The sequence below is a fragment of the Berghia stephanieae genome, chromosome 3 (genome assembly GCF_034508935.2).
Source record: "Berghia stephanieae isolate SIO BIC M18660-M18661 chromosome 3, UCSD_Bste_1.3, whole genome shotgun sequence".
NCBI lineage: Eukaryota > Metazoa > Mollusca > Gastropoda > Nudibranchia > Aeolidiidae > Berghia > Berghia stephanieae.
The window spans coordinates 37,246,490-37,313,225 of NC_088362.1; the positions used below are offsets into that span (position 1 = coordinate 37,246,490).

Consider the following 66,736-nt stretch of genomic DNA (forward strand, 5'->3'; position numbering starts at 1 on the left):
TCCCAGCCTCAGGGAGGAAGTGTTCGGCATATCGCTAATGTAAACGTTAAACAACATTGGCACAAGTACCGACCCCTGAGGAACCCCATTCTTCAATTTCCTTACTTTGCTCGTGGCGTCTCCCAGCGCGACGTGGAATTGCCTTTCCCCTAAGATCGAAGAGAACAACTTCAAGGTCTTTTTGCACCTTATGATTTTTGCAAGTTTGAGCATCAACCCTTCGCACCAGACCGTATCGTACGCCGCTGACGGGTCTATAAAAACAGCACCTGTTTGCTGTTTTCTCTCGAACCCGTGCTCAATATGCTCTGTAAGGGCAATGACCTGCTCCGTGGTGCACCTCCCTTCCCTGAAGCCCGCCTGCTCGGGTGACAGGGCAGCGTCTAGGACCGGCCCCCATCGGTTAATAGAACACGCTCCAACAATTTGTAAAGACAGCTCAGCAGCGATATGGGTCTGTAACTGTCGGCCTCCTTCGCCGGTTTCCCTGGCTTCAGGATGGCAACTATCTTCGCATGCTTCCACACTTGTGGAAGCTTTCCTTTTGCAAGGACGTCGGACATTGCCTCTGCCAGCCAGGCCCGTGCCTTGGGGCCCAGATGTGTCACCATATCGGGATATACACCATCTATCCCTGCTGCTTTGCCGTTCTTCACATCGCTAATGGCTGCATCCACTTCTCGGGGACTGAACGGGGCCGTCCAGGCCGACTCCTCCGCAGGTAACGAGTCCAAAATCATACGGTACGCCTTGCGGACACCGCGCTCAAAAGCCTGATTAGGGACCCGTTTGCTACGGTTCTTAATGTTCTTGGCAATTGTGTCTGCCTCACATTCCGGTGCAGCCTTCGCGTAATTCCGGTCCGGGTCCAATTTCTTTATCAGACGCCAAGCGTGGCGGCTGGAGTGTGTAAAGTCGAGACTTTCCACGGTCTCCTGCCACCGTTGCTTCCTTCCCTCTGCCAGAGACTGAAGTAGCTATCGGCTACGTCCTGGGACTGGGTCTGCTGGTACTCTCGGTACAGCTCTTCCGACTCTGCTGTCCAGCAAGGGGTGTAGAATTTCCGTTTGCCCCGTGGAATAGAACGTTGAACGCTCTTAACCAGTAGCCTGCTAAATCTGGTTATATTCTTGGATTTGGGAGGAATGGCAGGGCAAACCTGCTCGATATAGGAACTGAATTCCTCCCAGTCAGCCTTCCTGAAATTCCATCTGCAAAGTGGGAGAGACTGCACCCTCGGTTTTCACCTGCAGCGATTCACCGTTCGCGCCTTTCGTAACGAGGGTGAGGTCTGGAGTATACTCCTTCTTATGGCGGGTACCCCTGAAGGTACCCTTGGCTGTAGGATCGTACACTAGGTGTAGATCATTACAGTCCATCCATGAGCGGAGTTGTCTTCCTGCCTCGTTGCAGTCTCGGTAGCCCCATTCGTGATGGTGGCTATCAAAGTCTCCCAGACAGATGGAAGGATGGCTGACCACCGGTACCGGTGGTGTAGTCCAAGTCGCTCTAGGTGGTTTGTAGATATTATGCAAACACAGTCCACCTACTACTTCCACGGAAATTCGGTTCACCCCATTGCTGTCCGTTACGCTCTCAATGACCCTTACCTTCGATGGCTCTTTAGCGTAAACGCTAACCCGTCCTCGAAGTGTCCTCGCGTTGGACCACCGTATAGCCTAGGATCTGGAATCGGGAAGATTGTGCGCCTGAGTAATGGGTGGGTCTCCTGTAACTGGAGGATGTCTACGCTATGGGCGGCCAGTAGCTTTCATAAAAGCTCATTTTTCGCCATACTCTGGCTCTCGATAATTAGGGACAATATGTGCGTCAGGTCGCTATCCCCGCCATCGCATTTTCCGATCGGCAGGCCGCGAATCGATTGTGTAGAGGGACGCTTGCTTTTTTCTCGAGCGTGCCGACGACCCTGGCGACACGAACGCGGTAATACGGAGTTATAGTTTACAGCTCGAAGCTCACTAACCAATCGACTTTAACGAACACGTGTTCAATTTTTTCTCGCGTCCTCTCGTCTAATCTCGTCACTCCGGAATAGAAAGAGGAGGTGGAGCTTATATGATATAACGCAATGAAAGTTCTGTCCGATGACGGATGGGGGGATATCACCTCTCCAAAACTTACCTTATTATATGAGATCTTGAGATTCTTATCCAATCATCGATTGCTCGTTTGGCAGTTCGCTTGTGAATAGTTAGGAGACCATCTCTTGATTTATGGGCAGGCGGCTTTGCGTAAAGGCGGTGAGTGTTGTATACATCAAAGAGTACCGCTGACCGATGGGTAAATAGTGGTTGTGTAGCCCAAAAGCCCTGCCGACTCGACTGCAAGGTCTTGTATGTAATAGTTGCGTCACCGGAAAATAAAGAAACTATCATTAAATTTTAAAAAATTGAGCAATATTTTTTTCAAAATCAATCTACTAGAAAAATGTTTTATTTCTAAACCTATTTTTGTGAAACAAAGATAAATGTTCTCCTTTTTGCAAGCTGATTCAAACAATGTGGTTTTCAATTTTATCGTATACGTAATCATTTGGAAGCTACAGAGAAAGGTGTTTTTGTGTAATCCCTTTCACACACACACGCGCACACACACACACACAAACATATACAAACAATACACAAACAATACACATCCCTGGTCATCTATTGCCTATATTATTAATGTTAATATATACATCCCATGCTGATTGTCACTACCCCCCCCCCCACCCCCCAACCATTTCCACCATCCAAGTTCCAGAGGCCTTTTCTCTTTGATTTCGTATCATGGTCTACCCGAAGCCCAACACCTCGATCCTTTGTGGGTCAACCCCCCACCCCTCCCCCCACCTTCCCCCGTAATCAATTTATAATTTTCTCTCTGTATAGAGCGCCACATGCACAATTATATACTATTGAATGACACTGACCCCTTGCCCCTCCCATTATGGGAAAGATATATTTTACAATCGGAAGTAAATTTACTATCATGATGCTATAGCGTTAATCCATTGTTATGATTTGTGCTACAATTAAATTATTTATTAACTAGGCATGGACATTTTTATGATAACGTAGGTATGATGAATGGGTGACAATAACAATGAAAGATTGTGATTACAAATCATTGTGATGAACAACGTGATGACAATGTGATTACAAATCATTGTGATGAACAATAGTGATGGCAATGAAGCATGATTTAAGTCGATGCTATGAAGGTAATTTAATGAATGAAATGAATGAAAATGTAAATGAAATATTGAAATTTCTATTATTAATCATTAATGGGGGTGAAAATTCATAACAACTATAGATAAAGAGAAGCTTTCCCAAATCATGAATGGGTATGGTATATATACATCCAAACGATACTCAATGTTACATTAAGCTGGGACATCATGTCTATAAATATAATTATCGAAATTGTGTGTTCTGATTTGGCATAATTTGCGAGGTAACCAACAGTATGTATAAGAGGTAGTTGGGTTAAATTATACCCTTCTCATGTATTTACACTAATCGAGAAAGTAGGTCGTTGTGAATATCCTCACAGCCTGGTATACGAAAGATACTGAAGGTGTAATTTTGCAAAAATAGACTCCACCTAAGCACTCTACTGTTATTCATTTTGTTATTTCTTATGTACGTGAATGGTTTATGGTCCGTTTCGACCACAAAGTCTTTTAGCAGTAGGTATCTGCTGAATGTCATTAAAGCAAAGACGATGGCCAGTCCTTCACGCTCTATCACAGAGTACCGTGATTCTCTGTCCAATAATTTTCTGCTTGCAAAAAGCAAGGCATTAGAGTTACCTCATGCTCCTGTAATAGTACACCTGCGATGCCCTTATCAGACGCGTCAGTTCTTACAACAATGTGTGATGCATTTAATTGATTAAAGCTCTTCTGACACGCTTCTGCCCAAACCATTTTGTTCGGTGACCTTTTCTTTGTCAGATTTGTTAGTGGTGTCGCGATGAGCGCGAAGTTGTAAATGTATTTCCTGTAAAAATTTAGGAGCCCAAGTACTTTGCGTACTTCTTTTTTGTGTGTCTTAGGTGGTTGCAATGTGCGATTTTTGTTTGTTTTTCTGTCTCAGGTGACCAACGGTATGGCCGAGAAAATCAATTTCGTAAAATGCAATGCTTGTTTTTGACGGTTTTGTTGTTAAAGAATTACGTTTTAATGCTTCAAGCACTAATTCTAAGGTTGTCATGCGATCAGTCCATGAGTTTGAGAAAATACATGCGTCGTCGAAGTATGAGAGTGTGGACGGGATATCTTTTAATAATATACGCATCATTCTTTGGAATGTCGATACGGCTGTCGATAATCCAAAAGGCATACAGTTAAATTCTAACAAACCTTATGGTGATTGAAATGCTGTGTATTTCTTACATGATTTTTTCAGTGGAATTTGCCAATATCCCTTAGAAAGATCACATTTGGTCATGTATTTTGCTTGAGATAAGGCAGCAAATAAATTCTCTTGATTTGGTATTGGTTCTGCATCAAACACCGTGGCTTCATTTAATTTGCGAAAGTCGATACATAGCCTTATCGATCCGTCTTTCTTTTTCACTACTACTGTTGGTGATGAATATGGGCTTGAAGAATATCTAACTATTCCTGTATCTAACATATCATTAACTTCATTTTCAACTTGCTCTCGTGCATGAAATGGAATAGGATAATTTTTCACGTTGATAGGGGTGGATGTGGTTAACTTTATGTCGTGTTCGACTAATGTTGTATATGTCCGGGTGCGTCTGTAAAGACTGACTGGTACTTTTCTAATAATGACCTGATTTCTCGTTTCTTACATTCGTTTAGTTGAGGATTGATTGTGACGTCATCAATTGTTCTATTTTTTGAGTTACCGTGCTGTGGGGTGTGGTGTAGTTCAAAATCATCTCATCGTGTGTGTTTCGATGATTAATCCTACATTTGTAGCTTCAACATGGCTAAATATTGGTTGTGATACTGTGTCTCTATCGAAATATTTTTAGCATGTTTGCATGGAATGTCTTTGTTGTGTTGCTAATTTGAATCTCGTAATTAACTGCTAATACTTCGAATGGTCCTTTCCATGTGGTTAAAAGTTTACTCGAGTCATCGGGTAAAAGTATTTATACTTTGTCACCAATCTCAAATTTTCTTGATTTGTTTTTGCGACCAGAGTATTCTTTGTATTTCTCTGCTTTCTTACTGACGGATTCCTGTGCTAATTTACACGTGTCCTCTGTTCTGTCTTTCAGGTTTCTCACATATTCGTAAGCAAACATCATTTTTTTAGTGTCGTCCTCATTCCCTTTACAAATATCAGCTACTACGTCGATCGGGCCGCGAGGTGATCGTCCATACATCAACTCAAATGGGAAGTAGCCTGCGATTCTTGGGGTATTTCTCTATATGCAAATAGGATTGCTGGTAAATATCTGTCCCAATCATCTGGTTTTTCTGCTGACACTTTTCTTAACATGTTTTTCAGAGTGCCATTGAATCGCTCACAAAGACCATTTGTTGGGGGTGGTAGGGAGTTGTGAATGAGTGTTGGATTCCCATGAGTTTCATGATTTCATGCATCATATGTGATGTAAACTGGGGTCCGTTGTCCGACAGCATCTCATTTGGGATGCCTATTCAAGTAAAAATTGTCATTAATGCTTCACCTATGGGATCCGATGTAGTTGATTTCAGTGCTATCGCTTCTGGCCACCTGGTTGCGTAATCGACTAGTGTTATTATGTGCGTATGGTTTCTATCAGATTTTGTTAAAGGGCCTATCATGTCAATTGCAACTTTTTGAAAAACGTTTTCAATAACTGGGGTTGTCTCTAATGGTAATCTCGGTATCGTGTCACACGATTTTACATACTCTCGGACGTCTTTAGTAATTCCAGGCCATTGAAATTCTCGGATATTCTCTTCAATGTGGAAGAGCTCCCAAGATGTCCAGAAGTTATTGAATCATGCGCTATACCAAGGATTTTGTTTCTGTAAATACTCGGTGTGACCAGCTGTTTAGCCATTTTGTTTCTTTTTCTATGTAACCTGAACAGAATATCTTTTTCAATAAAGTATTCAACTTTTGATTTCGTCCCTTTGTTTGCGATATTGAAATATGATGTTAAAGTCGGGTCCTTTTTCTTTTCTTCAATGAATATGTTCCTGTCAAATTGTTGTGGTTCAAGAGAAATAGTCATTGGCTTCTCTGTTGTCTTAGTCATATTTCTTGTTTTTTGCTAGACAAGCTGTTTCTTGAGTAAATGACCATTCTGTCACATCTGTTGGGTTGTCTTTAAGACCTTTTATATTACCAACAATAACATCAGCGACGGGGTTGGGAAGTATACAGCATTCCACTATTCCTGTATAGTATGGGGTTTCTATGTAGACATTAGCTGTTTCAAAGGTTTCGACCGTGCCATTGAATGTGATGCATTGTACAGTTTTTCCAGTTTTGTCTTCGTCGTTGATCAAAGATGCTTTTATTCCGACTGTACTGCATCCTGTGTCTCTCAATATTTTGCAATCCGTTCCATTAGCTTTGCCTTCACACAAAAAAAATAGCGATCCTGACTTGTGAGTTTGTGTTAAAAGCGACATTCCTTTCACGCAATACACATTTATATTTTCTCATGACATTACTCGTGTCTGATTATTTACACTTGTTTGGAGTGATGCATTTGCAGTTTCTTTTGGATATCTCACGACTTTGTAACATTTGTCTGCTGTGTGGCCTTTCATTACACAATATTTACATTTAATTATAGGTTTGTTGGTTTTTTTATACTCGGTATTATTGCCAGTGCTATTTCTTGTTTTGTTTTGATAGGATCGGCTATGGTCTCTATTGAACTGTTTGTTCCATGGTTTGTTACTATGGTCATCTTGTTTCATTTGCTTGTTCCGAGTGATTGATCTGCTCGTTCTATTTGAGTACTTAACTTTAGGTGTACATGGACTCTGATCAGCGGCAGCGTAGTATGGTTCCTTCAATGTTCTGCTAAGGGGTGTCAATGGATGTGCGCTGTTAAAGTTTTCTGCGTAGATTTTTAATTTGTCCAAGTTTTCTGGCTTTCTTTCTTTAAAGAATGCGACGAAATCTGGGTTGCAAGCTTGATAGATTCGATTCTTAGGCGTTAGATAGTAAAGGCCTGCAAAGTCTTGTTTTACGTTTGCCAACTCAAGCCATCGATTTAAAAATTGAGTAATTCGGTTCACGAATGTATTAAAGTCTTCTCCACTTCTCCGCTGTTCGGACTTCCTTGTTCATTTATTTATGACATGTGTCCAATTAAATTTACCATTCCTGGAACGACAGCCGTTCACACAATTCTTTTACGACTCTACGCATATTAATGAGGAGACTCAATGAGTAGGTCGCCTCTTTGAACCTGCTGTTCGGACTTCCTTGTTCATTTCACACGTACCTGTTTATGACACAATGGTGTTATTAGGAGGAATGGATTAAAAGTGAGGAGAACGTGGGAATTCCTTTCAACATTTAGGACCCGTTGATTTCAAACAATACCGAGTTATAGTTGCTCACCGAACGGACATCGAACGAACGACTTACCGATCACGTGATCAGTTTTTTCTCGCGTCCTCTCGTCTAATCTCGTCACTCCGGAATAGAAAGAGGAGGCGGAGCTTATATGATATAACGCAATGAAAGTTCTGTCCGATGACGGGTGGGGGATATCACCTCTCCAAAACTTACCTTATTATATGAGATCTTGAGATTCTTATCCAATCATCGATTGCTCGTTTGACAGTTCGCTTGTGAACAGTTAGGAGACCATCTCTTGATTTATGGGCAGGCGGCTTTGCTTAAAGGCGGTGAGTGTTGTATACATCAAAGAGTACCGCTGACCGATGGGTAAATAGTGATTGTGTAACCCAAAAGCCCTGCCGACTCGACTGCAAGGTCTTGTATGTAATAGTTGCGTCACCATATCAACGCTCAGGAATTAATTAGTGAGGACTCTCAGTATATATATATTAAAAAAACAAACAACGCTTTTTAATCACACGAGATACATCAGTGTGCTCGTCGCATTGAGAATTGAAAAATGAGATATAAATCAAGAAAACCGACCGGAAAATAAAGAAACTATCATTAAATTTAAAAAATTGAGCACTATTTTTTTCAAAATCAATCTACTAGAAAAACATTTTTATTTCTAAACCTATTTTTGTGAAACAAAGATAAATGTTCTCCTTTTTGCAAGCTGATTCAACAATGTGGTTTTCAAATTTATCGTATACGTAATCATTTGGAAGCTCCCGAGAAAGGTATTTTTGTGTAATCTCTTTCACACACACGCGTGCGCACACACACACACACACAAACACACACACACAAACATATACAAACAATACACATCCCTGGTCATCTATTGCCTATATTATTAATGTTAATATATACATCCCATGCTGATTGTCACTACCCCCCCCCCCCCCCCACCCCCCAACCATTTCCACCATCCAAGTACCAGCGGCCTTTTCTCTTTGATTTCGTATCATGGTCTACCCGAAGCCCAACACCTCGATCGTTTGTGGGTCAACCCCCCCCCCTCCCCCTCCCCCCACCTTCGCCCGTAATCAATTTATAATTTTCTCTCTATATAGAGCGCCACGTGCACAATTATATACTATTGAATGACACTGACCTTGCCCCTCCCCTAACACAAGCCAACAGCAACCCAAGCTATCCTCTATCACGTGACCTTAGATCCGATGCTGCATACCGCTTGAGAGTCTTCACTATCCAGATCTCGTTCATGGTCACGTGAGAAGGCTATTTCCGTTCGGGTACGGCGTTCGGCGTCTCGTTCGACCCGATTTCGTTAAAAGCCTAATGACAGTAGCATGCCAACACGTAGTTAGGTCATTCTATATGTACAACGAGTATATATATATATATATATATATATATATATATATATATATATATATATATATATATATATATATATATATATATATATATATCTCTCTCCCAATCAGAGCAGTATTAAGTGTCGTCAACGACAGAGTGAGTGACAATGATTGGGAACTCACAAAGATAGTGTCTTTTTATAACGCATTTGAACAAATTAACCCCAACCGTCGTCAATGTGAAGAAATAACTGGCGATAGGCATTGATGGATACTGTAAAACTACTACTACTACTTCTACAACTACCATTAATTGAGCTTTATATAGCGCAATATCCACTAAATGTGCTCAAAGCGCTTTACAAGGGGTCCCTGGTCAACAGCAATATTTAACATGTAGGACGGGATATGCCGCCTGTTAGGCGATATTACAATGTTTCGGACAAAGACACCGCTGTTAACGACCAGGTACTCATTTTACACTTGAGTACGATGAGAGCCTTTTCCAAGGACTCAACTATGCGCCGAGCTTGAGGCTCCAACCCAGGACCATCCGATCCGAAAGCGAGTGTGATAGCACTAGACCACATAGCCGCACCATTATTATTATTACTCTACAACCAATATTTCTACTTCTTTAACATAAAACTCAAACATGCATATAGTGTAATATCTACTAAACGTACTCAAAGCGCTGTACAAACTGGCCCATACCCAAGAGCAACACTTAACATGTAGGAGGAGACATGATGCCTTTTAGGCGTTATTACATGTTTTCCACCAAGGTACCTATTTATTTAACGCCTGAGAATTGTGTCTTATTTCGAGAACAAAATCTGAGTAACGAAACGTAATGAGTATAGGATCACCGGCAAAATGTCTGGACTTATCAGGTTCTGAACAATGCAAATAATGTATGATTCGGGCACAGGTTCTCCGTTAATAAAGGAAACAATAAACAATGAAAAGTACAAATAAATCTGAATGGCTAGTACCTTTTCTATCCGCCCCTCCCCTCCCCCAACTCATCTTCTTTTCAAGCATTTTAATCCCACCCCTCCCCCACCCCACCCTTGACAAATACCCTCTCTCTACACACTCTTCAATTAACCAATTAAAATTGACCATAATTTATACGCCCCTCCCAATTAGCTGATAAAATGACAAGTCGTATTGTCCAGCAATCGGGAATCGGCGTAATAACGGTAGGTAAAATAAGCTCCTCCTACTTTGATTCTTGATGAATTTTGTGGAGACGATCAACATTTCATTTTGATGTTACATAGCTATCAACCGACATTCCACATATTAATGAGAAGACACAAACAATGAAACTCACCTCTTTGAGCTTGCTGATCAGTCCCTCTAACAGATGTTGACACATACCTAGTATTAGTAGATACTAGGTGTGAAATGTGAAGGACATGCGAAATTGCGGCATCCGTCCCTTTGATCTAACAATGTCATATATGGTGCAAGAGAAGAACACCCACCCACCTCTCTCTCTCTCTCTCTCTCTCTCTCTCTCTCTCTCTCTCTCTCTCTCTCTCTCTCTGATCAGTCTCTCTAACTGATGATGACAAATACCTGGTATTAGTAGATCCTAGGTGTGAAATGTGAAGAACATGCGAAATTGCGGCATCCGTCCCTTTGATCCTAACAACGTACACAAGTCTATGTCATGTATGGTGCAAGAGAAGAACACCCTCCCCCCCCCCCTTCTCTTTCTCTCTCTCTCTCTCTCTCTCTCTGATCAGTCTCTCTCTCTCTCTCTCTCTCTCTCTCTCTCTCTCTCTCTCTCTCTCTTTCACCGTTGTAGTCGTCGTCATAGTAATGGTAGTAATAGAAGTAGTGACAGTAGAAGTTGTAGTAATAGTAGTAGTAGTAGTAGTAGTAGTAGTAGTAGTAGTAGTAGTAGTAGTAGTAGTAGTAGTAGTAGTAGTAGTAGTAGTAGTAGTAGTAGTAGTAGTAGTAGTAGTAGTAGTAGTAGTAGTAGTAGTAGTAGTAGTAGTAAAAGAAGTATAATAGATTGATAGTTGAATGGATTGATGACCAAGTTGATCGACCATGAAGTTCATACTTTCATCACACCCTCGCAGCATTTTGTTTATTTATTTTTATCTAATTTTTGCTAACAATAACAACGCGTCTGTTCTGTCCCGAAATGCCAATGTTTACTGTTTTCTCATATAATTTTACGCTGCCAGTTTTCTGGAAACCCCGTATATCGTCAGTCTCTCTCTATTCTCGATTCATCCGATAACTGCTGACCATATTCAATTCAATGGCGGCGATTAGCCACTAAAAAGTGGCTGTTGCCCGGTCGCGAGTTTTTTTTTTTTTTTGCACCCGTTTGGGCCATTTTTTGACGTCATCTGAGAATGATCCTCTTCGCCAACTAGCCTGCACTATTTTTAGCATCGCCACAATGGGAAAGCCGTGACAGAGGTCGGACAAGGCCATAGGTCAGCGCGCGCGTTGTTCAAGGTTCAAAGGGGTGTGCAGTTGGCTAGCCTACACTACACACTACACAATGTACGCCTACCGTATTTTTGATTGCTAAGAAGAAGAAGAACGAGAAGAAGATAACATACTTTTTAAAATGTTTGATAATACTATAATACTGTAGTTGAAGTTTGAAATATAAGTTAGCAATAGAAATTAGACCACATTATTGTTGTCTTGAGATGTGTCTGCAATGGTAGCTAGTGTGGATAGATGCAGAGAAAGTACGTTACACAAATCAAGTGCATTGTAGGGTCCATCTCTGTAGGTCTATTACTATATTTAGGTGATAAATGATTGCACAACTGTGATTGGTAAATTTATAACTGCTGCAAAAATACAACAACAACAATTTTTTTTTTTAACGTAGTGTTTTTATGCACCTCCGTTGACGGTGTATCTTTTATGCACCTCCGTCACGATGCGCATTCCACCTAATTTCATCAGCGATATTGTGTTTCTGTATTCGGACATGGCAAAAGTTATATTGTGACATATGTAGGATGTTTTTGTTAATAAATTTATACAAAAATAATAATAAACTAAAAAATCGAAATATAGAACCAGAAAATAGAAGTTGCATTGAAGGTCTTAGAAAGACCTTATTATGTGATGGACAGTTAGGTGGCTCCGTAGCGCAGTGGACAAGCTGTCAGACTTTTTAACATTGAAAGTACTGGGTTCGATTCCCATTGTAAACATATATTTTTTAAAAAGTTTACTTTATTGAGAAAGACATCTTTTTATTTTTTTCAAAATCTTTTTATCGTTTTTAAAAACAATTAATTTTCTAAAATTCTTTATTTATTTAAGATCAGTATTTGTGTGCCATGTCTCTTTTTACCTTTGATTTTTTAAATTATTGTGAATATTCTTTAATTTATTATCATTGTATAAACGTACATCGGTAATCACTAAGCAGCGTGCTAAACTACAATCAAAAATTATTTAAACCTCATGGTCGTATGCAGTAACATTTTCATTAATTAACCATCACCGCCAACGGAGGTGCATAAAAACGGTGCGTTGTAGTAGTAGTAGTAGTAGTAGTAGTAGTAGTAGTAGTAGTAGTAGTAGTAGTAGTAGTAGTAGCAGTAGTAGTAGTAGTAGTAGTAGTAGTAGTAGTAGTAGTAGCAGCAGCAGCAGCAGTAGCTGTAGTGGCAGTTGTTGCAAGTGGAGGTTAGTGGTGGTCAATCCTGGTGTTGAGTCCGCGTGGAGTCAGTGTTCCCAACGACTTGATCAGGTGAGTTTCCCTACGGTTCATATAAACCGCTTGCGTGTCAAAACAACACGTAAAAATAGTACTGTCACGTGATTATTTTTCTCCACGAATCAGCGTGAGACGGTAGACATTTTAAAACCTGCCTGTTCCCAACCTGGTGCAAAAAAAAAAAAAAAACAAAAAAAAAAAAAAAAAAAAAAAACTCGCTGCCCGGTCTGCCTCCAAGTCTGTGGTTTAGCCCGTATAATCACTGGTGGACGGAAAACACAGCTGCGTATTCAGTCCACTGGTGGACGGAAAACACTGTTCCTTTTTTTTTTTTTTGTTTCTCAATTTCCTCTCTTTTTTTCAGGGACAGCAAAGAGTAATACTAATACTCGACATGTACTGAGTAAAGTACACAAATGTAATACTGAAATGATATTAAGTTTAAATAATATCCGTGTATGTAATAAATAATAAATAAATAAATAAATGAAAATACCATTTTTAACGACCAATATGGCATCTTTAGCATAATCTTGACAGATGAACTTTTTGCTCTTTTGGAGGCTGGCTCAAACATATTTTTATCATTGCGTTGACTAGTGGCTATTTCATCTCAGCAGTGGCGTAGGGCCTTAAAGGCTATTAAGGCTAAGCCACATGTCGTCATTGTCTTGAGAATTTGTAAGAATTTAACAAAAAAAAGTCACATTTTTCATTTTCTTTTTCATAAACAATGAAATTCATTTTTGGCCTGGTGTTAAAAACCCCTTACAGAGCCTCAAAACTTGAACCAATCACACCGCTTTGAATTTACAACAGCTCGAGTCGTACTCGTGCCACTGACCAATCAATAAAGTGAGTGGAGCAGGCACTTATGTTGGTAACAACAAGAGATAGAAAAGAGTAGAAAAGTGCCAGAAGACAATAGAGAATAAACATTTTTTTCGCGGCGGTTTGAACCTGCGATCTTATTGGTACGACAACTCCGCCTGGCCGGTGAGAGCGTGACTCTACCGTATGAGCTATCCACGAACCCCAAAAAATTCGTTTCAAACTCAGGTCATTCATTAATAGAGCCTTCTCTCACCGACTACTGGAGATCGCGGGTCCAACACACACACACAACCACGCGGAGTATTTAGCCAGCAGTTAAGCTTAATAGCCAATATTCTCAACACAAACATAATATAACATAGAAACAATTGACATTGCGTATGCTCCAGTATATGGGGTGAATTTTTAATTCAGAAAAGTGAGTGGAGCAGGCACTTATGTTGGTAACAACAAGAGATGAAGTGAGTAGAAAAGTGCAAGAAGACAATAGAGAATAAAAATAGCGGCGGTGATGGAGTTTGAACCTGCGACCTTATTGGTACAACTCCGCCTGGTCGGTGAGAGCGTGACTCTACCGTACGAGCTATCCACGAACCCCAAAAAATTCGTTTCAAACTCAGGTCATTCATTACTAGAGCCTTCTCTCACCGACTACTGGGCCCGTTCTAATGAACGCGGACTAGCGCTTAGTCCCGGACTATCTCTGACTTTAGTAAATGACTAGAAAAAATCGGATTTAATGTGAGCTGACTAAGCTAGTCCCAGACTAAAATCACGTCACCTTCGGACTAAGTTTGGCCAAGATTTAGTCACTTGCTCGAGTCGGACTTGATCGTTTAGTCTCTGACTAGTAACTAAGAAACGGCGTCAACAAAGTCAACAAAGATGGCGGCCAATGTTAGACGACTCGGTTCGCGAGAAAAAAATACATAGAAAAAGAATTATAACGACAAAAGTAATCTGTTGATATTTGTCAATACTAAAGGAAACGGTTTAAAGGTCACAGATCGTCGAAAGCACACATTTTTGTCCGGGAAACTAATAAATCTGATGAAGTTGAGTGACTCAGTGAGTCTGAGCCTGAGATTTCAGCTTCGCTTGGTTCGAAGTTTAGATTTAGATATTTAGAGAATAACAAACACACAACTAGACCTAGCTTATTTTTTAATATGAAAATTATGTTGTTTAGCTAAAACACCCCTACCCCCTTTTATTTTCTTTATTTTTGTGCCAAGCAAAGCAATGGGAAGTTACTCTCGATCACATGACGTGATTCGTATGACTATGACTATGACACTGTCATTGACAGTACTGCCAAAACAACTGTCAACACATGAAAATGGCGGCAGCTGTGCTGTTTCAAATTCGTCAGAGAACACTGATTCAACGGGAGAGGGTGTTTCGGGTCAGACTTAATCCCATCGATTCGTTTAACGACGATGAAATATACGAACATTTCCGTTTTCATCGTGAACACATTTTTATAATTTGTGATCTTGTAAAAGACGACCTTGATCGTCTTCTCTGGAGGAAAGGTTAGTATCTGTATTCATTTTAATTTTAATTCTAATCTCATACTAGACTAATCTTTAAAGAGAAGTTTTCTTATATTCTCATGCATCCAACCCTAAATCGGTGCGGGCAAGACTTCTTCTTCTTCTTCTCCTTCATCTTCACACCTCCTCGTCCTTCATCAACATCATCATGTTCATCTTCTTCTGCCACTTCTTCCTCCTCCTCTTCTTCTTCTCAACTGAACTAGTCAAACTAAGTGTTAGTGTTGGTAGATTTCTCTAATCATCACACACAAACCACTATGACTGTTACTGGTATGACATGGAATGGAAATTTTTTCACCGCTCTCTGGCACTATTGAATTTTGCATTCCCTTAACCAATTTTCGAGCTCTTGTCGGAGATTATTTTCACTGTAATTGTAATATTTTTGAAAGGGAACATTTTTCATTAGCAAAACCAGTTTAGAATTGAAGAAAAAAAAATTGTACAGTTGGACTGACAAATTGCTGAGGAGAATCAATCTTTAAAATAGGATTTTTCACTCGAGGCGATGGGGCAGCGTGGCTCAGCAGTATGGTCTTTGCTTTGTATCCAAAAGGTAATTAGTTTGATCACCCGTTGTACTGTGCGGCCTTGAGCAATCCATCTCGTCCTAGTTCCATTTGCGGCACTGCACTGCGGCTGATGTCTGGGTTATTCCAGTGTTCCCTTGGAATAGACGCTAAAGACAGACAAATTTCCCCATTGGATGAAAAAAGGGAATGTTATCTTTATATGCATATATGCTGGTCTGACATCCGAATGCAATATGGGCCTCGTTTAACATTGTTGCACTGGACATTATTTTGTGTAATTTTTTGAGATTTTCATTATAACAATGAGCTCATGATGTATTGGGTTATCAGACCTGCAAATTAGTGCACGTTGCCTTAAGGCTTAAGGAAAATTAGTTTATTTCATCCCAGCTTAAATGATGAGATTTACCGTTATAATATTATAATAAATGCGAGAGTAAAATACAAACTATGACACTATTTCAATACGAAGCAGAAATCAGAGCCATTCGAAACATTACAAGAAATACAAACAAAAAAAGAAAAGAAAAATATCGGATCGGAAGGTCCTGGGTTCGAGCCTCGTGCTCGGCGCATAGTTGAGTCCTTGGAAAAGACTCTTTACTCACATTCTCTCACCGTACTCAGGTGTAAAATGAGTACCTGGCCGTTAACAGTGTTGTCTTTGTCCGAAAAATTGTAATATCGCCTGACAGGCGTCATGTCCTGTCCTACATGTTAAATGTTGCTGTTGACCAGGGAACTGTTGTAAAGCGCTTTGAGCACATTTAATGGATATTGCGCTATATAAAGCTCAATTTAATTTAGTATGAATCAAGTAAAAATCCTCTCTTGCGGTTATACCAAAGCTGTTAAAAAATCGTAATATGTTGTTTCAAAACTTGTGTCGTGTTTTTAAAATTTCACTTCAAATACACATTACAAAGATGTTGTCGACGGTCAATTTAAATAAAGTATTTCACTGGATAGACTTTAAAAAGTGAAAGTAATACATTCGAGTACAGTTTCCTTGAACTTGAACTCATTCGAATATCCCAAATTTTTTCATTATTATTTTTAGTTGTCATTCCATTCCTTACTTGAACTAATTTCACCTAGCCAATGTAAAAAAGGATTTGATTAATTCAAGGTTTTATTTTAATGCGCCCTGTTATTTCGACCACCGAAAATTTACTGTTACATTGACAGTTACGTTTGTGTACAATATGATACACATGCATACACACAGGCACTCACACACTCCATTGTCATTTCGCATAATTGACACCTCTCTTACTTATTCTTATCACTTCGCCATTCATTCTAATTTCAATGCCACATGCCATGATTTGCTACTAGTTGGCTACGTCATTAAATGAATGATGTGATACAGGAACCTCCCAATAAAGTAAATAATAATTATAAATTTCCCTTTAATAGTCCTCATGCGGAAATTTGTCTTAGGGTTTATTCAATGGGAATACTGGAATAACTCCGGTGTCACCAACAGCACAGCGCTGCAAATTGAGCTAGGGAGAGATGGCTTGTTGATGGCCACATGCCATGGTGTATATTCGAACTAGGTATCTTTTGGGTACGAAGCAAAGACCATACTGGTGAGGCACAAGCGTCAAGTACAATGACATTTTTTTAAAAATTATTAAAATTTAGCTTTACATAGCGCAATATCCACTAAATGTGCTCAAAGCGCTTTACAAGGGGACACTGGTCAACAGCAACATTTAACATGTAGGACGAGACAAGCGCCTGTTAGGCGATATTACAATTTTTCGGACAAAGGCACCTCTGCTAACAGCCAGGTACTCATTTTACACATGAGTACAGTGAGAGAATGTGAGTAAAGAGCCTTTTCCAAGGACTCAACTATGTGCCGAGCGCGAGGCTCGAACCCAGGACCTTCCGATCCGAAAGCGAGTGTCATACCACTAGACCACATCTGCACAAAGACATCATGCTGAAAGTAATCGCATCAAATAGTTCTTCCTTCACTCCTTCAGAGCTGCAAGGCTGGTGTAGCGGGAGTTTATCTATGTTTCTTTAGTGTGAAACAGACAATAGTAATTGCTTGCTACCCCTTGGATAGGACACAGGTTTATTGTAAAGAACTTTCCACCAGATCTAACAAATACAGATTACCCACCCCATCATTCCTGGGTGGTCAGTGGGGTCAAATAAAAATCTCTACTTTGCCCTTAGCATGTAAAGCGAATACCCTAATAATTGAGCTAGAGGGACCAACTTCGCATCAAAGACCTGTTTAGATATCCTTAAATATTTGAAATGAAAAAAAAAATAATTTAATGAATAGCAGTCCTTCAGAGGCATGAAGCCCAAGGAGCCAGGGTTTATCCCGGTTTCTATGGCATGAAACAGACAATAACAATTGCTTGCTACCCTTTGAATAGGAAGGTAGTCTATCACAAAGTACTTTCATGAGATCTGACAGACTTAGCTACAGAAGCACAACCCCTCCGACTATCACTATCTCCCCCCCCCCCCCCCCCTTTCTACCACTTACATTACATCAGAAAAAGGGGCAAGTTGGAACAATGCAATGGTTTATTCCTCTGTTCCCCTCTCCTCTGCCTCCATCCATTCTAACCCCACTACTGGCAGTCACTACCACTACTAAATGCTCTTCAAAACTTGTAATAGTAAAGCACCATCCCAGTGATAAGAAAAGACATCATCAGGCTTCACATAAAAGCTCATTACCCAATCAGTTTTCATCAGGCACAGTTACTCAATCAGTCAGTTGTCACACATCATTCGCTTTATTAGGCATAGGACTATCAACATATTGATCAGTCAGTCACTTGCCTCCCACCCACTAGCCTTTTGTTGAGTCGTCATGGTATGTTACACAAAGTACATGGTTGTTAAAAGGTCACCCAATGACTATTACTCCCCCACCCTCATCCATCTCCATTCCCTGACGCCTGGGTTATTCCATTCTTCCCTTGGAACAGACCCTGAGACACATTTCTCCTATGGGATGAATAAAAGGAATTTTATTATTTTATAAGAGGCCATTGTGCGCGAGCTGTACTGTACGTAAGTTGACTACACTTCCTGATTTAGATTTTATTGCAGGTTTTAATATATGCAAAAATTTTCCTTCTCCCATTTTTAGGTCGTCTCTGATGCAATTTTATAAGTTACAAACTTGGTTCCTAAGTGGCCTGGTTCAGTGCATGATGCAAATTTTTTAGGAAATCTGGGCTATTCTTTGCATTTGAGGATCCACATCGCAGGGCTTTGGATGGTGTGATCCTTGGAGACAGTCGTTATATGTTAAGAAATTGGCTAATGACCCCAATACCAAAACCCCCAAAATAGAGGAGAAGAGGCATTTAACACCGCCCATCGTATCACAAAATGCACGATTGAAAGGTAAGTTTTACCAATCATATAATCCCACCCTCCAGGAAACAATAACATTTTGATAATTTTTGAAATTTAATATTTCAGGTTTATTTTTATATCCACTTTAACAATACAATTTGCAAATGATCAATGAAAATAAAAGAAAATTAACCAAAAAAAATAGTTGTAATCATACTGTCATTGTCATGCTAGTATAAACATTACATTTTTTTTTTTTTTGAAGAACTCAGATTAACCATTATATGTAATTCTTTCCCTTCTAATTGTAATTAAATGACTGAGAAAAAAAAAAAAAAAAAAATAAAAAGAGAGAGAGAGAGAGAGAGAGAGAGAGAGAGAGAGAGAGAGAGAGAGAGAGAGAGAGAGAGAGAGAAGAGAAAGAGAGAGAGAGAGAGAGAGAGAGAGAGAGAGAGAGAGAGAGGTCCATTTAATTTTAATTGGTTTTAAGTGTACATGTACAAGTACAAGCAATTATTGTCATTTCAACAGAGTCATTGGAGTGGTTAAAAGAAGATGGAATTGTCTCCATGACGAGCTCAGAATGACGCCTGACAGAGCCTGCAAGGTTATTTATGTGTTTTTGGCTCCACAACTTTGCTGTTGATGCTGGCCTACCCATGGAAGAAAACAACCGTAATGATGATGATGATGACAGCAATCATAACTTTTCTCCTATTGGGACTCGGGAAGGAGCATCTGAACAGAACGTCTTGCTGCTGGCAAGGCAGCCAGGCTGACTTTGATTAATAGTGCTTTTAGAAATATCGTTGAACCTCTCTAATCAGGAAATAAATATAATCATTAATGTAGTACATCACTCTGCAAGTATACTGTGTGCAGTATTCTTGTTGTGATGAGCTACATAAATGTCATACTGTTTTAATTATTGTTCCAGCTGGTCATATGGAAACACATTTCTATATCATATAACTACAAGTCGCCTATCAGGCATCTAGTACTCTTTGACTATCCCATTTTACTCCTTTTTACTGGCGCTGATGTGTTGCAAGTGCTGTAAAACCCTTAAAAACAAAAACAAACCTGTTTGGCAGGAAGTATTAAAGTGCATTCACTGTAATTTTTTCTGGAATGGGTCTGATGTAAATTGGAAAACTGAACAAGAATTCTCATGCCTGAGTCGGTTATCAAACAGAAAACAAAGGGGCATTAAAATTTTCTTTTTTTAAGGTCATCAAAATCCTGGGTTGAGCAATCAAATTTTAACTGCCCTATTGTCATAAGACAATTACATATTGTAAGACCTTTTGTATAAATCATTATACCAGCCGCTTAGCCAAAGCCCAGGATAGTCCCAAGTCACATTTGTGATAAGGGTCTTAAATCGCCATGCCACTGTACAAGTTTGTGACAATAGGCCAAAATAACAATCTGTATTTATTCCAGAGGATTTGTTCTACCAATAACATAAGGAACAATGGAGTGATTGTAGTAAAAAAAAGGCCTTAAACACTGCATGCATGCGATTTTAAGTAAATTTTAACAAAAACATATCAGCTCTATCAAAAGTACAGATTGAGATAAATACAGGACTAAAACCCCTCTAAATAACAATTAGAAAATCTCAAGAACCATTTTTTAAAAATGGTTTAAGGCAATTCATAAGACAGGTTTTAACTGCGATTTTCTAAGATACTATAGGCCAATTTTTTCTACACTATGGACAAATGTATTGCAACATGTCTCCATGGATTGCTTTAAACCATTTTTAAAATTGACTCAAAATACATGTGATTGAATTAATATTCAAATTCAAGACATTAGAAACCAATTGGGTCATGGATAGAAACTAAATTATGATGTCATTTGTGAACGCTCCCTGCTGTGATTTTCATACATGAATTAATTTCCTATAACTGTCATCTGCATTTTTTGCAGCCGCAAATCAGGGCGATCCGCAAATTTCCCAAATTTGGCAAATCGTGGCAAATTTTGGGAAAATTGGCAAATCGCGTGGCAAATTTTGGGGGAAAAAAAGAAGCGAAAACAAAATAACGAAAAAAAAGTGCGAAACTTGAGAAATGTTGCAGCTTTGCCTGGGCCCAAACCAAGGGAAGCTACTCTCTACGGATAATGATCTCATGCTCGCAGTGTATCTGCATACACTGCAATTCCCAATTTTTGTGATATTCCTCAGCATGAGTCTGATACTGGAATTATACATGTGACCCTATTTTGGAAGTCTGAGGCAGATTATGTTCTAGCTCTCGCTGCATTGGCGTCCCGGTATGCCTTCTCAACATGCTCGTCAGCTGATGTGGAGCGAAGTTTTTCTCTTTACAATCTTGTCTTGTCTTCCAGAAGGCGTAGACTCACAGAAAACAACATCAAAGGACTAGTTTTCCTTTACTACAATAAGTTTATCGATGCCTCTTTTTTTGAGTAGTAAAAGAAAACTAGGCCTTTGATGAGTCTGACTGAAAGTGTACGTTTGTTTGTGTGTATGTGTGTGTGATTGTCTAAAAGTTTGGGCGCATAAATCGCTTTACATTGTGTAAATTAATAAATGTAGCCTCCTTAAATGTAATAAATTGTCTTTTATAAATTTTTTTTTCTGTATCGCGTGTTAATTTTTACTGAAACGCTTAGTTCTCCTCGGCAAATTTTTTGGCAAATTTTGGTCTTTTTGGCAAATTTCTTGGCAAATTTTGGGGGTTTTTTGGGCAAATTTTAGGTCCCAATTTGGCAAAAAATGCAGATGACAGCTATAATATCAAGACATATAAAAAGAATAATTTAATTATAAGTAGTGTAATAATTAATATGCCTCATCTTAAATTTCATGTATTCAATTCTTATGGTATTTTGTTCAACAATGGAGTTGGGTTTTTTTTATAATGGAGTATTTCCGACTGCAGCCATTGATCCACTAATGGATTGTCAGTGATCTGTCATCTCCTCTTGGGGCCAGCTTGTCGTAATCTTTGGCTGATGCCATCTGAGGCATTCCACTCCTCTGGTGTATGGGGAAGAGTTTCTATTGTCAAATCATCTACTACAACTACTGACTCCACCACAGAGCAATCAACAAAACTGATTTCATTAATCTCACTCATATCCATCTGTCTGGCTAGTGTTGAAGCTGTGGAGGAAAAAAATCTTTAGAACATCTTTTTCACTGCATTGAAACAAAACATGATTATATCTGTGAATTATGAAACTGGCCACATTATGAAATCAAGTGGTGCTGAAATCAAAAACGTCATTTCATTTTGAAACTTCTCTGATCCCACATAGTCTTCAGGTCAAAGTCAGAATTTGGAATGATAAAAACTTTTGAACAATGTTATCTCCTTAAGCAACATGAAATGCTGGCCATTTAATTGAGATGATTTTAGAACCACATCCCACTTTTTAAACAAATCCTTATAAACTGTTTGTCAGTGCTTAAAAGTGTTAATATAAATATATTTGAGAAAACAATGGACTCAGCAACAGTATGCATTTTTGTTTTATTTCCTTGTAAATCATCTTTTTGTTTGAGTATTTTTCTCTAAGGGGGAACCAGTATTTTTTTTTACATATGTAATATGTGATAAGTAAGCATTTGAGTGTGTTCCTCTTAATGGGGACCTGTGCTTGTGCCTGGACGACACTTTTAGGTGACTTCAAACTAAGTCCACCGATGGCATGCTCTTGGAATCTACATCCATTCCATATAAGAACCATTCCCTTTTTGTTTTACTTATTAGTGCTTTGAATTGTTAATCTAGAATTGCTTGACTATCCATTTGCATCCTTTTTACTGGTGCTGAAATGACCTAAACATGTCGCAAGCAATTAAAAACAGAAGAGGATTTATAATTCTAGAACATTTTGTTCCTTTTTACTGGCACTGATATGACCTTAATGTGTTGCAAGCGCCGTAAAACCATTAAAAACAAACAAATAAAGAATGTTGATTAAACAAAATCAAACAACCACACTTATGTTATACTTCGTGGTCCCACTGTCACTTCAATGTCCCCCATTTTGACCAACTTGTTAGCCGTGATAGTCCTTTCAGTACTGTTGTCAATGTTAAATACACTGTTAGTGGCTATGTGGTCTTGTGGTATGACACTCGTTTTCGGATCGGAAGGTCCTGGCCTGAGCCTCGCTCGGCGCATAGTTGAGTCCTTGGAAAAGACTCTTTACTCACATTCTCTCACCGTACTCAGGTGTAAAATGAGTACCTGGCCGTTAACAGTGTTGTCTCTGTCCGAAAAATTGTAATATCGCCTAACAGACGTCATGTCCCGTTTCTAAATGTTGCTGTTGGTCAGGGACCCCTTGTAAAGCGCTTTGAGCACGTTTGTGTTTATTGCTATATACAAAAGCTCATTTAAACAAATTTTTCTTTATTCTTTCGGGTGAAATTCTATTAATAATTTAATGACTTTGTAGCAAAAGAATTATGCTTACTGATTATGGTGTAATCTCCAAGATTACAGTCAGATATGTCAATAATAATTCTGGCTGGACTGGGATTCGGAACCAAACTCTCAGTGCCCATTACTGTAAAGAAAATTGTTGATAAATTTGAATTAAATGAAGTATAGAATTCACAAGTTGCACTTCAAGTCCAGATTACCCATTACAAACTTAATGAGGAGGAACACAGTGGTGTTTTTTTTTAAAGGTGAATTGTTATGAAATTATAATGATTTTAATTCTATTTATATCAATTTTAATATGATACGATATCAATTGATTTTTAATGTAAAATTTGCATCATATAATTACCGGTCTCTGGCTCTTTTTTTTTTTTTAACCATGAAATGCATCCAAGTGTAATCTTATCTTCTGATCTTGAGACCCATGAATCCCAGAAATAACAAATCTGCTGGGAATTGAACCCATGACACTTTGATTCATATGCAAGCATGATAACTCGCTGTGCCATTGGCTTGCCCTAAATAAAACACTAAATGAAACAAAATAAATCTTTACAGGACCCAACTCCAAAGTGGAATTTCAATACAATGTTGCATGATGCCACTTTGACGATTTGTGATAAAAAATACATGGCAATCCCTTATGACACAAAAGCTCTTGCTCCATCACTTATTTCAAATTTGAAATATTCATATAATTTTGTCAGCTACTTCAGGATTGATGGTGTAAAGTAAATTTCAAGATTTTAACTACCATTGAATTATTAAATGTGAATAATCTTGTTTTGATACTCGACTTCAGCCTTCATTTATTCTTTTAATGTTTTTAAAATTGAGAAAAAATCAAGAGGGAACGTGTCCCAGAGGCAGTTGTTAGATATGCAATAGAGGTGATATACTTTTGAGACTTAACTACCAAAAGAGGATAGTTATGTTAGAGAAAAATGAATCAGTGCATAGGCAATTGTAAGGATGTCAATATTAGACGATCACAAAAGATGCATGCATACATAGTACAAATTACTTGTTTAAAATATTGTAAGGTACTATTTGTATTCATGTCAGGCAGCCCCAGAGACCAGCGATCACATCGTCCTCCACTGTCCAGTCACTAAACTTGAAGGTGGCTATGAAACCGTCCTTAGGGTGGAGGAAGACTTTAGAAGCTGGGTTGACGAAATAAATTTGGAGGTGTAGCCATATGCTACTACTACTACTTTATTCATGGAATGCCTAGATGACAGCCTTTTACATTTGTATACAGAACAATGTATGGAACTATTATAATTGCAGAAATTTACCTTGAATACCATCAACAATGTTACTACACTCGCCAATAATGACGAGTACCGGTACTTGTTCAGTAAAGATTGAAGAGGGTCCTGGTTTCCCCCTCCAGTCTGCTTTACATAATCAACATGACTTTGGACTATTCTTTTCGTGTCCTTGAATTTTTTTTATAGCTCCATCACTGAACGGTTTTTGAGAATTCCGCATTGACTCTCATTCTGATCTTTTCCCAAACCTGAAAATGAAAAAGGAGAAAAAAATATGTAAATCAACGATTATGTAATGAGATTGTTGAGGACATTCATTTTGCACTGGAATCAGTTCTATTGATTGCTTTTTGTTGCCATAAAATCTTTATTTATTATTATGGTTGTAGCAAACTTTACTTGTATAATTAGTCTGTATCCTTTAAATTATTTGCATAAAAAATGTCATGCTTTTGAGTGTAGATTATTATCAGTCATACCTCTTAAATTGGCATTTTATCATTAAATATTTGTAGGGTCTGACTGGAGAGGGTGAAGATTTATTTCTTGCTTATCAAATGTACTCGGGTAGGTCGCCCTAAATCTGTATGCTTTTCTATACCTCAAATTCCAACAGCTCTAACTGCAATTATTTGACATCTTTTGTTAGTTTGATGTAAATACATATGAGGTATTATCAGTTAACCTTGCTTAAAAACCGAAAATAGATACCAAACCCCCTCACCCCAAATATGTATGCTCATGCCCCAAACCCGTATACGGCTTGCCCTAAACCAGTACAGCATTAAATTAGTCTCCTAATTTTTCAAAATTTCATAATTTTTTTAATATGATAATGTTGTGGTAGAATTTCATTTATAATTAGTTTTTAAAAATATTTTCTAAAAGACAAAAAAAAATAAAAAAATTGAGCATATATAAAGAGCATTATCCTAGCATTTACGTTTGTTGCGGTTATAACTTTTGACGCATTAGCGATTTTCTGTTATTTTTTGCACTGAAAAAAAAAAAAAAAAAGAATAAATAAAGACACAGCTTGGGAATTTTTTTTAAAAAGAAAAAAAACAACCTTTTACTTTTAGAAAGAAGTTTATTTTCACTTCCACTTCATTTCGAATTTTTCTGGTTGACTTGTTCTAAATATTCAAGTGAGTTGAAAGCTTAAAACTTTTGTCATTTTTTGTGGCAACTGACACAGATGCTAGATTTGTATACGGCTAAACATGCTCAAAGCTCTGTAAGGGGCTCCAAGCCAATAGCAACACCGCAATATCACAACTTTTCCCCGACAGAGTCATTACTTTTAATGGCCAATTACTCAATAAGGAGCCTTTTCCAATGACTCGACTTTGAACCACTCAGGGAGGGACTTGAATCTTGGGCCTACGGGTCCAAATGCAAGTGTCATACTACAAGACAACAAAGCCCCACTTAGTAGGGGCAAAGAGGAAGGGTGAAATTTATTGCCTAACCTCCGCACTACACTACATCTATTTATATTGTTTATTGATAAATTATGGGTGCCATGTCGGCTATTATGATGCTTTAAAATTTTCATTGAACATGCCAACCTGTTTTTTTTCATTTTTTTTCCATTAATTTTCTTTTTTTTTTTTTTAGAAACCCGAGACCGGGTTGCCACCTTGCCTGTTCTTGCCAAGTAGGTAGTAAAAGGGTGGATCAGAGAGCAGAGCAGGGAGATAGGAAGTAGATAAACACGAGGTATACAAATACAAAGCAACATTGTGAGTGACAGGGACCTACAGTAGGCACTTGCAAGAATTTTTCAAAATAGTGGCTATGGGTATTAATTTAGCGTAGAAAAATAAAGGGGAGTGAAACATTAACTAGAGTGAAAAAAGTATCGCTCTATCTCCACTGGTTAAAAAGTTATGACCGTTTATGTGGAGGAAAATCTCTATATAGCTTAATAGGAAAAAAATGTGACGAAAGCACAGCATCCCAATGCATAATCAAGTTTAATTCAGAAACAGCTTCAGATACAACTTTGAAATTTTTACATGTGGTAAATCATCTCTGTAATACATTGCAAACAGAAAATGAATTATTTATTGAGAAAGAAAAGTATAGTTTAGAGCTGAGACAGCTGAAATCAAGGAAAAATAGATCACGACATACAAATGAATGACCTATTGGAATTTTGGAAAAGTCAATAATAGAATATTTATTCACATGAAGATAAACCAAATACACCACTGAATCGGCGTCATTTAGTTGTTCACTTTGAACTTTTCAAAATGAAAATAGACCTCATAAAAGCAAAGATATGGACTGACAAATGTTTGAGGTGGTGTATTAGCCTACTCTACAGTCCTACAGATGCCCAGTGTCAGTGACCGTGCTGTAGCCTATTTTTATTTCATTTCATGATAGACCAAATACACCACTGAATCGGCGTCATTTAGTTGTTCACTTTGAACCTTTCATAATGAAAATAGACCTCATAAAAGCAAAGATATGGACTGACAAATGTTTGAGGTGGTGTATTAGCCTACAGTCTACAGTCCTACAGATGCCCAATGTCAGTGACCGTGCTATAGCCTATTTTTATTTCATTTCATTAGTGACAAAGAAAAAATATATGTACTTCTCTTTTTTTTCGCACTGTCACGGAGTGCTGCAATCTCGACATAATTGTATTTTCCAGGAGGGCTGCAGTTTCAGGGTTTGAAAAGTTATAGTTTTTCTCTTGTTGAGCTCCATTTTCGTCAATGAATTTCAAAAGGAAATAGAATCTAAACAAAACGAAAGCGGATGTAGCGCTGATTAAATCTTTTGCGTCAGAAGAACCCAAACAGCAGCACAAAATAACCGATAGAGTCAAGGGATAGGTCAGGACTAGGTCAGGACTAGCCACGCCCATTTCTAGGCTAAAGCCCAGCTAGTCCGAGACTAAATAATGCTCATTGAATCCGATTTTTTTTAGACACTTACTAAGTTTGGGCTAAAGACTAGCTAGTCATTTACTAGACTAGTAAATTACTAAAGTTAGTCCGCGTTCATTAGAACGGGCCCTGGAGACCGCAGGTCCAACACACACACAACCAACGCGAAGTATTTAGCCAGCAGTTAAGCTTAATAGCCAATATTCTCTACACAAACATATAACATAGAAACAATTGAGACATTGAGTATGCTCCCTCCGGTATATGGGGTGAATTTTTAATTCAGAAAAGTGAGTGGAGCAGGCACTTATGTTGGTAACAACAAGAGATGAAGTGAGTAGAAAAGGGCCAGAAGACAATAAAGAATAACATTTTTTTATGGGTAACAGGTACAACACAATTGCAATTAATTAGGTGGCTGCGAGTAAGAAAGCCATAATGACTCAGTTCGAAGTCAAGATGCCTCCTCATGCCACAGTCATAGCACACGGCAAGCGTGAAATGTAATCGCCTAGTTGTACCGTGGGAATACGGCTGGAAGCTTTCTCAACCTTTAAAGCCACACATTGTACTGATTGGTCACAACAAGAGATGAAGTGAGTAGAAAAGTGCCAGAAGACAATAGAGAATAAATTTTTTTTTCGCACCCTTGTCCCTTTTAACTTGAGTGTGAGACTCTATGTGTGTTTATTGATACTTCGAGTGTTTATCTGATTGTGCAGTGTCTGTTTTTATTTATTTTTTTTTTTTTAAAATATTTTAATTAATTGCTATTAAGTGTGACGAATCACGTTGATTACCTGTTGACTATCAGTACCCGTTCTTTGAATAGGGAAAATAAACTTTTGATTAAAAGTCTAGATCCCCATCAGCCAGAAGATTTTGTGCTCACTATTAAAGACGGGAAGCAGAATCGGTCATTTAATAAAGATTGGTATAGTCGTTTTCCTTGGCTTACGGTGAGCATAAGAAGAGTTTATTTTGTTATAATTGTATTTTGTTTGGCGATAACAGCAATACAGAATTGTCTTGGACAAGAAGTGGATTTGCCTATTCGAAAAATTTAACACAGAGAGCATTGAACCGCCAGAAGTCTAATTTACATTTAAATAGCACCACTAGATTGAAAACCCTCGGTACTGTTCACATAGGTGCACAGCAGATTGACAGTGGCTATCGCTTATCCTTAGCCAGGAATAATGAACAAGAACAGACAAATTTTAGGTAAAATAATTGAGTGCATCAAATTTTGTGGAATTCATGAGCTACCGTTAAGAGGCCATGATGAAAGACAATCTTCGTCAAATAGAGGTGTGTTTCTAGACCTTGTTGACTTATTAGCGACTTTTGATGAACAATTATCAACCTCATTTGCAGACAACGACCGTCTGTAGATACACATCAGCGCAAATACAGAATGAAATCTTAGATTGTATTTATGAGGTGTATATTGACGAAATTAAGAAAAGTATTGGCAATACAAATTTTGTTTCTGTTGAAGCTGATGAGACGACCGATGTCTCGTGCCGCTCACAGTTTGTTATCATCCTTCGTTTTATTCAAGATGGAGAACCTGTTGAACGATTTTTTTAATTTGTTGACGTCCAGGACAGGACAGCAATTGGTTTGTCAACTACTCTAAAAGAGGAGCTTCTGCAATTTGACATTAAAAACAAGCTGATTGCACAAACCTATGATGGGGCCTTTGTCATGAGCGGTGCTTCAGGCGGTGTGCAGACATTGATGAGAATTGACTACCCACGGGCCCATTTTGTGAATTGTTATGCGCATCAGACTAATCTTATTCTAAAGAAAGTGAGTAGTGTAGTATCAGAAGCGAGAGTGTTCTTTTCCAATCTCTCGTGATTTTCTACTTTCTTTAATTCATCGACAAAGCGAGCCGATGTACTTAGAAATGTCACAGACCGTTCGCTTCCTCGCACCTGTTAAACAAGGTGGAATTTTCAGTCCCGGGTGCTGAAATATGTTTCTGACAATAGAAGTGCAATTCTAGAGTGTTTGCAGTTTGCAGACAATCATTAACTCTGATATTTGGGATGACACCACAGTTTGTGAAGCAGTCGGCCTCTCATCTCTGCTTCAAGATGATTTTTTTCTTATACTTTTTAGAGTTTTTCAATAAGGTGATTTATCACACTGATATTTTGTTTAAGCAATTCCAGTCAAGAATTACTACTGTCATCGAAGTGAATGACACGCTAACTGCTTTCTGTAATTCAATAAAACGCATTAGAAGCGAGCTTGTAGAAGAACGTTTGTGCTCTGGAAGAAAGCGACGAATAGTTGACGTGAGTGTTCCCTCAAAATAAGTTTGCGATGTACTCCTTGGCCAAATTAAAGATCGTTTTAGTCAGTCAAACTTTTTAGCTTCATTTGCTGTTTTAAACCCTGCTTCCTTTGAAACTCACAAAGAACAGTTTCCCACACAACATATTGATACTTTGGTAGAGAACTATCCCTTTTTGGCCAAGGATGCAGTCAAATGAGCTCAGTGTGATTTATTCAAATGAAACGTTTAGCCCAGAAAGAGTTTCAAGTATAACACAGTTGTACAAAACACCTCGCGAGCACATTCGAGCAAGTCCTAACCACACCAGTTTCGTCATCGGAACCCGAGCGATGTTTCAGTACATTGAAAAGGATAAAAACATTTATTCGAAACTCAATGGGTCAAGAGAGACGAAACGCCTTAGCTGTGCTTTCGATTCATAGCGACATTGTCAGCAAGGATGGAAACTTCAGCAATGACAAAGTGCTTGAAAAGTTTGCTACCTCCAAAGACAGGCGAAGCAATTTCATATACAAAGTCTAAATTCCCCGTTTGCTTGGTGAGTGCTTTTCAAATTGCAATATATTAATACTAGTTACAAAGTCTGAACTGAATGAGTGTATGAATCGTACGAACAGGAGGTATAAATTGCTTCAGTTCCTCTCTCTCTCTCTCTCTCTCTCTCTCTCTCTCTCTCTCTCTCTCTCTCTCTCTCTCTCTCTCTCTCTCTCTCTCATCCATAACTAAAACATCCTATGCGACAAATCTCAAATCCTGCCCCATGCTCCTAAATGACCAGGCTACGCCGCTGATCTCAGGATCATATTATAGATATATCCAAAATCCATCAACGAGACGGTTATGATAATTTGGTACTCTTTCCAAATGGTTTAACAACAAAGTTGAGCAATGTTTCCTCTATGCCTTCATTTCATTGGTCAACAGACGACAATTCTACCTTACAAAAATATTTGGATATGGCTTAAACCAAATGTTTGGCAAAGGATTGCCACGACTCATCCACGAGACAACTTAGTCTCAAAACTGACTGTGAATCGTACATCATCAATAGGAACAAGATCTCTGACAATCGAAACAACCCTCTAAGACTATAAGTGAGTGTTGTACGTGCCTGCTTCATCCTTGATGTTTTGTCTTGTGACTCCGTGCATCGAAGATCATCGCACCTGTAAGTGTGGTGAGAACAAATGGATGTTTTAAAGAGGTCACACTTGGACTTTCCTACCAACCGACGTATGGGGTTAGTGCAACATTGTTGTTATGGACAGTATTTTGCGTCATTTTTTTTAGATTTCCGTTAAAACATTTGAGCCCATAAGGAATTGGGTTATCAGGCCCGCAAATAAGTGCACGTCGCTACCAACAATTTGACAACGATTCCTTTCCAATAAATACTATTTTTCCTATAAAATTTCAGATGGTTTCTATCCTTCCAGATAAAAAAAAATTAATTACCGAACGCATAGTGAATCGATTATTTGTGCCACCCCCCCCCCCCCCCCCCCCCCATCCCCATAGACGCCAAATTGCTGTGCTGAACTAATATTCTTCCTACGGAGTGACTATTCGTCAGTACTGACCCCCAGACGCTAGCATCTGGGGGTCAGTACTGACGAACAGGCACCAGCGTCTGGGGGTCAGCACTGACTAATAGGTACTGGTCAGGGTTGCCAGATTATTTTTCAACAAAATGCCAGGGGAAGACTCAAAAAATGCCAAAACACTCAAAAAAATGCCAAAGTCTGTTGACTCCCACCCCCACTAAGAAAACTACTCACTTTTGATAGACAATTTACTATCATATCCTGGTGGCTTGCGTGTTTTCTTTTCTTTTTTTTTTTTTGAATTATACTGAATTTCCTGTTGGGGTAATGAAATAATTAAGAAAAGGTGTCATTTGAAGTATAATATACAAGAAAAGAAAATGCCAAATGAAAATGCCAAATGCCAAATGATTTTTCTAATGCCAAACGGTTTTCAAAAATGCCAGATTTTTGGAATCTGGCATTTAAAATGCCAAACTGGCAACCCTGGTACTGGTATCTATTGGTCAGTTCTGGCGCCTGTACTGACGGTGCCAAAATTATGGAAAAATGCCATTTTTTGAAATAACTTGCTCTACGACAAATAAATCCGCATTTCCTGTCCCATACTAGTCGCAAGGAAGTCCCTTGGTTTCACCTTTTTTTTATCGGTTTACGTGAGATTTGTTTAATAAATTTATCAATTAATTAAACAAATGATATTGTTCAATCCTGAGAAAAATACCAAATTTGATGTTGAAACGCCAAACTGGCAACCTTATATTTCGGTTCCTCCAACGCGCATGCTCACTGATGCGTGACGTCAGAACTGAAAGTGAAGCTCTTTCATTGTCTCGTCTTTTTTCATTCCGTCATTTGAAATTCGGCTTGCTCGAATCTCACTGAGACAGGAGAAAGCTACAAATTATGGAACTCGCTGTCGGCAACAAATTTGCCTCCTTGAAGGCTTTAACTGATGCCATCAAAAGGCATGAGGAGGAAAGTAATGTTCTTTTTATAAAGAAAGAAGCAATCGAACTCGGTACCTTTCGGGTACGAAGCAAAGACCGTAGCGCTGAGCCACGCTGCCCCCCCCTCCCCCCCCCCCCCAAAAAAAAATGGAATTATCTATTCGTTATCAGGTTTCTCCTCCTTTCCGTTATTATTATTATTATTTTTTTTTGCATGACAAAAAACAAAAACAAAACAAATACATTTTTTTAAAAACCTCATCAATAGAATGGACAATGTATTATAAAAGAATCGTAACAAGAAATATTATATTATAACACGTTTCCTCTATTTTTCTTTAATTTAAGCAATAACGAAAATATACGAAAAAAAAAAAGAAAAACAAAAACACATACACACAAAGACAACATAAAATAAAAAAGAATCGTATGGTGGCTTGAAACGACAGTCATACCGTTGCCCCAACGGCATCTAACCGTAGCCATCGTTATGTTATAGCCTGATACTGAAATCCAAAAGGACCGGCAGTTTGACGTCATTATTTGGTTTTTGCACCGGTTAGTGAGTTGTTAGTAGAGCTCAAGGAAACAAGTTATTTCGTTGGTTGAACTACTGAATACGACTCACGATTTGTTTTCTTTTATGGCAAAAGACTGGCAGTTTGACGTCATTTTTTGGTAAGTATCAGGCCATAACTTTACGAAGGCCACGATCTAACGCGTTAGACATCAAATTTATCTAAGTGACCACGTGTTGCTTAGTGTCATCGGATAAGTTGGCCTTGAAAGCCTGGGATTTTAATTGTTTTTTTTTTTTTTTTTTTACTTTAGGAAGTGACGAATGCGTGCGAAGAGGTCTTTGTCTGCACTGACGAACAGGCCCGATGTTCGTCAGTGCTGATTAATGGCGGGCGGTGGCACAGACCGAAGAGAGGCTGTCTGTGGGCGGCGGCACCTGTTGTTCAATACTGACCAATAACACCAGGTTATTGGTCAGTGCTGACCCCCAGGCGCTGGCGCCTGTTCGTCAGCACTGACACGCAGGTACTAGCGTCTGGGGGTCAGTACTGACCAATAGCCCTAGCCTTCTTCCTATAACTTCCATTTACACTAATTGCAATAACATTGCAAATACATCAATATTGCGCGTAGTCCGTCGCCTAATTATTTATAGGAGAATTTCGGTATAATTTTATCTCTCAACCGATTGAGCCACCAAAGCGATAAGTGTATGAAAACAGGACTAAAAAAAAGTTATAAATAAATAAATTACTAAAAATCAAAGAAACAAATATCAATTGTAGTAAAACCAATTAAACAAAAACCAAACCAAACCATAAACACACAAACAACCAAAAATAAAAATGAAAATAAAATAAAAATCAAAAGACAAAAACATAACAGATAATAATAGGGGCATAATTTTCACGTTATTAGACGAACGAAGATGATGCGCTGAACCGAGATGCATGGTGATGTGGCATTCATTATGGCAACCCTGCAAACTGCAGGAAAAGCTGAAAGAAGTAGACGAACGGATATTTCCGTTGTTTACCTGTGGGATTTCCCTATAGAAGAGTAAAGGAAGGTGCCCCATATGTAAACAATAACATTTGACGTCAAACGTGACCCAGATTTTTTTTATAAATGACCCGAACTATGCTGCAGTTGACCTTTAGTAATGTCATGCGCATCCAACCAACTTTTTGTTTACATGTTGCTAAGGCAGCAAACTGAAGCTGGTCGTGAATAAATTCCAGCTGTTTACTCCGAGCCTGAGATAGCTAGGGAGGCCACGATCATATTATTTATAGCCCAAATGCTCCTTTTATTTTGTAGGAAAACCATAATCATGGTTCCCCCTCTTCCCGTAAACAAAACCATATCTATGTTCAGGGAAACTAAGATTGTTGCTTGTTTTTGGTTAAGGTGGACCGTACTTTTTTTTTTTTTTTTACAGCGTATCAAATGATCAAAGTCAAAGCATACGGTCAATGCAATGAAGAGAGTAAATTCGAATCTATCTCCTATCTCTTCGCTCAGATGACCATTTTGAACAGAAGACTACTACTACGTACTTCTACTATAACTGCACTACCACTACTGTATTATAACCACTGATACCACAAAACTAGACTGAACTAACGGACCGTATGGCTCAGCGGTACGGTTTTCGTCTTGTCACAAAAGTCGAGCAATGCCAATGCTAAGTGTGATCAGTAATAGGATGGATGACTAATCGTGAAAAATTGTGGTCCCCGCGTTGTTTCCCTGGCTAAGGCACTTTACCGCTTACCCCACTCGATTGAATGAGTATCTGGCTACAGAAATGACGGGTAGTGACAGGTTTAGTACACAAGGGTCGCTTAACAGGCTGTATGACAAAGAAATATGGTTCCATACGGCTTGTTGAAGTGGGGGGGGGGGGGATAAATATGAAACACTGTGAAGCGCATTGCTCACGGCTATCTGAATCTGTTGAAATGCGCTGTATAAATATTCATATTTATGTACTTGGTCCAACTGTTACTATTTCTACTACTAGACCTCTACTACTAATATCATTATTAATAACAATAATAATAATAATAATAATAATAATAATAATAATAATAATAATAATAATAATAATAATAATAATAATAATAATAGTTATTATTATTGTTGTTGTCAATATCATCGTTTAATGGTAAAAGTGTTAAAGATACTTGCAAAATGTTGGTGTTGTGTGTGTTGTAGCAATCGGCCTCCAGCGACGCAACTCTGTCTACAAGAGACGCACAAGACCGTGGCACTAAACATCCCTGGCATGCATTTAGTCATACAACATGAAAGCAACATTCACGGTAGCGTTAACTACATCAAAGTCAAAGACAAATCAATAGTGACATACAACCAGGACATGACAGTAAGTGAGGTGGAAATTCTCAGAATTGAAGGCAGACACTTCAATGTGATATCTGTCAACAAACCTCCACCAACGCCATTCAAGTGGCCAGTTACATCCACCACTAGTGAGAAACCAATGATTGTGATAGGTGACTTTAACAGCCACAGCACCAAATGGGGATACAATGAGAACAACGAAGATGTAGATACTGTTGAGGAATGGGCTGACCAATATAATCTGACACTCTTCTATGACGCATGAATCATCCTTTTCAAGCGCTCGCTGGAGAACAGGTTACAACCCAGACCCTGCATTTGTGTCTTCCAGCCATGTCAAAAACTGTCGGCAACCCCATACCAAAATCACAATCCGGACCAATCGCCATTGAGGTAGGATCAGTCATCTCTACGAGAACAAACAAATTACATGAACTGTGTTCGTGGACCTGGCAGCTGCCTATGACACAGTAAATCACAGGAAACTGCTCCTAAAGGTTGCAAGGGTAACTCGTAACACAAAAATAGTTGCAATAATAAAATCCCTTATGTCAAACCATCACTTTTTTGTGGAAATGGATGGGAAGAAAAGCAGATCACAAAAGAACGGACTCCCTCAAGGATCGGTAATTGCACCTATCCTTTTCAACGTTTATACCAATGACCAACCTCAGTTCGAGAACATCCAGGGGTTTCTATATGCTGATGATCTGTGTCTCGCGTCCCAGGCCTCTGATTTCAAGACCATTGAGGAGAGACTAACGGATGTCCTGGAGCCACTCTCTGAGCCCACATTTAAAGAACTCACAAAATGCTAACCCAGGAAAAACTCAAGAGTGTGCTTTCCATATAAAGAGCCGCCAAGTCTAAAGAAAACAGGAAACTGAACATCTCCTGGAATGGGGACATATTGGAGAACAACACATTCCCCGTGTACCTCGGTGTTACCGTAAACCGCACAATGTCCTTTTCTCAGAACGCAAAGAAAACAAAAGCAAAGGTGGCCAAAAGAAACAACTTCCTAAGAAAAGAGAAGAAAAACTTACACGGGGAGCAGATCAGAAAACAGTCAGGACAACCATACTAGCCCTCTGCTATTCAACAGCCGAAAAGGTCTCACCAGTCTGAGTAAGATCCTGCCATGTCAAAATAACACCTGCCGGATCATTAGAGTAACTTGAAACCGACTGCAGTTCCAGTCCTCCATCGGCTGGCTGGCATTGCACCTCCCCACATTCGAAGAGCCACTGCTTCCAAAGCCCAGAAATATAAACAGAAAATGGACCCAAGGCACCCCCAACATGACCACAGCCCAATAAAAAGTAGACTGAAGTCGAGAAAGAGCTTCATGACGGAAGAAAGCATCAACCCTGACCATGCAGCTGTATACAGGATTTCCACACAGAGTGGGACAATCATGCAAATGAAGCTGTTGGAGATCCGAGAGAAGAACTGTCCTACGGAACCGAGCTCCCCAGGAATGAATTGGTAACACTGAACACAGCACGGGCAAAACTTGTGAGAACAACTGGTGGCATGAAAAAGTGGGGCTGGCTGAGACTAGCTTGTGTACATGTGAATGCCCAGAGCAGACATCCTTAGAGAATGCCAGGATGGGCTCAGCTGCACTGACCATGACCTAAGAGTCTGCTCCCCAATGCTGTGGAGTGAGTTTGGTGTTGGTGCGACAAGCTATGATGATGATGACTTGCAAAATTAATAAGTCTTACACCTGGCAACATATAAAAAAAAAAGTAAGATGACAAAGATTAAGATTAGAATGTTAGGATGATGATCTTTTTAATATCAAAATACTTTTGTAACCCGGCATTGCTAACTTTCATGTGTAACCCAGAATGAAAAGTTATTACAAAAGACGAATGCAAGATATTTAGATAAATTGCTAGTCTATCATTGTGGTAGACGTAAATGTATTAAACTTACATATCCAATAACCTGTAGGTTAACAGAGAAGGAAGGGCGCACAAGTTCATTGTAATTTGAAATTGAGGAGTTGGAGTTGGAACAAAGTTGATTTGCATTGAGTCAGAATTCAATCAAGTCTTAGATTGAAGAAAAAAGCCCAAAGAATCTTTCTTTAAAACAAGAAACAAAAAAAAAAACCCCCAAAAAACCTACAGCGTGCACCAGAATGAATAAAACAGGACAGTCTTTAAACTGCATCAATGGAAATCACATCTTGCATACAAGACCTCTAGTGCTATTGTGAGGACTGGTTCTCAGTCTCACCCGTCCTGCCGTATCTGAGGGCCATAACACAACTTGTGAAATCGAAATAAATTAAAAGCAGATTATAAATTTATATCACTTTTATTGTCATTTCATTCATATTCATGTTATTCAAACTGAAAATCATTTTTAAAAATATAGATAAGATGTTTCTCCATTATAAAGGTATGCTTGTATTCTCATCCTGTGAAAGAGAAAGAAAAAAAATAAAGAAAATTGATAATTATTACTGAAACTGTGTAGTTCCATTTTTTTAAATCTGTGATTTAAGAGCCTTAGCAAAAGCTTTGATTAAGAAAGGTTCTGATATGCAACATCACATGGTCCCATCTATCAAATTCTACTACCATTACAAATCAGCTACATAAATAGATTCATCAGTACTCTTATCTTGTTGATAAATTAAATTATAAATATAGAAAAGGATATAATAAACTTTTAAAAATAATTAGAAAGTTAAATGGTAGACAAGATAAAGAGATATTTGCCTATTTCTTTTTAAATTTCTTATTCATAACCAAGGAAGCAGGTTTCTTTTGCTATATTCTTCTTGACTTCCCTATGTAAATGTTTCTTTCGAGTGTATAACAAGCTCACAGGGCATTTGTATAAAGAAACAGGAGCCAATACCATTAAAATGGAGATACCACTGCCAAAAATTACAACGGGATAGAAATGCATTGGTTTTAACGTGTATTAGACGCTGTCATTAGAAAAAAGTTTTTTAAAATCTTTACAAACTACAGTAAGCTGCTTTTAAAATTAAGAAACGCTCGAAAGCAAAATATGGTCCTGTTCTCTCAATCACCGCTCTCTAGTCTCTAGATTATACTTGGTAGGTCAATAAAGCTGAGAGGTTTTATGAAGAATATAGAATAAAAACATTAATTCCATTAAAAAAACATAGAAGGGTCCATAATGATATATGAGGAACTCTATAAGATACAGTAACAAATGAAAGCCATTTTGATAATCTTGAAGGATATGACTCAATGATGATGATGATGATAATAATAATAATAATGATACTTCTTCCTGAATATAAATTGTTTAATTCCCATGGTATAGGCAGGCCAATGCTTCCAGAACAATTAAAGGAATGCAGAGACTCATTCTTGTTGTAATGTTATTTAGATCTGAAAAAAAAAGATAAGCATGGCATCCTAAACCATTTTCCCATGGTCCCATAAAAAGCAATATCATCTCACACAAAATCATAAAGTAAAATTCATATGGACCAACCAATGAATAAAAGTTATAATTATCTTATTTTATCAATTATTATCATTGGATTTATTTAACTTTATATTTATTATTATTAATTAAATGCCAATTTGAAATTAAGATAGCAATGTTTGAATGAATAACTGGATCTAACTCTACAAGTAAAATGTAAATGTGCAACTTATTCAGAGTTCATCAAGCACTTGTTACAGTCTGTTGCTTCATGTTACAGGAAAAACTCCAGTTCCATGAGCCTTATGACTCTAAAGGACCAATTATTTCAAAGTAAGATGAAATACCATTTATTGTTTAAAGAAAGTTATCAAGCACTATTTAAGGTCTGTTGCTTCATGTTACAGAAACAGGAATAACTCCAGTTCCATGAGCCTTATTACTCTAAAGAACCACTTATTTCAATGTAAGAAGAAATACCATTCAATGTTGAATATATAGACATGACCTATTTCTTAATGGTTTGCTTATATTCAATAAAAACATTAGAAAACATAATGGACCTGGAACTCAGATACCACTAGGTTGTTAAAACTAAAACCGTTGTGTCAGGTCTAATTTTATCAGAGATTTATGATCATGAAGGCAAGATTACATAACCAATGTCGATTAGCTTTTAAAAAATGGGCTTTTATTTACCTTCTGGTGAACTCATTTGATCAGTATTTCCTGTATTTAACTTTTTGATCACATAAGAAAAGTCTAATAAACATTGAATATTTTTTAATGCCTCTAGATTTCACTTTAAAGTCAAATAAAATATCTGATCACAAATAAAATTTTTGATAATTCGATCAATAGAGAGAGCTTTTCAAAATTGTTGGCTTATCATTCCTCAGGCAAAATTTAGATAAGACATCATGTCACATATCATGGTGTTTCCTATGAATTACAAAATCCTAAAAAGCTTCTTCTTCATAAAAAAACGTATGAAATAAAATTAGGTAATCTAAAGTAATCAGAGAGGTTTAGTTTTCATTTCAATCCAAGGTAAATCGGTAAAGAGTTGTGGGACCAGGCCCCACTTGATCATTACCCCCAAAATAGATTGAACTAACAGGGATGTGTATAGATAGTATGCAGATGACGTCACTCAGGCCTTTGTTATTGTTTTTGCCATCCGCGTTTGTGAGTTGTTCTCACTAAACTGTATTAACCAGACTATAAAAGTTCATGGTTACACAGAGTTTGTGTGTTGGTCCGTTATACTTCCGGATGGCAATGTTGTGAACTCCTTGGCCAACCGCATTCTATCTATAAGTATAAAACTGTAACAAAACCCCACGACCCCCCACAACACTCATACAAAAACTTAAACACAGTTTTTTTCATTTTCATTCCTCTTGAGCCAAGGGAAACTCGTTGCTCATTTTAGCTGCACAGATTCATTCAATCGCTCTCCCCCCCCCCCCCCCCCCTTTTTTTTTTAAAATCTTTTTTTTTTTTTGGAGCGAGTCTATTCTTTTATCCTTTTTTGTTTGGCCTTGTTCCGTTTCTGAGCATGAATTTCTTAAAATTGTTTTTATTTTTTTTTAAATAAAAAAATATTGTTTTTTTTTTTCCTCTATCGGTCTGGGAATAACCAATTTTCGTTATTGGCAGACCCTGTCTGGGAATAATCATAGCGACGACGAAAATATCAGACCGCACTCCCTGCATTTTACAATTGTATGTTTTCTTTCACAGAGCTACCGACCAAATAAGGCGAAACGGCTTGGAAGATCCAAAACGTCATACATGTAGTTTGACACCTGCCAAATATCAAAGATGCGAGAAGGGGTTGAGTGGGACATTTTCTTTTCCCAGACATTCTCATTTTTTCACCCCTTCCTCCCTCTCTGCCATTCCTTATCCCATCGACTCTCAGCAAAAACAATAACAACAAGTCTTATGTGGCAAAAACGGCTACCAACTTAAATCCCTCAAACAACACAAGATATTGAAAATCGGTGGCAGAGACCCTTTGTCTTGTTCCTTTTCCAGTTCCAGTCATGAATAGATAATGAGAGAATGAAGACTGTTTCGAAATCTATTATTATTATCAGGTCAGGAAAGAGCGAGAGTCAATAAAATATGACAAGCGGTGAAAGCTACGCGCCACGAAAGATGAGGATTTAAAAAAACAACTTTTGTTGAGATTTCAACTACTGAGGAGGGGGGTGTCTGCTCTTTTTTTTGTTCCTTTCTGTTTTGTTTTTCGGTCAAGTTATGACTGACGCTGACACTGACACACGTTCTAGACTGTAAACGTTACCCATAAAATGTCATAAATTACGAAAAGTGTGTTCTCTCACAGAGTAGTATTCGAATCACTCACTGAATGAGCATGAAGCAGACATGAGTGAAGGAAACGTAAACTCTGTAAGTGAGAATCGGCGAGTGAAGCTGTACTGTAACTGTAACTGTAATTTGTAATGACTGACAGCAGTCAAATTGCGAAGTGAAATGAAAACAAATAAACAAAGCATTCTAAAATTATGCCGGTGAGACATCCAAAGTTAAATACCCGAACGCTATTATGGATTAACATTGAACTAAATCGTTTCCTTCTCTCAAAACCAATCGATACAAATTACAAACTCAAACACTGAAATTGGCATCTTACCTTTGCATGAGTTGGACTGCCATTCTTTTCTGGTGATTAGGAACTTTAGCAGCCGGACAACGTTGCGCACAAAACAGGTCTCCCGTTTTTGTCGTTCAAATTGTAGATAATACTCAGTCAGTTAAAAACAAATACGTACAAATAAAATAGTTATTTATTTAAATTCTTTGTATATGGCTAAATTATTCCGAAAACCAGATTTCAAATAGTTCTTGTTTTGTTCACACAAGCGCATTGATTTTGGAGAATGAGATTGACCGTGGTCTAAAAATAGACCGACAGTAATTTTTGATAAATTTTACGATTTGTTTAATAAAAAATCAATATTTAGATATTATTTGACGCGTGATCGAGTATTTATGAATATGTGTTTCTTTTGCCACATAACAGCCAAATTTTAAAGGTTATTTTTTTTCTATAATTTACATTGGAACGTGAGCTGTCAAGACAGGAACATGTGGTCTGCCACGTGCTTCTAGACCTTGTTTACGTTTGGGGCACCTTCCTTTACTGTTCTATAGTAAATACTGGGGAATCGAATATCGAATTCCCGAGGAACACATTCCACGATAATTCCACCCAACACGCTATCTCCTTTTCCTTCCCATAAAATGCTTAAATCATGTCGCTAGTTCAAAATAGGAGTATGAAGCATTTATGATAAAATTCTTTAAAATTGATTGAAACTCGTCCACTTGTTTCGTTCTTGGTTATCTTGAGTGGGGAACCATAAACTGTTGAACTGGAAGGACAAAAATTATTTTAAAAGAGACCACTCTGGCGATTCTCATCATCAACTATCCACTCTCCAACTAAAATAGCATATAAATAACTTTACCACAAAATAAATAAATATATAAATAAAAGGGGAAAATATGGAAATCAGACATTTAGGTTAAGACGAGGCAGATAGTCCAATCAAATATTATGGCCATATCGACGTGAATATAAATGCAAGTTTGACATTCGAACCTACTTATCATCATCATCATTGCCTTTTTCATCCTGGGTCAGGATATAGGCCACAAACAGTATTCATCCTTCTCTATCCTGAGCTAACCTATTTATTTATCTCGTTCCGTGTCTTATCACTTCTCTGAATATGATCTTCTTTAATTATTCTCCATCTTCCCCGTGTCATTCCCCTTGATCTTCTGCCCTGGGGGTTCCAGTCCAATAATTCGAAGATGCTTGTTAGGCGAATACGTCATCGGGTGAGCAAAGTCCTTTCGCCGTTGTCTGTTGTCCTTCATAAATTCTGTCATTGCAGAAACTCTTCGGTCACCAAAAGTAAAAAAAAAAAAAAGAAACCTACTTATTGGCCTAGTTTAACATTGGGCAATATTTTGCGTCGTTTTTTAGATTTCCATTACAACAATGAGACCATAAAGCAAATAAGTGCACGTCCGGCCACATCTATCTATTTTGTTAAATATAAAAATCTTTCCAATGAGGAGCACTAACAATGTTACAATAAACAAAGATTTGTCACGCTTTTAGAACATACGGTACTAGATCGCCGATTTGAGGCAAAGGTGATTTTGAAGGGAAAGGTCATTGTGTCCGTCAATCAGAAGATATAATAATTGAAGAAAAGAATATAAGATTTATGTACTTGAAAACGAAACAAAGTAAAAAATGATATTTTATTTGACGTGTACACAGTGCGTGAACATAACTTCTAAGTTTCCAGAAATCCGTTATTCCTCGGGAAAACCAGACGATGACTGTGCATAAAATTGGATATAAGTATAGTCGATTACTCCCTCTTTCAGGGAAAACCGAAGGGAAATGAAAGTAGTTGTATCTTGCTCCGACAAGTAGAATGAATCTGTGAACTGTGACTGACACGACACAAATTTAATTTTAAAAATAAAAGAGGATTGCCAGCTGTTTGTGATGTAATTTAGTGGATTAGCCTTAGTTACTTTAGATAAATAGATGGTTCTTTTTTCAGGATTACTGAGAAGTTGAAGAATACCTGATCGGGTTCATTTTGTCTAGATTTTGATTTTTTAGGTTTAGAGTTTGTGGAGGACTTATAACATAGGGAACATTTTTTATTTTAAAAAAAATGGAATTTGTTTCTAATCGAAATCAATCTGCGAAACACAAAACCAGGATCTGCTGGATATTGTATTTAAGTGGATTTTTGGTAAGTTCTTCATTTGTAAATAAAAAGTAAAAAATGTGATGCGAATACCTATGTTTTTATTTATGAATTTATTTTTAATTCACCCAGTCAGCCCAGTCGGTCCATAGTATAGAAATATGGAACTAATATTCCATTTCAAAATACAGGTTGCTTTGTCTTTACTAAATACAGTACTCTTGTCTTCCCCCCCCCCCCCCCCCCCCCGGCCGAAACAAATTTCGTTTCATGTAACAATAAAATAATTATTGTAAGTATATCTTGTCTTGTAATCATTAGCATTGAATAAGCACCACAAGTTGACTATGGTGATGTATTGAAATCACGCTCTCAATATCAAAATTTGAATTTAAAAAACACCCCAAAAAATGTTGTGGCTCATTTTGCATTTGACCATTGAAGTACTGGAGAGGCTCGCCTCTCAAAAAGACGTTCTCTTTAACTTTGATTTCTTCTTCTTCTTCTTCCTTTGATAGCCTACAATCAATTGGTTGATTATTATGGCAAATATGAAACTGCTTTCTAATCTCTCTGTATTCCTTGTTTATAACCGTTAGTCTAAAATCAATTTCCAGGGACATTCAGGGGTCGTCAACATTGGTCAGTGATGGTTTGTGTAGGGTCTAAGTATCTGCATATCAACTTGCCACAAAAGCATCAATTGTAGTGGCTTCAGTCACTTTAGCGTCAAGCTGGTTCCAGTCCCTGACCATGCGCGGCAAGAAGGAAGAACCATGGTATTGTGTTCTGTGTGTTATGAGGCTGTATTGGTTGTTGTTACCTCTTCTCTGTCTCAAAGGTGCTGGTATTAGTTTTTTTTTCAGCGAGGTGGTGCTTGCTTAAATAGCATTGTTAGTCTTGCTGATTTTCTGCGTTGTTCTAATTTCGGCCACTGTAGTTTTTCTAGCATGTCTGATGCACTTGAGGTGTTGTGGTGTCTGTTCAGGACGTAGCGTGCAGCTCTTATTTGCAATGATTCAATTTTTGAGACTTGTTTTTGGGTATGGGGATTCCAAACAGTGGAAGCATATTCCAGAACAGGTCTTACAAATGTTTTGTATGCCTTTTCCTTGATTTTCGAGGAGCAATTTTTAGGTTACGCCTTAAAAAGCCCAGTGGTTTGTTTGCCTTACTTGTGATCTTGTTAATATGCTCATCCCATGTTAGGTCTTTTTTCATGCTAATACCAAGATATTTTGCAACATTCACTGTCTCCAATGTATGTCCATTTAAGTGGTATTCAGTTATCTTGGGTGTTTTTGATCTTGTTATGGGCATTGATTCGCTTGGTGGAACTTCATATCCCAGCTTTCTTCCAATATTTCTAGTTGACGCAGATCCGCTTGCAGTTTGTCATTGTCAGTGCTGTAGACTGCAGTATCGTCTGCAAAGAGTCTGGCTGTTGTGGTTAGATTAAGTGGCAGGTCATTAGTGTATGCCAAGAATAGACAAGGTCCTAAGACAGATCCCTGAGGGACACCCGATCTAACAGGTACTTCAGTCGAGCGACATCCGTTAACAATAACAGCTTGCTGGCGGTCATGTAGGAAGTTATTAATCCATGTTTGGGTTGTGCCCTGTATGCCGTAACGACTGATCTTGTGCATAAGTAGGCTGTGATTCACACGGTCAAAGGCTTTGGCAAAGTCCATGATAAGGACGTCTGTATTTTCCCACTCATGTCTGTGTCAGATTATTTCCTCTGTGACATTTTGAAGGTGAATATTTATTTTAAAATATAAATCCATTTAAATGAAAGAAAAATTTTGTGATTAAAAAAAAATCTAATTTTTTAGTGACTTGAACCGGGGTTGTATTTGAGTTTGAAGGCGCACCACTATTGTCTTATAAATGAGACTGACTGGAATTAATGCCCAGTTATAGTTTGAGCCCTATCTTATTATTATTATATTATAGCAGATTTAATAAATATTTTTAATTAAAAAAAAAAATGCCCTTAAGAAAGGATTTTTATTCACACCCTTCCCCTCCCCCTCTATTTTATAAGATGTTATATCTGAGTTCTTTTTCAAGTGTCTCTTGTCAGTGACTTAAGATGCTCTGCATTTCCATATCACAGTAACTATTACAATCTTTCTTTTGTATACAGGATTTATGTAGTGTTGGATTGATAATATCTCTCATTCCGTCTCGGGCTCGGGATAGCGGAGCATCAACCACGGTCACTGGACTAATCGGTTTGTAGTTAAAAAATTATTATTTTTAAAATTGAGCTTTTATATAGCGCAATATCCACTAAATGTGCTCAAAGCACTTTACAGGGGGTCACTGACCAACAGCAACATTTAACGTTTAGGACGGGATATGACGCCATTTAGGTGATGCTACAATTTTTTCGGTTAGAGACAACGCTGTTAACGGCCAGGTACTCATTTTACACCTGAGTACAGTGAGTAAATGTGAGTAAAGAGCCTTCTCCAAGGACTCAACTAATAGCCGAGCGAGACTCAAACCCAGGACCTTCTGATCCGAAAGAGAGTGCATACCACTAGACCACATAGCCGCAGATAGTTTGTATTATGGCAATATATGCTGACATTGATTGTAATTAATTTAGGTGATTCCTTTGCTGTAAGGAAAATTACATATTGGCAGGACAATTTTAGTGAATATAAGAACAAACAATTTTTTTTCCAGACACTCTTTTCCCCCCTATCTTTGTTTTCTACAAAGGAGAGCCGAAAAAGTATACTATTATGATAGCTAATAATGATGATAAAGTAGTAGTAGTGGTAGAAGTAGTAGTCGTAGTATTAGTAGTAGTAGTGGTAATGATGATAATGATAATAAGAGTAATAATAATGATGATGATGATGATAATAATAATGATTAATGATGATGATAAAAGTAATAATGATGATAATAATAATAATAATAATAATAATAATAATAATAATAATAATAATAATAATAATAATAATAATAATAATAATAATAATAATAATAATGATGATGATGATGATAATAATAATAATAATATTTAAATGATGATGATGATAATGGTGTACTCCATTTTATATCTGTGTCATTTCATAACAGATATTCATTAATTCTGTCCTTACAGGATCCGTGTATGGAGGTGTACAGCTGTTGAGTAGTCCGATTGCGGTAGGTTGTTATTCATTTCATTTTTCTCAAATTTCTTTCACTGAAATCAAGAGTTTGAATCAAATCAAGTGTTTATATTAACTCTTTAAAGGTGGCATTATATTCTGACATTAGATCATGCTGCTTTTACCAATTGATAGTAATAATAATAATAATAATAATAATAATAATAATAATAATAATAATGATAATAATAAATAAATAATAATCATAATCATGATAATAATCATGATAAATAATAATTATAATAATAACAATGATAATAAGACGTTAAAAAAGGTTTCAATTTAAGTTACAAACACAGACGATGTGGACATTTTGAGTTACCCGTTTGTCAACAAAGGATGAATGAGACACTAAAGACACTGTTGTGTCCCTCTCAAATATGCATGGTGGATGGGGCACTAATTATCAATTACTAGCTGAGCGAAGCTATAGTGCTATGGAAAGAATAATTAATGGTGATTGTTGAGTAGAAGGAATGAAGTTCCAAGGGGTGGGAGTATCATCTCTTTATAACTGGGGAAAAAAAAATCCCTACCAGGTTCCATACCAGTAAGAGGAAGCAGTGGGTGGCTACATGCAGACTCATTTTCAGAACCCGTCTATTGGAAGATTTTTTCTTGCATCAGTGGGTCCCAGCCGGTCACTTCCCCAAGAAATGGCTAGGAGGACGTCGAGAGCATTAAGTAGGTCACTGCTGCATTGTCACATGTTGATTCCAGGATGGTACATGAGTGTGGATATGCTTTTCTAGAATAGATATACTCGTTGTATTGTTAAAACAACCCATACCCCCCCCCCCCCCCCAAAAAAAAAAAAAACAACAAAAAAACAAACAAATAAAAAAAAAAACAACAAAAAACCCCCAAAGAATTAAAAAAGAAGAAAAAAAAAATAATTAAAACCAGCAACACTTAAGCTATTTTATGTGGGGCAATATCCACTGAATGTGCTCAAAGCAAGGGGTCCCACACCAACAGTGACATCTAACTTGTACAAATGTTACATGTATGGCGTCATCACAGTTTTCTGTTGCAGGCCCGCTACTCATTTTACCTTTGATTACATTTAGATAATGTAAGATCCTTTTCCAGGGATTCAATCTTGCATTATGTAGTTTAGTGTGACTTATAAAATGCTGCTTCTGCTATTCAGGGATTAAGGAATGTTTAGAATGACATGAGTAAAGAATTCAAGTAATGCTTTAATTTAACTGTTTTTATTTTATTCTGATCCATCCAGGGGAAGTGGGCAGACGGTGTCAGTCGTAAAACAAGCATCTTTCTCTCTCTCATTTTAACCAGTCTTGGCTATGGAGTCATGGGAATTTCACCATCCATTACTGTACTGGTTACGGCTCGTATTATATTAGGTATTGCTTTATATGTTCTACCGCAAAAAAAACAAAACAAAAAAGAATTAACAGCTTCAAAAAAGAGGAAAATACTTATCTCTAATTGTTTCAGAATGAAAATCCTTTTTCGCTCATCAACAAAAACAATTTGAATGCTAATAATACACGGCATAAAATCCAGATAGGCAGACAGACCTGCCCACTACTACGAAAAATTCCGTAGATCTACAAACTTTTGGCTCCAATCACAGAGCCTTATAAAGACATTGGATTCAATGTTGAAAATGAAGTTTTGATGCCACAGCACCTACATTTAGCAATTTGAAGCATTATATAACATGGAAAGGAGAGATTGGTTTGTCATAAAGTAAGTTATGGTGCCTACTATTATTTCCACCCTGAAAACTGCAACATTTTCCAATAACAAGAAGGCAGGTCAGGTCAGGACGTGAAGGGAATTAATTCCGTCTTTCTGGAGTTTTATTACTCGTGTGGATTTGGATTATTTTTGTTTTCAGCTGAAGAAGGGTTTTGATTCTGAAAAGTCCAAAATATCTTTGCTCCCAAAATTTATGATTACTGCCAATTGTCATGTTGAAATTTATCGTAATATTCCAATTAATTGCCCAGACTTGAGTTGCTATATTACCGTCTCAATATAAGAAATAGATAATCATGATGTTTTAGTTATCTAATGAGTAGGCGATTTGCATTAAGTAGCATATATAACTATTAGCTACATCTCTCCAATTGCCCATCTCTCCAATTGCCCACTTGCTAGTATCACATCTATAATCATTTTCACATTCTAAAAATATAAAGGGATACTAGGCTGCTAGAAGCTGTAGACTGTAAAAAGTAATTTAAAAAAATGAATATAACAGCTTAAAAAAAGAACAAAATACCAAACATGGAATGGTTCAGGCTCAAAACCCTTCTTCAGCCAACAACAAAAAAAACAATAAAGACATAAATACATTACTAAGTTCCAGATAGACGACAGAGATATTTTTTAGGTCCTCTCTGTGTTTGGTATTTTGTTCTTTTTTGAATATTTATATATATTATTTGCTGTTATATTCATTTTTGGTTTATTACTTTCTAAAAATATATAGATTAGTTGATTCAGTCAGACTGAGCATTACTTTCACCATTTTCTATCTTATTTCTAGCTCGAACTGTAATAATTCTAGTGATATGAAATTGCTTCACACAGGTTGTTTCAAGCACTGTGGAACTATGTGCAAAGCATATTTAGCTGATATCCTCACAGACAAGGAGAGATCAGCTGTACTCGGCAGATTCAATTCTTTTGCCAGTATCGGTTTCATCGTTGGTCCAACCATTGGTGGTCATTTGGCTGAGACAAGTATGGGCTTTAGCCTTGTGGCAGCTACCAGTTCTCTCATTTTTGCCGTCAATGCAGGTAGGCTGAACTTTATTTCTATTTTTGTTCTTTTGTTGTCGTTGTGGCTGCAGTTGTATTTTTGACTTGTTAAATTGTTCATTAAGATTAAGAGTGCTATTTAAAAAAACTCGTCCATCTTGATCAACAAATCAAACTGTGATACTGGTGAAATACAACTGATGGTTCTTTTTGTGTGATGAAATTTTGCTTAAAATTTTGTTGTTGTAAGTGCTTCATTTAGTATAGGATTTAGTTATTAAATTTGTATATCTGTTCTTTTCTTTATTCTTTTTTGAAAGAAGCTTTTAAATATATTATGTTAACAAATTAATATTATAATAATTTTCTTTTAAATTTATGACTTTGAATAATTGATATGATATTGTTAATGAATAATTGATATGATATTGTTAATGAATAATTGATATGATATTGTTAATGGATAATTGATATGATTTTGTTAATGAATAATTGATATGATATTGTTAACGAATAATTGATATGATATTGTTAATGAATAATTGATATGATATTGTTAATGTATAATTGATATGATATTTTTAATGTATAATTGATATGATATCGTTAATGAATAATTGATATGATATTGTTAATGAATAATTGATATGATATTGTTAATGAATAATTGATATGATATCGTTAATGAATAATTGATATGATATTGTTAATGAATAATTGATATGATATCGTTAATTAATAATTGATATGATATTGTTAATGAATAATTGATATGATATCGTTAATGAATAATTGATATGATATTGTTAATGAATAATTGATATGATATTGTTAATGAATAATTGATATGATATCGTTAATGAATAATTGATATGATATTGTTAATGAATAATTGATATGATATCGTTAATTAATAATTGATATGATATTGTTAATGAATAATTGATATGATATCGTTAATGAATAATGGATATGATATGTGACCCTCCGCCTCGAAACGGTATTAAGTCGGATTTTTCAATTTTGTGTTTTTGGTACCCAATCACAGCTTATTTTATGCTTTAAAATTTGATACCAAATTTATACAATTCTGATTATTTATTCAGGGCTGAGAATCTTCCGCCTAAAGGCGGATTTCCGCCTAAATGGTAGTTTATCTCCGCCCATCCCATCACATTTCCTCCTTTTTCAAATTTGCCGTGTCAAACATTTTCCTCAAAACCACAAAATCACCATTATGTCATATGTCATATTTTGACACCTGTGCTCAGTCTCGTGAAATTTAGTGACGGTCCCGTTTTTATGACGTTGGGCCAGACAGTATGGCACCAGATGTCACAATTGACACAGAAGACCAGTAGTGTTCTTTGATTAGTCAGTTGATGGTGGAAGGGGGAGGGACAAATGGGTCTGAATTTTTTTCCCTTGTTGTAGGTACCTATTGCCTTTTAAATCTCTCTCTCTCTCTCTCTCTCTCTCTCTCTCTCTCTCTCTCTCTCTCTCTCTCTCTCTCTCTCTCTCTCTCTCTCTCTCTCTCTCTTTGTCCCTTTGCCTTTCTATCTATTTCTCTTTTCTTCTTCTTCTTCTTTTTTTTTTTTTTTTTTTGAATATAGAATTCAAAAGGTCAATACATAAGTTATTCTGGTAAAGAAGTCTCTCCTCCTTCCCCCCCCCCCTCTCTCTCTCTCCTCTCTCTCTCTCTCTCTCTCTCTCTCTCTCTCTCTCTTTCTTTCGCAACCACATTAAATCATCTGGTATATAGAGATGATATATTAAAACAAAGCAATGGTGGTTGGCTTAGTTTAATCTTTTTTTCTTTTTACCTTTTGACTTTGGCTTTAAATTTGAGAGATTCTTGGGTTGTATTTATAAGCTGACTAACTACTAGGTTTCTTTGCTTGTGTTTGATCGATAGACCGAGAAATGTTCCTCCTTTTTGACAATTGCTATTATCATAACTGAATAAAAAAACACTCACCAAAACCACTACATCAACATCTCTACCACCACTACTATTACAATCACCACTACATCAACATCCCTACCACCACTACTACTACAAATAGCACCACATCATCCCTACCACCTCTACTACTACAACCACCACCACATCATCAACCCTACTACCACTACTACAACCACCACCTCATCATCATCCCTACCACTACTACAACCGTCATCCCTACCACCACCACTACTACAACCACCACCAAACCATCATCCCTACCACCACTACTACTATAACCACCACAACATCACCCCTACCACCACTACTACTACAACTACCACCACATCATCATTCCTACCACAGCTACTACAACCACCACCACACAATCATCCATACTACTACTACAATCACTACCACATCATCCCTACCACTGCTATTATTACAACCACCACCACATCATCATCCCTACTACAACCACCAAATGTTGTAATTACACTTTCAACTTTTGAAATTCCACAGAGTCGTGTTAGAAATTGCTGCGAGACAAATTTTGGATCGCATCTCAGTAAATTTTAGTGAAATTCAAATTTATAGGTTATGGTCGCATGGATGGGTCATGATCTTCACGATGAGAAATTTCCTCCTTTTTTGTGACCAGTCATTCTCACCCCTGTTTATTGTCGAGATATGACCGTTTGAAGTAGGGAGAGTGTGAAAACCAAGTTTTAAGAAAATCGACTTTGAGGCACCGTTTTCATGCACAGTTAAATCAATGGGCAAAGATAACTCCTTAGATACGGACATCAAAAATTTGACGAGAATAGTGAAATTTGGCATGAGCTTAGCTTATACATTTAATAATGTACATACAAATTTTTGAAACAATCCAATTATTACTTTTGTAGTTATTCATTATTATGTAAGATGTTCTTAAAACAAATAAAAAACTGGGAAAAAAAAACGCCGACAATTGCTCACTTTTTCAAGAATTTTTGATATTTAAATAAAGAATCAATGAAATAAGAATTATTAATGTGAAATTTTTGTCTTATTTAATAGAGAAAATATGATTTCAAAATGCCAAAAGTTAAAGAAGGTTGAAATTTGAAAGTACAGTTTTGAAACTACGTGAAGCCGAGTGGGCAGGGAAAGAATTATCAAGAAAGAGGATTAGAGAGGAAGAGGGAGAATGAGAGAGTAAAACACACACACACACACACACACACACGCACGCACGCACACACACACACACAAAAACAGACACACATGTGAGAGAGAGAGAGAGAGAGAGAGTGAGAGAGAGAGAGAGAGAGAGAGAGAGAGAGAGAGAGAGAGAAAGAAAGAGAGAGATATAGAGAAAAAGAGGAGTGAGAGGGGGAGGGGAGAGAGACTGCTTGTGTTAAGAGGATGCGAGGGAAATATAATAAAGATTGAAACCTGTATAAGTGTATGTGTGTGTGTGTGTGTGTGTTTGTATGTGTGAAAGAAACAAAAGGGAGACGGAGAGAGTGAGGTAGACAAGAAAGGGATGGAGGCGGAGCAAAGAATTGTAGGGATAGCATCTATCTATCTATCTATCTATCTATCTATCTATCTATCTATCTATCTATCTATCTATCTATCTATCTATCTATCTATCTATCTATCTATCTATCTATCTATCTATCTATCTATCTATCTGTCTGTTTGTCTGTCTGTCTGTCTGTCTGTCTGTCTGTCTATCTATCTATCTTTCTATCTATCTATCTATCTATCTATCTATCTATCTATCTATCTATCTATCTATCTACATATCTATTTATCCATTAATAGGTTTGTCTGTCTGTCTGTTTATCTATCCATTTCATTTTTTAGTTACAGTTCATTAATTGTTGAAGGCTCTATCTATTATTCTGCTTTTGTACTTAAAATTAAATGTTTATCCTACAACAATCTCTGTAAGTGTAAGATTAGGCAACTGTTGTCCTATTAAGTCTTAGCATATCCTATAATTTCATGAATAATTATAGAGGGACAAAGGAGGACCCCCACCTCAATCATTACCCAATGCAGCTAGACAAAGATATAAAAGCACGTGGTGTGTATCAAAATGCACAAACACACACGTATGTAACACACGCATGCTGACGTCATGAAGCATCGCCCGAGCATTATGGCCTACAGCCACAGCGCATGTGATGAGCGTTGACCAATCAGAATCATTCATTGTAAGGTTGTCAGGGAAAAACCTAGACTTGTTTACAGTTTTTAAAGTTCATTATTGGTTGAACCATGAAATTGGGGAAACAGTCATTCTTTCTCTGAGATAGATAAAGACACGCCCTTTGCTGTGATATCTTACATGGTATTGGTGGAGAAAAAGACTTGGTATTACTAAGCTTTGGAAAGGGTGGCTCTCTGAGAGAAGGTCAACTCTCGTTTTGAATGTGTCACTGATAGTTGCATTTTTAAACTTGAAATTTATATAACTTATCGTCAATGTTTATATTGAATTATTATGTTTTCATGTAGAAAAATGATTGTAGTTTCTGAAACAACCAAAAACTGAAATTTGATAATTTTGACCATTTCCACTTTAAAACCGGTTTTCTTCGTTTTTCAAATCCTGACTTAATACCGGTTCGAGGCGGAGGGTCACATATTGTTAATAGTCTGGATTTAAAACTTTGAATTGTATCGATCTGATCTGACCATGGAATAAATATTTCTTCACCACAACAGCCCTGATATGGAGTTTTCTACCTCATAGTGAACCAAAGGTCTCGAAGTCCGAGTCCGAATCTCTTTCAGAAGAAGGAAAGGATAAAAGGAGCTCTCTTATTTTGTTGGCTTTTTGGGATTTGTTTTTGATCATCTTTCTTGGCAGTGAGTTGGTATTTAATCACTCTCATTTTGTTTTGTTTCTTGATTTTATATATTTGAATATGGATTTAAGAGATTGAAATAGATGATGTTAAATTGATAAAAGCAGCAAATCACTGTAAATTGGAAATTGGAAAATCTAAGATCATATAAGTGCAATTTTATGGTGTTTGTTTTTTAATATTGTAAGTTATCGTATCTTGCAACTCTTTAAGGTCATATCACGGATATTTCCTCCTTGTGTGTAATGGGTGGCTCATCTAGAAATATGGCAGGCAGTGTTGAGCATGGCCAGTTGCTGGATGGGTGGCCATGATTAAAGTGAAAGCTTTATACACTCGTAATCGCACTTGATACATGTGTCAATAAGTACCTGGATATAAGCAGTAATGGATATTGTAAGATTTCTAGCACATAAAGGATGCCTAACAGATGACTAACGCTGTATGAATCATGAAAGAGAAATTTGGTTCAATTATGCCTGCTAATGAAATAAATGAAACATTGTTAAGTATATTGAGCAGGAAATGTACTACATAAATGTGTACATCAGACTTCATGAGATGATCAGGGTATAGGGAGAATTGGAGAGCCATGATCTCCAATGTCTTGTCTCATATACGTACTCTAGTCTGTGTTATGATATCATCATGAATTTTCATTTGCACACACACACACCAAAGAAAAAACAAACGATTGTTACTCTGTTTGTTGTAGTTAACATTTGATTTTGTTAAAAGTAATTTTTTAAAAACATTTTTATTTCAACAGGTTTTTCTGTGATAATTTATCGCAATAATTTTTCCTTGTTGATGAAAGAAAAGTTTTTAGCAAGTCCTAAGACATTAGGTTATATCACCTCCTTTACTGGCCTGGTCTCGACAGTCTGCGGTTTTTCTGTGGGGAAAATAACAGAAAAGTAAGACTTCTGAATAGTTTTGGTTAATTTGTTCACACTAGCTTGAAATAGACATGACTTAAATAGCTTGATTTATGTTGCTTCAAGAAATTTTTATAACCATGTCACAGATAGTTTTAAATAAATAATTAATTCCTTTTATTCATCCCATAGAGGAAATGTGTCTTTAGGGTCTATTCCAAGGGAAGACTGGGATAACCCAGGCGTCAGCCATATTGCAGCGCTGCAAACTGAGCTAGGGATGAATTGTATAGCCATGTAAAAATATTGTTTTGTCAAAAATAAACAAAATCTTAGGGTTCACTGCCTTTTCCACTCGTCCACCCGACCTCCCATAGTGGGCAGGGAGGTACTTGTTCTGTCTTCTCAATCATTGCCTGGGTTTTCAAAGATCTTAAAAGGTGTGCATGTTTTATCCACACATTTTAAGATCTTTATCACACACCCGTGCTTGCTCCTCTACTATATGATTGTAATCTGCTCATTGCGGGGCTCTATTTTGCTCCAACCTGACATCATAGCCTACCATTTTCACTCTCACTGACAGAGCAGTGATGGCATGTGACACAGTCTTCAATGAAATTGGAATCACATCACTGTATGTTACCACCCTCATGTTGAAAACAGTCAGGTCTATAGACTATAGTTAAATCGGATTGTTGAATAAATGGGAGAAATTATGAATGAAAGAAATTCTGTCTCACTGTATGTTAGCCAATGTGTCAATTTGGTCACCTTATGTATGTGAGCCAATGCACCAATTTGGTCACCTTATGTAAGTGAGCCAAGGTGTCAATTTAGTCATCTTATGTATGTGAGCCAATGTGCCAATTTGGTCACCTTATGTATGTGAGCCAATGTGTCAATTTAGTCATCTTATGTATGTGAGCCAATGTGCCAATTTGGTCACCTTATGTATGTGAGCCAATGTGCCAATTTGGTCACTTTATGTATGTGAGCCAATGTGCCAATTTGGTCACCTTATGTATGTGAGCCAATGTGCCAATTTGGTCACTTTATGTATGTGAGCCAATGCGCCAATTTGGTCACCTTATGTATGTGAGCCAATGTGCCAATTTGGTCACCTTATGTATGTGAGCCAATGTGCCAATTTGGTCACCTTATGTATGTGAGCCAATGCGCCAATTTGGTCACCTTATGTGTGTGAGCCAATGTGCCAATTTGGTGTTATGTTGGAATGAACCAGAACCAAAAATTGAATTTAAAGTCAAAATGATCTTAATTAGGAAATTTAAGGTATTTGAGGTTTAAGGAACGAAGCTCACTCATTACTGTGAAGTCATTTGTTCTGAGTCACATTCTATCAGTTTAGCTTACAATTAGATTTTAAACGCCAGATTGAACACAATAAAAACCGTTTTCAGGCAATTACTCATATATTGAGTTAGACATTTTGTTGAGTTAATTATTTTCTTCCTATTTCTTCCATCAAGATACAAGAACAACGATGCCAAATTGTTCCTTCATGTAACTGTAGCCCAAGTGTTTGTGTTTGTGTGCCTGAGTCAAGCCCCCTCCATACCCGTCACCATAGCCTTCCTGGCCCCACTCAGTGTCATCACTAGTGTGGCACGTGTGGCCACCACATCCATCACCATACAAAGGTACATCTTTAGATAGAACGAAGATGACGTCAGTCAGGTCTTTGTTATGGTTTTGCCATCCACGTTTATGAGTAATTCTCACTAAACTGTATTAACCAGATTATAAAAGTTCAAGGTTACACATAGTTTTTTGTGTTGATCCGTTTCTGTTATACTTCCAGATAGCAATGTTGTGAACTTCTTAGCCAAGCGCATACTATCTATTTGACAAATATTTTAAGTTGCTTGAAGACAAAAGAATAAGTTAATGTTTTATTTCAACCAGTATGGAAATAGTTTTTTTTATCACAGCCATCAATCCTAAGGAGCCGAATGTAAGCCCAATTTTTTTTGTACTAAACTTATAGTGATAATTGCTAGCTACCCTTTGATTAGGATCTATTGCGATGTATTTTCCACCAGATCTAATAGAACTAGCTGACAATCCATGCTGGGTAGACAGTGGGGTCAGAAAAATGTTTGTTTATTTGTGCGGCTATGTGGTCTAGTGGTATGACACTTGCTTTCGGATTAGAAGGTCCTGGGTTCGAGCCTCACTCGGCGCATAGTTGAGTCCTTGAAAAGACTCTTTACTCACATTATCTCACAGTACTCAGGTGTAAAATGAGTACCTGGCCGTTTACAGCGTTGTCTCTGTTCGAAAAAAAATTGTAACATCGCCTAACTGGCGTCATGTCCCGTCCTAAATGTTAAATGTTGCTGTTGGCCAGGGACCCCTTGTAAAGCGCTTTGAGCACATTTAGTGGATATTGCGCTATATAAAATCTCAATTTTTAAAATTTTTAAAAATTTGTGAGTCAAAAGCTTTCAGTTTAATACAGTGGTTTAGTCATATTTTCTTAGTCTTAACATTATTATTTTCTTTTTTTAATTTAGTCTTTAACTATTTCATGTCCCCATAAATGGGAAACATTTTGAACTCAAAGAGAGTTAAAAAATTATAACAATTTCCTTCAATAATTCATTTTTCCCTTCTATTTATTTATTGTGGTCGTTGATTTTAAACATTTACCTGTATCAATCAGTTTTTTGTTTATTTGTTTTCTTTTTCTTCCAGGTGTGGCAAAGACAAAACAGCATCTGTTATGGGCTGGAGTCAAAGTGTGACATCAGTGGCCCGTATGATGGCCCCTTTCATAGCTGGCCTGGCCCAGGAATGGAGTATGGATATGGCCAGCTACATCAGCGTTGTGACATGTTTTCTGAGTCTGGTCATCATGGTTGTTTTCCCACAAGGCTCAAAGGAGGATTTAAGTCTTGATAAAAAAAGAGACGATTAGAAACACATGTGTCAAGTCCATGTAAATCTCGTTTTTTTAATATCTGTCTTTGATAATGTTGTACGCAATTTGGTTGCTTTTGATTTGCCAGAATACACTGGAGTGAGAATATTTTAAAACGATTACAGAAATATATATTTTTTTCAATTTGGCTTTTTAGTGAGAATATTTTAAAATTATTACAGACAATATATAAATTTTCAATTTGGCTTTTTAGTGAGAATATTTACAAATCATTACTACAATATATAATTTTTCAATTTGGCTTTTTAGTGAAATATTTAAAAATGATTACACACAATATATATTTTTTCAATTTGGCTTTTCTAACTTACCGGTGCAATTTACAAAGTTTGCAATTGGATTCAATAGTCTGATGTCACGTCCACCCAGCAACGAGTAGCTTGGTTCTAAACAAAGAACATTGGTTCTTTTTATTCTTCATGCTGGCTAGAACTTTTTCACATGTTATGTGATCAGAATGTATAATAAAAGTTATTGATTTGTAATGTTTTTCTTCTCTGGATACATTTTTTTGCTCGTCGGAGAAGTATTTCATAAGGGAGTCTGCCATTGTTCTGATTGTTTAGAACCAGTAACTAAGTTATTATGCGTCATTACGAGGGAAGTGACGTCACGACTGTTGAAGCCTATTTCTAAATGTTTATTCTTTCATGAAGAACTATATATACATTTCCTTATCCCATACGCTCTCTTGTCTAATAAACTCAAAGCAACGCATTTCATTTTCATTGCAACAATTCTTTAAATGTTTTGAGAGAAATTAATTATTGATTATGATATGACATTTTACAATTAGAAAAAACATCAAAAATATTCAGGAGAAAAAAAAACTGCAACTAAATGAGGTAAAAATATTTTTTAAAGTTAAAATTTGGCCAAGTTCTGATTCTGTTCCTTTAGACTTGGATTTTTGCTCGAGTGTGCAGGACAAAGATTAGTGTAAATTGATCATTTCATCCAGGGGTCCATATTGGTACCACTTGGAGAGCATCGCCTTACAATGTTGGATAAACTCCCGCCTCGATGGCCTTACAAATCTGAAAAACTGCTTTCATTATTTTGTCTTTCATTTGATTTGCTGAATCCGTACATCATTGTCATCTTGTATGTGATTTGATAACTGATATGTAAAGTGACAAAATCATACAATTTGACAGAGCTTTGCATTCAAGTAGAGTTAGCTTGGAACATTCTAGAAGTTTTGTGTGTTATCTCCATTGATTGGTTGATCCATCCATTACTAATTTGTCATTATTACTGTTAACTTGTTTTTGCTGATACAGATAAATATATAATATTTTGAGATGCTGATATAAATTTTCGAAAACAGATATATATATTTTTTTCAACTATTGATTTGAATTAGAACATGTTCGATAAATGAGTGAATCTGCTATCCTGATTGTCAATCAATCGTTGATATTTGTGATCCATTCCCTCAAAATGGTATTATGCGGAGTTCATTTAGAAACTTCAAATTGAATTTACAGTGAAAAAATATGAGATTGGGTTAAGTTTAGTTGTTTTATTGAGGACAAATAATATATAAATATAGTCTTAACCACTTTACTGGAAAGACTCCTATTTAAATTTTGGCCAGAAAACTCGTCCTGCAAGCATCGATTGATTTAAATAACCCTCATCTTCACAAAAACTCTCAGCGCCATTTTAAGCCTTCTCTAAAATGTTGACTATCCCTTCATATTTCTTTCTCTAAGTATTGAAATGACACAGAAATGTCAAAATTACAGTGAAAGAAACTTAGAACGTAAGTATGGTTTTATTCTCTTTAATATTACAAAATAGTGATTTGACTGTAGGATGCCATTCCATTCGCAAAATCTGATTGATATTTATTATTATTATTATTATTATATTATTATTATTATTATTATTATTATTATTATTATTATTATTATTATTATTATTATTATTATTATTATTATTATTATATTATTATTATTAATATTATTATTATTAATATTTTTATTATTATTATTATTATTATTATTATTATTATTATTATATTATTATTATTATTATTATTATTATTATATTATTATTATTATTATATTATTATTGTTATTATTATTATTATTATTATTATTATTATTATTATTAATTATTATTATTATTATTATTATTATTATTATTATTATTATTATTATTATTATTATTATTATTATTATTATTATTATTATTATTATTATTATTAATTATTATTATTATATTATTATTATTATTATTAAATTTTTTATTTTAATATTATTTATTAATATTATTATTATTATTATTATTATTATTATATTATTATTATTATTATTATTATTATTATTATTATTTATTATTATTATATTATTATTATTATTATTATTATTATTATTATTGTCGTCGTCGTCGTCATCACTACCACTACTACACTACTCCTACTCCTACTCCTACTACTCCATGTCATTTAATATCATTTATCCACACATTGGGGGAGCTCCCCGTATCAAAGTGTTATCGTCATGACATCAGTCTTCCAGTATTGGCATCTTCTACAGGAAAATTGACTTCATTGACTTTCGTATCGGGAATCTCAAAAGTATTCAACTGGAATCAATCAAATACATAAATAAATATGTACATTTATATAGAGCATCTCTATGGTTGTAATATCTTCAATGCGCTTTACCATGCTTAATTTTTTCTCTCTCAATTTTCATTAAGTACAGGACAAGTCGCCTGCCAAGTGCGTGGATGTACGCATTTGTATGTGTGAGTGTGGTTGTGTGTGTGTGTGTGTGTGTGTGTGTGTAAGAAAGAGAGAGAGAGAGAGAGAGAGAGAGAGAGAGAGAGAGAGAGAGAGAGAGAGAGAGAGAGAGAGAGAGAGAGAGAGAACGTATTTTTGTGTATGTGCGTGTATGTAAATGTATGTGTATGTATGTGCTTGTGTGTGTTTGTGTATGCGAGCGCGTATCTATATATGTGCACGTTAATTTATTTTTATGCCATTGCTATAGAAGTTAACTTTTGCTGAGTCACACATCATATCCTTGATAGAATTCCCATTTTATAAATCGTTTATTTATTTTTGTTTTACTCGCTTCCATTATTGATATGCTATCGTTTTATTGGTCGTGTGGTTTTCGTTGTCAAAATGGCTGCCATAAAATAAAATGTAATCCAAACATAAAAAAAATTCAAATTTTATAGTAATGGCTCTTGGTTCCTTTTTGTTTCTGTATTGTGTTTGTACATCGCTCACGTGATGATGATGATGCATACCTGCCAACCATTCATTCCTATTTTCACTCTTCCTTTTTGTGCTATTCCGTCATTGACTCTAAAATTAAATTGCGATTTTCAAAAATTTACGATGATAATGGTAAGAATAAAAAAGAGCAAGGGGGGGGGGGGGGGGGGGGGGGGGTGAAAGAGGTGAAATTCCTATTTTTTTCGTCTTAAATTCCTATTTTCAGGCCTTCTGGTTCCACTTTTGGAATGTGAAGGATTGGCAGGTCTGATGAAGATGATGATGATTATGAGGCTGATGATCATGATGTTGATGATCATGATATTGATAATGATGATGACATGTGAACGAATGAATTGAGTTTGCTTGCATTGAAGTCAAATTTCTTTTAACAGCCTCCGTCCAAATTGCAGTTGACGGGTAATTGGGTGAAATTGGAACTGTCGGAAAGTACTCTCTGACTGTCGGCAGTAATAGATGCAGTGTTAGAAATTGATGACAATTTATTGTGTCAATCGTCTTTTACTTTTCAATCTTTTCCATTTAGCTTTTAAGAATAAAAATTCAAAATATTAAAAAAAACAAACATCAAAAAACAAAACAAACAACCAACCCCCCCCCCCCCCAAAAAAAGGCAAACAAACAAACAAACCCAGTGAAATGTTGCGCAATATCCACCAAATGTGCTTAAAGCGCTTTACTAGGGGATCTCAAGCGAACAACAAGACTGAAAATATAGAACGAGTTATGATGCATATAAAGTACTATTACCAATTTTCTAATAAAGACAAAGGTGTCACCGGCAAGGTACTCATTTTACACTGGAGTATGGTGAGAGAGAATGTGAGAAAAGAGCTTTTTTTCCAAACTCCAAAGGCTCAACTTGGGCCCACCTTAACAAGACTCGCAACAGGCACATACAGATAAGGTTATATTATAATAAATACTTTACTTTACCACGGCCGACGTGTACTTATTTGCAGGTCTGATAACCCAGATTGTTATGGGCTTATTGTTGTAATGGAAATACGCTTAAGCCAAAGAAAAAACCCCCAAAACAACTGTCCATTACAACAATGTCAAAACAAGCCCATAGTTGCGTTCGGATATCAGACCTGCAAATAAGTGCACCTAGGGTCTAGCTACCCCGACATTATACGGTACTTTCACACATACTTAGGAAAATATTATAGATCTAATATTCGCTAAGCAAGATCACTTGTTGTCAGTTTTGTCATATTGTGGGCTTATATATTATTAAATCAATGACAGAGTCAACAAACACGTCTCTGGGTGGGGATCCTGACCTCCCATAGCGGGCAGGGAGGTACATACTGTGTCTTCTATCCCCTTATATCTGTTTTCCAACATGCTTTCTATCTTTGTCTTGGAATGAAGTTACTTGGTTTTTTCCTGGCCCTAGTCGGAGTCCTGGCTGGGAGGGAGACAGTCAAATGCATAGTTATTTTGGGAGATGATATTTTTTTCCTTGTAAATCATCTCTCTGTTATGTATTATTGTATGTGTTATTTTAAATGCATAATGTAAGTATTTGAGTGTGTTCCTCTTTGTTGGATTTTGTGCTTGTGTCCGGATAAGACTTATAGGTGATCTCAAACTAAGTACATTGGTGGTATGCTCTTGGAATTTACTTCTGATCCCTGTTTGTTCCCAGTTCCCCTTTGTCTTACTTTCTCTTGGGTGCTTTAATTGTAATTCTAGAACTTGTTACTATCCCATTTTCTTCCTTTTTACTGGCGCTGATATAACCTAAATGTGTTGCAAGCGCCGTAAAACCCTTTTAAAAAAAACCAAAACAAACAAACACGTCTTGTCTCATTGAACATCTAAATCATAACCGTTTATTATTTCCACTTTTTAATCCACCCAGTGTACTCGATTACTATATTATGATACTATAACCTAATTATGTGACATCTCCCCTTTTAAGTTAAAAATATAATATCTTGGTCTTGATCTTGTAATTTAATCCAAATGAATTCAGCCTACCTATCACACACATTCACATATAATTCCTTGTATATGATTATCATTGAATGCCAATTCCAAACAGTCCATCAAATGCCGAATGTTCGAATTTATGAAGATTGCTCAGTTTTCTTGAGTCCCTAAGTCTGCTAGTCAGACAACTTAATTAATCTGCTAATCAGATCGGTTTGATAACCAAACCTACAGGCCATGTTTTATCTATTACAATATTAACATTAACACACATTTGCTGTTACTGTCGGGTACGAGCTGATCTAATTATTCTTCTCCCACTTCGCGTGACGTATGGTTGGGATGAAGATGGTGTAATAGCATCATTGGCATTGTTGCCAACGTCTGTTACAGGACAATTGGCTTCACGCTCTTCCTCATTTCTGGGGGAAGGGTCGAGGTTGGAATTATAGCTGTTGTCGTCCTACTCCATTGTGTCGCCAGACGCAGTAGCTAAGGGCCTATTGTGCCTTGTAGGCATCATGTGTCGACGATTTCTTCTTAAAACGGACGTGCCTGTGTCCACTGTGTACGATCTTGGTGTTGGCTGTACGTTTATTATACGACCTGGCGTTGTCCATCCTTTCCTGTCATCCAGTTTGATTAAAAGTTGATCCTGTGGTTGCAATGGTGGTAAGTCTCTAGCACCATGTCTTCGGTCGAACTGTGTCTTGTATGCGAATTTGCTGATTTCGTCATTTTGTTGGACAATGTTTGGTCTAATGTGTTGAGGTAGCAGGTTGTCTGGTAAAACTCTCCCACCAAATCCAAGCATCAGTAACACACTTTATAGTCACCTGGAACAACTACAAAAGACATCTAACTTCTACGTCATGGCACAAGACCGAAGGGCTAGAGCTCAGGTGGTCGCTGGTTCGGATAAGTAAGTAAGTCTGGTAAAACTGGAATTGTTGTTCTCAATTCTCTTCCCATGCTAAGCATAGATGGAGTAAATTGCGTCGACGTGTGTTTTGAGTTTCTGTACGCAAGTAACGCAGTGAAAGGGTCTTTTTGACTTAATATTTTCTTTGCTATCTGTACAGCACGTTCTGCTTGTCCATTAACTTGCGGGTAATGTGGCGAAGTAGTCTGATGCTTGAATCGCCATTCTCTCGAAAATTGCTTAAATTCTCTGCTGCTAAACTGCGGTCCATTGTCTGTGATCAGGATTTCAGGAATTCCGTGGCGTGCAAAGAAACTTTTTAGCTTCAGAATTGTGGTGACGGAACTCTGGTTTGGCAGGTATCCAATTTCAACGTAGCGTGAATAATAGTCGATTAAGACAATGAATGTTTTATTCTTGTGGTAGAATAAATCTGCAGCTGCTTTTTGCCACGCTCTCTCTGGTAGAGGTGTTGGCTTCAGTGTCTCCTTCCTGTTAGTCGGTCTTGCTTCTTCACATTGCTTACAATTTTCGATCATGCTTAGTATTTCCTTGTTGATGTTGGGCCACCACACTGATTGTCTTGCTCGTTCACAGCATTTATTGATTCCTTGGTGCCCCTCGTGTATTTGTTTCAGAACATCCTTTCTCATGCTTTGCGGGATAACAATGCGCTTATCTTTAACTACGAGACCATGAAGTGTACTCATGCTGCCTCTCTCTTCGTAGTACTTCTTCAACCTTACAGGTACATTTTTTTGTGTTTCGGCCAACCTTGTTCGATTAGTCCTTTCAGTTGGCTCATTTCACCTTCTTCTTCTGTCTTCTTTCTTATGACATCCACGTCTGCATTCCACAGGTGTGTTTCAATGCTATTTACATACGCATTAACATCCATTTCCAACGTTTTATCTTAAATCTGGAGTGGCTTTCTAGACAGAGTGTCTGCCAAATGTAAGTCTTTCCCTGGTTTATAGATTGCAATAGGATTAAATCTCATAAGTCTCATCAGTAGCCGTTGACATCTCAGAGGTGTCCGGTCAAGGTCTTTTGTATTTATGAGTGGTACGATTGGTTTGTGATCCGTCTCAAGTGTGAATGACTTCAAGCCTATTAAAAATCTGGAAAACTTTTCACACGCCCATACAGCGGCTAACGTTTACTTCTCTATTTGTGCATATCCTCTTTCTGTAGGAGTAAGCGTTCGAGAGCAGTATGCGACTGGTCGTATTTCGTCTCCATGTTTTTGAAGTAGCGCTCCTCCCACTCCGTATGAGCTGCTATCGGCTGTGACAATAGTTGGTTTTAGAGGACATAGAAAGCAAGCACTGGTGGATTCGTAATTATCGACTTGACTTTGTTAAGAGCCTCTACTTGTTGATGTCACCAGTACCATGTGGCAGTCTTCTTCAGCAAATCATATAAAGGTTTTAAGGTTGTCGATAAGTTCGGTAAGTGCTTCCTAGGAAATTGATGATTCCCAGGATACTTTTAAGTTCCGATACATTCTTTGGATCACTTAATAGTCTTCAACAGTCGTAACGTCACTTCCTTCCTAATGACGTATGGTAACTTAGTAACACTGGCTCTAAACTATCGAAACAATGGCGGACGCCGTATGAAATATTTCTCCGGCGAGCTTAAACGCGTTTCCAGAGGGGAAAAAAACCATCAATTTGATCATGTTTTGACTTTTACACATTCTGATCACAAGGCATATGATAAGGGAATGAAAAGTTCTAGCCAGCATGAAGAATAAAAAGTAATGATTTTCTTTGTTTAGAACCAAGATGGCCACCGTTGCCGGGCGTGTGACATCAGACTACTGAATCCAATTCTTGTACTGCCCTGATTTTCTCATCATCAGGTGTCATGCCGTCTTTGTTTATTTTAAATCCTAAAAAAAATTATTTCTGTTCTCTTAAATTCGCATTTTTCTTTATTTAGTTTCAGCCCTGACTTTTCAATTTCTTTAAGAACTTCATCATGCAATCTTTTGTCATGTTCCTCTTCTGTGCGTCCAAAAATAATGACGTCATCAATAAAACAATCTGAGCTTTCACAGTCTTTTATAAGCTCAATCATTTTTCTCTGAAAAATCTCACTTGCGCTGGTGATACCAAATGGTAAGACTTTGAAGTAATATCTGCCATAAGGTGTAATAAAAGTTGTTAGTTTTGCGCTCGTTTCCTCTAAGGGTATTTGCCAGAATCCAGAGGCGCAATCAATTCGGCTAAAATACTTTGCTCCTGATAACTTGTGAGCAATGTCATCTATAGTAGGTAGTGTAAATCTTTCTCTTTTGACTGCTTTATTTAACTTAGTCAAATCGACGCAACAATGGGTGCACACCATTCCGTTGGTTCTGTAATTTCTTCAATTTTCCCCATGCTACTCATTCTTTCTAATTCATTTTTCACCTTTTCCAATAATGGGATTGGTATACGCCTTGGTACAGCTGTTACATGCGGCACTGCATTATCATTTAACTCAATGTTTACGGGTTGTGTTTTTATTATCCCTGTGGCGGCGAAGACAGTTCTAGGAATTTGGATTTCGTTTATTCGGGTTACCAACTTAAGTCTTTCTGAATCCTCGCGGCTCAAGAGGCAATGTGGACTTTCCGTGTCAACAACAAAAATTCTCAGATTATA

The 66,736-nt window shown here is 37.1% G+C and overlaps 2 protein-coding genes and 2 long non-coding RNA genes across 4 annotated transcripts; 2 read left to right on the top strand and 2 right to left on the bottom strand.

The window, feature by feature from the left end:
* Positions 1 to 14,705: 14,705 nt before the first annotated feature.
* Positions 14,706 to 20,938, top strand: LOC144967668 (uncharacterized). The gene is made up of 3 exons (XR_013644434.1): positions 14,706 to 14,974; positions 18,665 to 18,924; positions 19,408 to 20,938. It is a non-coding gene; the product is annotated as an uncharacterized LOC144967668 (long non-coding RNA).
* Positions 20,939 to 21,878: 940 nt separating this feature from the next.
* On the bottom strand, positions 21,879 to 27,618 carry LOC144967667 (uncharacterized). The gene is made up of 4 exons (XM_078905197.1): positions 27,198 to 27,618; positions 24,614 to 24,837; positions 23,341 to 23,433; positions 21,879 to 22,018 (listed from the first exon to the last, which is right to left on the bottom strand). Exons 1-2 carry the CDS (start codon positions 27,471 to 27,473, stop codon positions 24,781 to 24,783), a joined length of 333 nt encoding a protein of 110 aa, XP_078761323.1. The 5' UTR covers positions 27,474 to 27,618; the 3' UTR covers positions 21,879 to 22,018; positions 23,341 to 23,433; positions 24,614 to 24,780.
* Positions 27,619 to 37,498: 9,880 nt separating this feature from the next.
* Positions 37,499 to 41,735, bottom strand: LOC144967670 (uncharacterized). Its single transcript, XR_013644435.1, has 2 exons — positions 41,278 to 41,735; positions 37,499 to 38,572 (listed from the first exon to the last, which is right to left on the bottom strand). It is a non-coding gene; the product is annotated as an uncharacterized LOC144967670 (long non-coding RNA).
* Positions 41,736 to 43,050: 1,315 nt separating this feature from the next.
* Positions 43,051 to 58,771, top strand: LOC144967671 (major facilitator superfamily domain-containing protein 9-like). The gene is made up of 9 exons (XM_078905198.1): positions 43,051 to 43,432; positions 45,540 to 45,627; positions 46,515 to 46,558; positions 47,804 to 47,933; positions 49,132 to 49,341; positions 53,972 to 54,115; positions 54,884 to 55,031; positions 56,486 to 56,656; positions 57,714 to 58,771. The coding sequence occupies exons 1-9, from the start codon at positions 43,352 to 43,354 to the stop codon at positions 57,934 to 57,936; spliced, it is 1,239 nt and encodes a 412-aa protein (XP_078761324.1). The 5' UTR covers positions 43,051 to 43,351; the 3' UTR covers positions 57,937 to 58,771.
* Positions 58,772 to 66,736: the final 7,965 nt, after the last annotated feature.

Excerpts from the sequence above, each read along its gene's own strand:
- LOC144967671 (XM_078905198.1), top strand. The coding sequence starts at position 43,352 with ATGGAATTTGTTTCTAATCGAAATCAATCTGCGAAACACAAAACCAGG. Across the intron at positions 55,032-56,485 it reads GTGGGGAAAATAACAGAAAA|ATACAAGAACAACGATGCCA; the intron begins GTAAGACTTCTG and ends TCTTCCATCAAG. Across the intron at positions 56,657-57,713 it reads ACATCCATCACCATACAAAG|GTGTGGCAAAGACAAAACAG; the intron begins GTACATCTTTAG and ends TTTTTCTTCCAG.
- LOC144967667 (XM_078905197.1), bottom strand. The coding sequence starts at position 27,473 with ATGGGCGTGGCTAGTCCTGACCTAGTCCTGACCTATCCCTTGACTCTA. Across the intron at positions 24,838-27,197 it reads CAGTGCGAAAAAAAAGAGAA|GTTTGGGAAAAGATCAGAAT; the intron begins GTACATATATTT and ends TTTCATTTTCAG.